This window comes from Lissotriton helveticus, chromosome 11 (assembly GCF_964261635.1).
Source record: "Lissotriton helveticus chromosome 11, aLisHel1.1, whole genome shotgun sequence".
NCBI classification, from domain to species: Eukaryota; Metazoa; Chordata; class Amphibia; order Caudata; family Salamandridae; genus Lissotriton; species Lissotriton helveticus.
This window is the reverse complement of record NC_136072.1, coordinates 197577512-197649600: the sequence shown is the minus strand read 5'-3', so window position 1 is coordinate 197649600 and position 72089 is coordinate 197577512. Positions and strand designations below refer to the sequence as shown.

The 72089-nt window shown below is 46.3% G+C and overlaps 1 protein-coding gene across 2 annotated transcripts; it reads right to left on the bottom strand.

The window, feature by feature from the left end:
- Positions 1-35655: 35655 nt before the first annotated feature.
- Positions 35656-53982, bottom strand: SHOX2 (SHOX homeobox 2). 2 transcript variants are annotated; one of them, XM_078665910.1, is made up of 5 exons: positions 53642-53982; positions 49333-49541; positions 43611-43668; positions 41870-41958; positions 35656-37958 (listed from the first exon to the last, which is right to left on the bottom strand). In XM_078665910.1, the coding sequence occupies exons 1-5, from the start codon at positions 53865-53867 to the stop codon at positions 37665-37667; spliced, it is 876 nt and encodes a 291-aa protein (XP_078522036.1). In that variant the 5' UTR covers positions 53868-53982; the 3' UTR covers positions 35656-37664. The 2 variants fall into 2 exon arrangements, with proteins under 2 accessions (XP_078522036.1, XP_078522037.1); XM_078665911.1 differs by having other exon boundaries at positions 35656-37922.
- Between the last annotated feature and the right edge of the window lie 18107 nt (positions 53983-72089).

Below are 72089 nucleotides of genomic sequence, written 5' to 3'. Positions count from 1 at the left end.
GGGTTTGATTATGTCTCTCTACAAGGCCTGCTGCTTCCGGGTGTCTGACACAATGGAACTTCCATGTGTAACCTAACAGAAGGGACACTTGTTTCATTAATTCAGAGGAGAATGGCTGGCCATTGTCTGAATAGATCACCCGAGGTAATCCATACCTGGGGAAATACTCGCGCACTAACTGTCTGGCTGTTGTTACAGCAGTATAATCTGGAACTGGATAAGCTTCTGTCCATCTAGATAGTGCACACACTACCACCAAGACGTACTTGTAACCTCTACATCTGTCCATTTGGATATAATCCATCTGGAGAACCTCAAAAGGGTGGTCAGGAGGATGAAATCCGCCTTGTTCCACCGGGATGCCTTTACCTGGATTGAACTGACAACAGATCATACATGTTCGTACTTTCTGCTTCGCTGCGTCACGCATGTGCTTGTTAAACCAGATGTTCTGTAAGCTGTCTAACATTGCTTTTTCTCCTAAGTGTGCTGGACTATGGGCTGTGTTAATGATTATTTGTACCATGGAATCTGGGAGAAACCATGTGCCTTTTCCCTTAGTCATCCAACCTTGGTCAGTCTGGATCCCTCCTTGTTCAGTCCATTTCTTTATCTCATCTGCAGTGGCATGTGTCTGTATGTCGAGTACGTCTTGAGTGGGATCCCTGACTGTCATACATGTTGTCAGTAATGGTACCTCTGTCCTTGTCGTGTCTGTTGGTGTCTGGGTTGTAAGTCTAGCTGTTCGATCTGCCAGGTCATTACCCTGGGAAATGGTGTCTGTAACTTTGGTGTGAGCTTTGCACTTCAGGATAGAAATGGCTGTAGGTAAATGTATGGCTTCTAACAGGACTTGAATAAGCTGGCCATGCTGAATCTTGGTCCCATGGGAGGTCAGGAAACCTCTCTCCCTCCATAGTACCCCGAAATCATGAACAACGCCAAAGGCATATTGCGAATCAGTATAAATGTTTACTTTCAAGTGCTTAGCTCTTATGCAGGCTTGTGTCAGAGCGATGAGCTCTGCTGCTTGTGCTGACAATGTGTCTATTTTCTGTGTCTCTATGACTTCTTTATCAGTGGTCACAGCATAGGCCGCTACTAACTCTCCTGCACTCGTTCTCATGCATGATCCATCTGCATAGAGGGTTAAGTCTGGGTCTGAAAGTGCAATATCTGTCAGGTCTTGTCTTGGTTTCGTCACTATATTCATTAGTTCCACACAGTCATGTGATGGTACATTTACTGTACTTGAGGGCAAAAGTGTTGCAGGATTCAGAATATTACAACGTCTGATCTCTATGTGTGGTTGAAATAATGTCAGTTCATATCCTGTCAGTCTTGCTACAGTCAAGTGTTGTGTTTGTGTTCTGTTTAAGAGTACCTCCACTGCATGTGGGACCTGTACTGTCAGAGGGTGACCCAGCACTATGGAGTCACTTTGTCTTATGGCTAGGGCTGTTGCTGCAACTGATTTCAGGCATGCAGGCAGAGCCTGGGCCACTGGGTCTAGTGTGCTAGAAAAATAAGCACAAGGCTTGTGTTTTCCTGCTTGATCTTGTGTGAGAACAGATAACGCTGTTCCTTCTCTTTCAGTTACAAAAAGCATGAAAGGTTTGCTGTAACATGGAGTCGCTAACACTGGCGCTTGACATAAAGCTCTTTTTAATTCCTCAAATGCCAAGGTGTGTTCTTGTGTCCAAGGGAGGACAGCCCCCCCTGCCTCCTGTGTAGTTAACTGTATGAGTGGTTTGGCTAGAAAGGCATACTGGGGAATCCATTGCCTACAGTATGAAGTGAGGCCAATAAAGGCACGTACTTCCTTTTGTGTCTTGGGCTGTGAAAGGTTAGCAATGAGCTGTATACGTGCTTGTGTTAGCTGTCTCCCCTCCTTGGAAAGCAAGTGTCCTAGGTACACTACTTGCTTTTCACAGAATTGCAACTTCGAAGGGGACACCTTGTGCCCCTTGTCAGCCAGAAAATGTAAGACTGTCAGTGATGCATTTTCACATTCTTTTTCTGAACGTGCCGTAATCAGGATATCGTCCACATACTGTAGTAACGCAGTGTTGGAAGGCATGTGAATGCTGTCTAGCTGTCTTTTTAGTGCCTGACTGTAAATACTAGGGATTCTGTAAAACCTTGAGGAGCTCGTGTAAAGACAAAGCTACGACCTCTTAATGAAAATCCAAACAGGTACTGGCTGTCTGGGTGAATGGGAACACTAAAGAAAGCGTTCTTCAAGTCGATAACAGTAAAGTAAGTAGCCTCTGAATCAATAGCAGTCAATAATGAAGAAATGTCTGGCACCACTGGATATTGTGGTACTACACATTTGTTCAATTCTCGCAGGTCAATAATCAATCGGTACACTGGCAATACACTAGGATCAGATCTTTTAAGGATAGGAATGACAGGCGAGTTATATACATTTGAGACTGTCTCTACCACTACCCCCCGTGCAATAAATTCGTCAACTATTTTCAGTAATGCTGTTTCGGCGTCAGGTGGTAACTTGTATTGTCTAATACGTGGAAGTACTACTCCTGCTTTGAGTGTGACATGGTGAGGCGTAATGTCCATGTAACCTACATCAGTCGGTCCTTGTGCCCACAGGATCTGTGGTACGTTCTTGAGTCTGTGGTCAAAATCAGTCAGTACATAATGTCCCTTAAAATCACGTAAGAACAGGCGTACTCCCTCTGGAGAACAGCAGATAACTGCTCCTAGATCTTTTAATGTCTTCATACCAAGTAAGTTTTCTGGACATGACTTAGTAAGTAGCAAGTCAGTGGTACGTGACAGTGGACCAACCCCTAGGGAGACTGGTTTTGATACTTCATTAACAATAGGCTTTCCTGAAAATCCCAGGGAAACATTCTGTGAGCCTGAGAGAGGTGCCCCTGGAACCTCGTCATGACTGATGGTAGTTCTGCTCGCCCCTGTGTCAATCAGAAACTTTCGATCCTGACCTAGAACACGACTATGTACATACGGACCCTCTTGATCTACAGGAACCTCAATAAGGGGCAAGCCTACTTCCCTCTCGAGGCTGTTTCATGAGAACTGTTGATATTCTGGATAGTCAGACTGTGTGTGCTGATACATTTGTGGTGTGGCATGAACAGGCGGTGGTGGAGGATAATTCGCTACTGTCTGTTGCGTGTTCTGTTGCGTGTTATTCTGTCTAGGAGTGTACTGTCGCTCTTTTGTCTTGCCTGTAGCAATGTTGTGTTTCAGAACAGTGCAGTCCTTTACAAAGTGACCTGGTTGTTTGCAATAATTACAGTTCTCTTTGACAGGTGTCGTGTTATGTTTGTTTGAAGTCGCCGGTACCGTCTGGGCAACCAGCACCTTCATTTTTGTCTCTTTCATGCGTCTCTTTTCATGATCCTGCTCTTCTCTAATCCTATTCTGATGATACTGTAGCATCTGTAACATTTGTGAAGGGCTGTTTGCTTGCCAAGTACTCTCAACCTTCAGTACTCTATTCTTGATCTGGGGTAAGGAATTCTCTACTAATTTGCTCACAAAAAGATGTGGAAATGACTCGCTACCTGGCTTAAGGCCACTATTAATAGTAAAACATTTCTCAAATCTAGAATAGAAATCACTAGTGTCCTCGTCTTGCTTTTGTTTACATGCTGAAATAGCATCCCAATCTTCCTTTTTAGTAATCAATAATCTTGGCAAAACTTGTATCAGAAATTCAGGTAGTTCTCTAGCTCTTTCTCCAAGACCAACTCCTGGGGCCCTGCCCTTCTCTTCTGTTTCCAACGCATCCCAACTTAACTTTTTCTCACCCACTTCCCAGTCTTTTTCCTTAAGTTTTTCATAAATCCCTGCAGGTAACAGTACTTTTAATAGCTTCAGAATGTCAGCGTATGTATAATCTCCTATGCGGAGGATGTCTTTTAATTCACGGTGAAATCCCCCTGGGTCTTTATCATGACAAGGCAACATCTTTTTCATTTCAAGAATCTCTAATTTCGTTAAGGGGGTGTAAACATACCCTCGTTGTAACTCATTGGCCGCATTCTTAACGGGATGAACCTCTCGTAGGGGGTTCTGTCTGTCTATGTGTACGTTATGTCTGTCATGGTGTAAGACTGGAGGCATGTATGTAGTCAGAGAATCTATGTACTTATGTCGTTGATCCAGGATTACATTAATTAATTCAGTACCTAAACCTGTCCATCTATCTAGTAAAATGTCGTCAAGTATTTTATGCAAGTGACCAGGATCAGAATGCTGACTTTTATACAACGTTATCAAGTGTTGAACCATGTAAATACCAGCCAAACGCTGTTCGTTCGGTGGAAGGCTTAAGAAAGTCTGAGCCACTATATCACTGCTATATATATTGGCATTGGACACCCACTGGGTGGCTGACCGGGCCAACTCTATTTCGTGTTGTGTGGGAGGTCTCTCATTCCCTATCCATTGTTTCAGTGCTTTCTCAGTAGCTTGGAATAGAGCTTCAAGGGAATACCTTTCTTTTATAGCTGGCCCTTGTTTACGGTAATCAAGGCACTTGGGTCTGTCAAACTGTCGCGCTTTTCCTACATAATTAATCTTGTCTTTTGGTTCATCTACTTCTTCTGTTGATAACTCACCATTCTCCTCAGACTCTTTTCTGTGCCTTTCTATTATTTCCTTTCGTATTTTCTTGTACATGGCATCTATCTGTCCCTGTTTCTCATGTCTACCGGCATCTATGTGATCACTCCATTCTATCAATCCTGCTTTTACATCTCCGTCCCCTTCGTCCTGTTCCCTGATCAGGCAGTTAATAATAAAACGTAAGACATGGTTCTTAACCCCTACTTTTCTCTGTGCCATGGCTTGTGCTATACTATCTGGTCCCTCCCCCGTTCTAATAAAACGATACATGCTATCTCGGTGATCTTTCATGTCTGGTAATGTCTCTAGATATGCAACAGCTTGTCTTAGTCTACGTGAAATCACGACCATTGAACCCTTTCCTGGTTCTGTATCATATACACAAAATGGAATGGCTGCATCTACAGTAGGCACCCCTCCCACTGCCCCTGGACCTACGTCATCTTTTGCTAGCTGCTGCTGAAGTTGCTGGAGCTGATCTGCTGCTGGGGGTGGAGGAAAACCTGCATTAACGTAGTCTGGAAGGGACTCGTCTAGATACGAGGAAATGAATGCTTCAGATGCTGTCGGCTTTATTCTATGTACTCTATATGGTACAGGTGGTGGCGTTCGAGACCTACTGGATCTTTCTGAGGTGGTCACTTTAGCTAGTTCTTCTGACAGAACGGGATAAATACCATTAACAACGGCGTTTCTTTCCCTATCAGTCTGTTCTGTTTTGACACGTTCCCCCTCCTCCCGCAGTTCCTTTTCTCTGGCTTTTTCCCCAGCTTGTCTAGTTCTATCTGCTTTATTCAATTCTTTCTCTGTTCTCCTATGTGACTCTTTGCGCCACAATTCGATGGCATCTTTCTGAGAGGGTCTTGACTTCTTTTTCCATAGTGCTTCCTCCACCCTCATAATACATTCAGGATCCCATGTACCCGAGATTGGCCATCTATACTTTTCCTCCAGGTCCTTGGTGTAGTCTACCCATAAATCTAAAAACAAAATGGCGTCTAGCCCATGCTTATTATACATATAATGACCAGGTGTGTCTCTAGGCGGGATGTTAACTGGTTCTTCTAGTATACCTTTTCTGGTCCCTATCTGACGTAACTTTGAAAACAGTGGCATGTTTGAAACCAATATTCACAAAAATAGACTGAAACAATCAACAATCATTCACACACAAACAAATATTAAACACTAAAACAGTTACAACCTAAACTGATACAGAGAGCTAAACATGTACTTGAAAAACTTTATGCACTGAAATACAGTACAACCATACCGGTCTCAAAAATGAGACACGTCTTGACCGCGCCCACGTTTACCATGGGCACGTCTTTACCGGTCTCACGTGAATGAGACACGTCTTTACCGCACCCACGTTTACCATGGGCACGTCTTTAATCTTGATGCATTCCCCATAGTGGTACTCACCGGGAAGCAGAATCTTGAAACTTGAAGGCCTCGGACTTCTACGCATGCGCCTTGGAACAGGTGGACCTCTGGAGACCTCGGACCTTGCTCTCTCATGGGCTGGGCTCTGGGTTGAGACGATCCGCTTTCCTCACCGCCTCACATGGATGCCTGGTCGCAGTCCGTCCTCCTCCTGGGCCTGAGGGAGTAGCGGGTAATCCCAATGGCGTGTACACTTTAAAGTCCGTCACGGCTGTGGAAGGGGGCAAAGACTAGACCTACAAACTCCGGCGAGTGGGGAAAGGGACATGTCCCTATTCGGGCGCCAATTAATGTGGTAAATAAAATATTACCCTGGCAGAATTTCTAGGCATTAACCAAATATCATGCATCAAATGAGAGACAGGATCCGTGGTGTCCAAGTTAAAATGGGCTTTATTACAATAACTCGAGTCAAAGGGAGAATATGTTCCATCACCACTGAGGTTCAGGAAGAGTAATCTAACATTTAATAACAATGAACAGCATATATACATTTTTACTCCTTGTACATAGGGAGGAGCGCTCCAGTCAGAGCAAGAAAGAAAGAGATAAGAGCATGTGGGCGTACACTTGATGAGTCATAGGTAGATGATAGGTAGATGTCATAGGTGGGTGGGTACTTAGGGGAGGAGTTTGCATGACCAGCTGGAACTCTGCCCTAATTGTGCAACTTTGAGCATGGCGTGCAACTGACGTGTAACTGGGAAGAGAGCTGACTTTCGGCCTAGCAGAGACATCTCTTGTGTCAGGGCGAAAAGCACATCTTGTACAATCTGATATGATAGGGGATGTATTGTCTGAAGCAAAAGGTTGTTCACCACTAAGAATCAGAAAAGCATATATTTCTCCGTTCATTGCATGGGGGCTGAGACAGAGAGCTAGGCCTTATCGGTCGCGAACGGGTTCTGTTTACATTTCCTCACCGGGCAGGGATGCCACTCTGTACAGCAAAACAGATAACTGTTATTCATAACACTGTCTTGGCAGAAGTTCAGAAAGTGGTTCAACCACAATAAAATAAAGGGCTCAGTACGATATTTATTTAAAATGCACAATGCAGAATGCAAAATACATGGGCCTTTATTTTAGCTTAACGTTTGGGAGACTTTGATGACTTGACTTGCAGGACATGTTTGCAGAGGCCTAGTGATTCAGGCCACTACGAGAAATATGCATGGGTGACATGCACATGAATGTAACATAGGGTGTATGTAGTGGACATTTTTTTTGGTCAGGCAAAATATCATTTTCCTCATCTTGACACATAGGGGTGGGCGGCCATCACCGGGGGAGTGGTGGACCTGCGGACAGCTGATGGAGATAGCAGGTCCCTGGCGGGGATTGAGAACAAGGGCAATTGTCGCTGGAGAGGTCCTGAGCGACCACCCGGTATCGGATCCGCACAGAGACTGCAGTAGCGATCCCTGGAGAGACATGACCCCGTAGTGAGGTTCCCTGTTTCATCCGACATGTATAACAAGGCCTCGGACAGGGGAACAACTAGCTCCTGGTGGATCACATGGATGGGCGAGGGACCTGGCTTAAAGTGTCACGAGGCCATGAAGCAATGTTAGAAAGCACCGGCGCACTGACACTTATAGGGAATCAGGCGAAGGAGTGGTGGACCTGCGGACAGCTGATGGAGATAGCAGGTCCCTGGCGGGGATTGAGAACAAGGGCAATTGTCGCTGGAGAGGTCCTGAGCGACCACCCGGTATCGGATCCGCACAGAGACTGCAGTAGCGATCCCTGGAGAGACATGACCCCGTAGTGAGGTTCCCTGTTTCATCCGACATGTGTAACAAGGCCTCATACAGGGGAACAACTAGCTCCTGGTGGATCACATGGATGGGCGAGGGACCTGGCTTAAAGTGTCACGAGGCCATGAAGCAATGTTAGAAAGCACCGGCGCACTGACACTTATAGGGAATCAGGCGAACCCCAGGCATTGAGGCAGACCATTAGTGGAAGTCACTCAAGTGGAAGCCCCGTTTATGCACAGGGCGTGCCTGGTAAGCAGCGAGGTGGACCTGCTACAAGGAAGCAGTAAACTGCAGGGGAAGAGTGTTGGCCTGTTGCATATATACGCAGAGAGGTAATCCACGGCGGTGGAATGGGCAGCTGAACACCGCAGAGGACGTACTCCCAGATCCCTGACAGACTGCCTGGGGGTGATCCTGATGCATGGTTCGGCACAGACTAACAGTTGAGCTGCAGAAGTACCCGGGCAGAGATAAGCCCCACGAGAGAAGCTGGTGAGGTTGTGACTGGTGGGGCCCAGACCGGGGATCACTCAGCACCAGGTTAGGCAGGGCAGCTAGTAGCCTTCATGGCGAAGAGGCTTTACAGGACCGGTGCGATGGGCAAAGAAAATCAGGATGACCAACAGGCGCCAACACAATTACACAGTACACCACCCCACGCCACCCACCGCAGTGTAACAAGACAAATAGATGGTGGAGAAGGGGGAGAAGACGATGAAAGAGATGAGCCCTCCCACGCAGAGCTACTGGCTACCATCCAGGGATACAGGTACAAAATCAAATTGAGGCAGTATCCATAGATGTGAACCTCCTGAGAGCATCTGTAAAATGTTGGGGTTAAGGTATCTGCGGCTGAGGCGGATATTGCAGACCTTCAGGGTGAGGTGGCGACGCTCAAGCAGTAGGTGGCCTAGATGAACACAGCAACAAAGGCCTTGGAGCGCCAGGCTGAGGATGCGGAAGGACGCACCTGGCGTAGTAAAATACCGTAGTAAAATACCAGTCCTGGGGTTCCCGAACCGCATAGAGGAGGGGCCGGCAGAGCAATTCTTGGGGAAATGGATATGCTCTCATTTGCGCCCATGAGGACTGTCTGAACTGTTTGTTGTGGAGAGGGTGCATAGGGCCCTGGTGCAGCCTTCCCGGGTGCACAGCTGCGGGCTATTATAGCTAAAGTGCTGAATTATCACAAAGGGACTGTATCCTGCGCACATCCAGGCAACTGCTAGACTTCAGCTACGAGAACAATAAAATAATCATATAACTGGACAACACCAAACAGGTGCAAGAACAACGGACGTCTTTCTTGGGGATTAAGAAAAACCTGCAAAACGTACAACTGCAATACATGCTTTTATGCCCAGCAAAACTGAAAGTTCTGGCACAAGGCAAGGCCCACTTCTTTTAGACCCCAGAGGAAGTTTGGGAATGGCTAGAGATTCAAGGAGACACACTCCCCCCTCATGCATAGCGCGGCTAAAGACGAATAAGGGGCACTCGCTCAAACAAAGTGATACAGGGAAAAGAATGTCCAATGGCGACACTGGGCATGGACCTGAGGGAGGAATGGAGGGTCACCGTGGATGGTGGACGTTGGGAGCCCGGGGTCGCCGGCTTCATCAATGATGCTGGACCTGGAAGAACTGCAGCAGATGTTGGGCCTGATTGCAGATGTTGTCCCAGAGAGTTTGATGGATGTGGCCCCAGTGGCGGATGGTGGCTGGGATGAGGAACTGCTGAAATAACTGAGCTTGAGGTCACTTTTCATACATTCCAAGGGGGATTGTGAAGGGCATGTGGGGTTGGCCTGAGAGGCATGAACGTAAAAAGGACTTTTGGCATGAATGTGAGTTGAGAGGATACAAAGAGGTTCAGGATGGAGAGGCTGGGGGGGGTGACTGCAGGGGACGACTGCGTTTGAGCTTAAGGCAATACTAGGTTACACTGCATTCAACTATTTGAAGGCAATTGTTGGATATGCTGTTGGGCTGGCCTGTTTGGGAGGCTTGTTGCACGGAGGAGCTCCTTAGCTCCTGTTGGGCACCTATGGAAGCTGTTCACGTCCTGGCACGAGCATGGGGTGGGCATCAACGACTGAGCAATTGCATGTTCAATGTCCGTGGGAGGGGGTTGAGGAGTGTTATTACAGAATCTTTGTGTTGTTGTTAGTCATAGAAGTGTGCAGTGGGCGGTGATGGCGAGCAGTGGACAGAGGTGTGAATGATGTTCAAATTCTATGTTATACTGGTATGTCAACAGACGTTCGGTTTATAAGTTGGAATTTCAGGGCATTGGGCACATGTACAAAATTCTAAAGGGTGCTTTCCTTTCTTAAACGGCATCATGTCTTCATAGGCTGTCTAGAGGAAACACACCTGGATGACATGGGGGCTGCCAAGGTGGAAAAGAAGTGGCGGGTCAGACATTTAATTTCTCCTATTCAACATACACCAGAGGTACGCTAGTTTGAGTGGCCCCTGGGACACCTTTTACCCTTACATATATGGAGGCAGATGTAAATGGCTGCTATTTGTTACTGTGAGGTACACTAGATGATCGTGATATCACTATACTATATATACATGCTCCAAACACAGACAAACCTAATAGATCCAGAACTTGATGCTCCACTACTGTGGATGGGTGTCTTCAACTGCATGCTAGACCTTGACAGTCACCCACCTAGACGTGGTACAAAACTACAGATGACAAGGAAGATCTGGAAGTGTTGAAGGAGCTGCGCCTACAGGATGCTTGGAGAGTAAGGAACCAGAACCAGAACCTTTTCACATGTTATTCACCCACGCATAATAAGCATAGCAGGCTGGACAGGGTGTTAGTAACAGGGTGCCTGCTTTCCTAGAGGCGGAGGGAACCCATTTGGCATGATTCCTGTCAGATCATGCCCCAGTGAGCTGTGTGGTACAATGGAACGCCCCCGTTCAGGGGCCTAGATGTGGAGAATGCCATCTGGCATACTAGAAAATCAAGTGGGGAGTGAAGGACGGGGCCCTCTAGGGCCCGCGGGTTATTTTCCAAAACCACCTGTTATGCCTTCCCAAATGAAGAGTCAGACAGTAGAGAATGCAAACTTACTTTATTGAATATATGCTCTGCAGAGGAGCCCCAAGTCAGGCCTTCACCTTAAAATGTTTGCCGAGTGGGACTAACCCCCCCCCCCCCCAAGGCGTGCTAATCCATGATAAACACTTCTGGGGACTTCAACCACGCATCTTGTGGAAAAGTACCAGCTTGAGCCAGGCATGAACAAAGGAGGTACAGAGAGATGAGCTAACACCTGCCAGATGGGTGTGTTAACAGTACTCCAAGGCCAATGTGCTGGCCCTCAACGCCTCCTATTGTGGGAGCAGAACTACACATACAGAAATGAATGTACGAAAAGACATCTATTCATTAGCAAATCAGACTTCAACCTTGAGAAAATAATAACAGTGTACAGTTTTACAGTTCTGCTGAAGCACGCAAAAAACAAAATGAGGCCTAGTGTGGATGCGGCCCAAACAGACATCATAAGCCGTAAATTACAAAATGGAGGGACACAAGCCAACAAAGCTTACATGCTGCATGGATAACTCAGTGGGTTGCATAATGTGCCGCTCGTAGTTGCGTGGAGGCTGAACTTTTCTTGGCGTTATCCCTCACCTGGAAACGGAGGCTGTGGGGTGCTGAAGGGCGGAGACACCATCATCACCGGACTGCGAGTCCCAGGATCCGAAGCGGCTGCTGACACGCCGCACCTGGTGACTCTTCCCGGCTGGCCACGCCCCCAGAGGACATTGGCTGTAAAAGTACGCCCTTGGACGCGCATCGCGGGACGCGCGCGGGCGGACGCCGGGCAAAGCCCGGGCAAAGGGTGGGCCGTTTGAGGCCGTTCGAGGACGGAAGAGACCGGACCGGGCCCCCCCTCTTTAAGCCCGTCCTCCTTGCTCACGTATAAGCTCCAGGACTGAGCCAAACCGCATAACCGCCGCTCTATAATGAGCAACATGGAGACCAGGAGCAAAACTACTCTGGCGGCGACAGGACCCGTCGCTGCTGGACCCGCCCAAGGTAAAATTGACAGCTATTTCGCCAAGGCAGGATCGCTCTTGATCGAAGATATCACTGTCCTAGAGAGACGTATCTCCCAGGAAATTGAGTGGGTTAGGAGATCATCCATGGGTATAATAGCGCTAGCTAAGACTCCTGAGGGAAGGTTGGATGCAAACGGATCACTGGCTGGGGCGTGTGGGGGTGATCAGTTACCTGCCAATCTGGACCTCTCAGAGGAAACCTTAAGTGACCTGGAAGATATGAGCCTACTGAACCTCCCATTGACCCAAACAGCACAACCCCCAAACTTACCTAGGGAGGAAGGCCCGCTGGTACCGCATACCCCTTACACAGTAGACTCATCAAGTAGAGCCTGGGGAGCAAGGGAAGGGGCTATACGAAAAAGGAAGATGGAGGGACCATGCAATAGAGAGAGGAAGCCCAAAACACCGAGACTAGGTACCACATAAGACAAGGGTAGCCCCGACAACACTAGAGTGGGGACCCCTGTACAAGATAGAACAGTGCCCGCCCTATCTGTTAATGTTCCCACTGAATCTCCACCCCACATAATGGATGACACCCTGGAGTCAGTTGGAGAGGATATCACACTCGCAGATATAGGCACACTGTTCAGGTCCCTCCTCAGCCCCATAGAAGCTTGCCTGATTAGGATAGAAGCAAGGCTGACCAACATTGAGAAATCCACTACTCAGTTTGTGGATAGTTGGAGAGCCGAGAAGAACGGTTCCATAGCAAGAGCGGATCCAAAGGCTAAAAAGGGGCCGGAGCCTCAGACCCTGATCAAGAAAAAGGGGATAGAAACCGTCAATCTCTTGAACCCCAATCCCAAGCAAAAACCTATTACCAAGCAGGCGGCTAGTGCAACAACAAGTAATCCCGCCTCATGCTCACAGTCACTAGCAATACCTACTGATGTAGTACATTCACAGCCAACAGCCACTCCACTTCCTAACCCCTTACAAATTGACTCCCAACACCCAAACACCACATTACAGAAACCACATAAAACTGTAACAGTCAATTTACCACCAGAGGCAGGTACATACACTGTAATTCTGGCCGGGGTACCGGAACTAAAACCAGCAGCCATCGAAACAGGGGCATCGTTAAAAAACAAGGTCATAAACTGGCTATCTACATACAGGCCGCTCCCTAGAGGCATGACTAGCGACATTCTTATGGCGAGAAGAGTCTCTTGGGTGGGGAAGAGGCCCAAAACAATTAGTGGCGACTGCATACTGGTCAGTTTCAAAGAACCAGGAACAGTTTCCTATATTTGTGGTTGGACTCCGGGTGATGAGGGGAATAACATCCAGCCGCTCCCTCTTTCATTTTTTTATTCACCAAACACGCGCATAGCCAATGACCAGAGATGGGGCCGTCCCCAGGAATCATTGGGGAATTGGGAGTATAATCAAGGAGGGAGGAGGGACCCATATCATCAGAGACGAATGGCACCGGGGCACGCTATGATACAGGGAGAGGCTGAGGGCTGGGAAACGGTCATTAGGAGGGGGGTGGGAAGGGGTGGACAAGAGCGAGAAGTACCCTGGCCCCCCAGATTTTACCAGCCCCCTTATTTCCCAACTTTCAATCGGTATGATTGTCTTGAAATGGTGGATTGACAGTTTGAGTCCAAAGGCAGGGCACATTCCCATGGGCAAGCTACTACAAATATTATAGAGGGCAGTGGGGACAAGTTGCCCGTTATATTATGTAACACTAACCAAGGGAAAGTGCATGTTGCCCGTACAAAGCTAGGAGATCCCCAACATAGAGTAGTAATGGTACCCGAATCACCTGATGACCACACGCGCCAAGGGCCCACACAGGGGGTATCCCCAAAACACCATAATAACTCACTGATAAATCCAGGTATACTCGAGAGCACCCAGCACGACATCCAACCAAGAGAGTATCATACTCTAAATTTGTTGTCATGGAATGTAGCCGGATTGGCTAACAAAATAGACTTCCAATCGTGGGCTGTCCTAACTGATTCTAAAAGTGTATGCCTGTTTCAAGAGACCTGGGCAAGGGAGGAGCACACCTTTCGGGGCTTTGAGGTATTTGTGATACCGGCAAAATGGGTAGGCAGGGGTCACCCATCGGGAGGACTCGCAATCTGGGTGGCATCCCACTTAGGTTGTATAGCCACACGCCAACCTGTGGACTCAGAAGACATACTGGCCGTCCTTTTGGAATGGCCCAGATCGCTTAAACTGCTTATAATAAATACCTATTCCAGACCAGTCCCCATATCTAGTGTTTCAAAGACCATAGAAGAACTGTCGTCTTTCCTGGATGCTGTTCCTGGGGGTACGCCCTATGTGGTGGGGGGGGACTTCAATTCGCACTTCGAGCCATTACCGGGCCTACTTGATGGACCCTCCCTAGAGGAGGATTCAGGTTGGCAGGTTCCTCCTTCAGAGGCCCCCCCGCCGAGAGCATGGACACCACTAGCTGTGCAGATAAATACACTTACCCTCACCCATGGCCTCAGGGCTTGCAATGGCCGTGTCAAATCTGACATCCCGAGCAAATGCACATATAATAAAACTGGGAGAGAATCAAGACCAGACTATCTCCTTGTGCAGCTATCTGCCTGGAAACGGGTTGTAGACTTCAGAGTGATAGACAGAGAAGACAGCGACCATAACGCCCTGGAACTGGAATATGTCATCCCACGCACCGAGGACAGGGTACAGGGCGATCAGAGGGTCATGCCAAGATATCTCCTAGAAAACAATAGAAGGAGAATAAGATGGGAGAAGCTGTCCGCCAGTGATGACAAGATAGCGATCCTTTATGCTAGGATTACACCAATTTTGGAAGAGGCATTCGCCTCGCGGGGGCCATTGAGTACCCCGGGAAACAGAGACCAGCTCTGGAGTATACACGAACACTTAATTAAAACTCTAGAGGCGGATCTGTTTAGTAGCGGACCTTCTAGGACCGGGGGAATACCCAAAGATAACTGGTTTAATACTACGTGCCGTAACTCCAAACGTGACCTTGTGCTTACAATTAGAGCCGGGGAATCTCGGGAGGAGATTCGTGCCAGGAGGCAGGCGTATAAGACACTCGTGGCAAATGCCAAGGTGGAATGGGATCTCCAATACTGGGAGAAGCTCTCTGAGTCATTAGCAACCAGGGATTCCCGCAAATTTTGGCGTGTGGTCAACCACGCTTCCGAAAACCTTCCGTCGGCAATTGACCAAATATCGCCCCGAGTTTTTGGCAAAACCACTATCAGTCCCTATACGCCCCGGAGGCTGAATCCTTGGAATTCACACTCCAAATCCCACAAAGCAACAAGGTTCTGGAGCCCTTCACTGAAAAAGAGGTAAGGGCGGCGATTGCAGGGTTATCTTCTGGTAAGGCCCCGGGGCTGGACGGGGTCCCAGGAGATTTATTTAAACAGGAACCAGGTATCTGGGCCCCCTACCTTCTGTTGATGTTCAATGCAGTCCTTGAGGGGATGGAATTATCTGATACTTGGCTGGGGGCGGAGGTGGTTCCGATATTTAAAAAGGGATCTCCTCTGCTTCCGGCCAACTATCGCCCAATAAGTCTCATAGATGTATCACAAAAGTTATTCGGTAGGTTAATACTCAATAGGCTACAGACCTGGTTGGATGAGACAGACACCCTGAGTCCACTCCAAGCAGGATTCAGAAGAGGAGTTTCCACAGTCGATCAACTGCTTCGTCTTAATGTCATCTATTGGAAGACAGCACTGATCGAGGGCGGCACTTTGTATGCGGTCTTTGTGGACCTACGTGCCGCCTTCGATCTGGTTCCGAGGGCAAAACTGTGGGAGGTAATGGCCGAGATGGGCGTCCCGGGAGACATTCTTGAAATCCTAACCAGACTCCATAAAGATAATTACGCACGAGTCAGGTGCGGGAAAGGTGGCAAGCTGACTGACAGGTTCCCCGTTCGCAGAGGGGTGAGGCAGGGTTGTGTGCTAGCCCCAACCCTGTTTTGCCTCTTCGTTAACGGGGTGATAGAACACCTGAGGAGGATTAGTAACATCGATGCACCAAAATTGAACGGCAGCAGGGTGCCCGCAATCATGTTTGCGGATGACACCCAGCTGCTGTCCAAATCACCAATGGGGCTGCAGCGAGTGCTGGATGGATTTCTAGGTTTTTGCACAGAAAGGGGGCTTGAAATCAATTCTGCAAAGACTAAATTCATGATTCTAAACCCAAAGCCCAGGAATTGCCAAAACCCCCGCCTGGGCTCAGCATGCTTGGAAAGGGTACATACAATAGAATACCTTGGGATAACTCTAAACCAAAATTTAACATGGTCGACCCACATAACAAAAGCTAGTATGAAACTATCGCAGAGGGCGGGAGGTATCACGAGAATTGCTAGTAAATCCCCACTCCGCCCGTTGGTACCTGCCATTCAGATTTATAAAGCCCAGGCTCGGGGGGGAATTACTTACGGAGCTGAGCTGTGGGGCCACGCTTCGACACACACCATTCAAAGCATAGAAAACAAATTCATTAGACAGTTGGTGGCTCTCCCCCCAAGTACTCCACTTCTCCCACTGAGATTAGACCTGGGTTTGAGACCTATTATGGAAGAACTGGGCCTCAAACCTCTGATCTACTGGCGCCGTCTCTGGAGCAGCCAGGATCTCATTACTTACAGATCGGAGCTGCAGGAATTTCTCAAGCTACCTAATGCCACCAAAATTCCTTGGCTTAAGTATATGAGGAGAATGTGTGAGACTCTTGGAGTGCCTGATCTATGGTCGGATCCCGAAAGCGCGTGCACGAGGATACCGAGAAAAGCACTGTCTAACTTGTTTTATAATTACATGCTTCAAAAAACACTGGATACCACTCGGGAGGGGTCCTTAACAGATCTCTTCATTAAAATCAAAGACTCGTATAGCCACGAATGTGTCTTGGATGGCATGACTCCGGTGCTCACAAGGAAGCTCTTATTGCAATCGAGGTATGAGTCTCTCCCTCTAAGGTCCTTCACAAAGGCCTGGGTAGGTGGATCGGCGACAGGGGCGTGTCCGGCATGTGCCTACAAATTGGAGAATGACTTACATGTGGTCCTGTTCTGTGCAGCCTATACTAGAATTAGGAGATACTGGTTGGTCCCTCATCTAAAAAACTTGGGCTTCAGAACATATGCTCCGGCTTATAGAGTATTAAAGTCGGATTTATCTCCGCCAACAGTGTTTGCTTTGGCAAAATTCTTGACTGCAATGTGGTTGGCACGCACTCGAATAATCAAGGGCACCACAACATTGTGATCACCTCTTCTTCCTCCCGTGCATTTGGGCTCACTTATTTTAGTCTTGTATTGTATTAGTACATTTACTTACTGTTCTTATTGGGTTTTTTATTGGCATTTTAATGATTATTGTATTATGTGTATATCTTTTATGATCTTTTACGATCGAAATAATTTTGAAATTGAATTGAATACAAATGGCATCTATTTAGCCACATAATGCTAACCTAACATAGCATGTATAAATGCACAGTACAAAATGAAATTTAAAACCTAACAGGAGGGAGACCCTGTCTCAGGCATTAACCGAGCATATGACTCTCAATTGGGAGGGGACATTCAGCAGAGTCATGGTGTGGGAAGCAAGGAAGACGGTTTTGTGAGCGGTAGGTGTGGGAATGACGTGTGGGGTCCGCCGTCAACTGCAACGGGAATTAGGGGAAGGGGAGGATGCCCTATCGGAGGCTGAGGCAAGGGATCGAACTCACCCGTCCGTTGGTGACTGTGAGCGGATGCTGCGCACGCGAATTAGTGACCTATGGGACAGGCTGGACAAATACACCCACTCTGATTTGATACCGCCAAACGCTCTATTTTGAGGGAGACAAATCTCGGCGCCTTCTGACCTGGATTTTAGGGAGGAAGCAGGCGTCACACCTGATGACCTGCTTGCAAAACTTGTTGGGGAACAGGGTACACACCAGGGTGGAAATTTTGGAACTGTTCAAGCAGCACGTACAGAAAGTATACATGGCGGACCCAGCTGTCCGGGCAGACCACTATATACCGATCTTATGGGGGTTGTCACTGACGTGCCTCCCGCAGTCAAGGTTGAAGGAGCTGGATGAACAGGTGACAGTAGAGGAGGTCTGAAAGGCATTGCTGGAGCTACCCGGGGCCAAGGCACTGGGGGAGATGGATTCCCATCTGAATTTTACCAGGAACGCCCTACAAAGCTGGCACAGCCCCTATTACAGGTGTACTAGGAGGCGTTTGAGTAGGGACTTTTGCCCCCAACTATGTGGGAGGGGGAGATATGTATGCTTTTAAAACTGGGAGGAGGCATGGACCCTGATCAACTCAGTGGTAAACATATTGTGCAAAGTGCTGGCCAAACGTTTGGCACCATACACGCCCCACTTGGTCCATGAGGACCAATGCAGGTTTATACCCAGTCGTAACACTGGTATGAATATAAGGCAGGTAACACATGTCATACAACAGGTAAAACACAGAGATGAGGTACTGGAACTGGTGTCCATAGACCTCAAGAAATCCTATGATACAGTTGATTGGGGATACCTGCAGGAAGTTCTGAGAACGACGAGATTTGGTCCACGGTTCTTCCATTGGGTCAAACTCCTATATACTGGGCCGTGCACTCGGCTCAATGTAGGCCATAATCATTTGAAGATGTGGTCGCTGGAGTGGGAGACGCGCCAGGGCTACCCGCTGTCGCCGCTGCTCTTTGCTCTAGCTATTGAGCCTATGGCAGTTTGGGTGCGGAGGGACCTTGAGCAGCAGGGCATCCGGATAGGGGAGGCACCACACGTGATATCATTGTATGCAGATGATGCCCTCTTCTATATTACCTCACCTCGAGAGGCGATACCTAAGCTGCTGCTGCTCCTAAAGGACTTTGGCAGCTATTTTGGATTGCGCCTCAACAGGCATAAATCCCTGCTCTTCCCACTAGCCTGCCTGGCCACCCTGCTCCTAGAGCAACTTCCCTTTTTTGGATTGCACTGGGAACCAGGGCACATTAAATACCTTGGTGTGCAGGTGGAACTTGAGTATTCTCAATTATTACACCTCAATGTGAACAGTGTGGCTGAAGCACAGAGGAGGGCGTAACCTTCTAGAACGCTCTGCCGCTCTCATTGACTGGCAGACTGGGAATTTCCAAGTTGGTGGTGCTGCCACGTTGCTTGTACATGCTTCAAAATTTGTTATGCCCTATCCCAGTGCAGGTATTTAAGAAGTTAAACTTGGTACTGGTGTCACTATATTGGGACAGTTGTCGCAGTAGAGGGGCTTAGGACACTCTAAACCGGCTGTTTGAGGGGAGGGGAATGGATGCTAGGTTGGATTTATACTACTATACAGCTCAATTACAGCATGCGACCCGATGGCTGGATGATGGGGACAACTGGGAGAAAAGACTGCTGAAGGGCGGGTCTAGTTTGACAGACTCCTGACCATGTTGATGGAGGGTTCCAGAGACCCTGATGACATGCCCTATGTAGTCAGACAAACTACTAGCATCTGGCAGTATTTTGTGGAACGAATCCTGAGGCGTGCACCATTCCATCTGGAACTTTATGTATGGATTCTTGTTCTGTTGCGGAAAATGATGGGTAACATGCCATTCCAGCCATGGAGGGAAGGGGGATGTAAAATATTAGCAGACTTATTCCCAGGCAAAACATTAATTTCCTATGAGCAGGCTTGTGAGGACTTTGGGCTGGGACAGGCCACTATCTACATTATGCTGGACTCTTGGATCTGGTAAAAGCGACATGGCCCACATATCTTGTCCCGCAGATGACACAAACGCTTGACATAATGCTCCCTTGTGGAGCAGGGCGCAGACCCATTTCTCTCCTATATAAAGTCATGAAGGTAGACTCAACGGGCCACCCACACAGGACAGGGGCGACATGGGATGCAGACAGGATGGAGCCCTTAGGTGAAAAGACATGGAAAGCAATAAGTGCACTCACACCTACAGTATCCTGTAATGCATGCTTCAAAGTGATACATTACAACTATCTACACCGCACATACATGACGCCAGTAAAGTTGCACCACATTGACCCGGGCCGCCCAGATGCCGGACCTCGGTGTGGTGAAGCTGGGTGTCCTAGGGTATATCAATTCTGTGCTCCGGTGGTGGAGTTAGTGCAGATGGGCACGGGCCTTCAGTGAAGATGTCACCACTGCACTCCTTACTGGAACACCTTAAGAAACTGAAAAAGCACGAGATAGCTTACAAACTCTTGCAACTACTTCTAGTGTTAGCAAGGCATAGGGTTGCGATAATCTAGATGGGGATGTGTTGGAAACGGTCCTTGTTGCAGGGTTATTCCTCCTATTTTTCGTCACCTGTTTTTGACCTGTAGTTGCTGCTTCTGCAAAGGAAGCAGAAAAAGACTGGAACTTTTGCTGTGAACCTGCTTGAAGAAGAATCTCCAAGGGCTTGTGTGTGCTGTCCTCCTGTTCTGAAGTCTCAGGGACAGAAAGACTTTACCACCAGCTCCCCTGAACTCCACTGCTGGGATTTCTGAGTTGCCAGGAAGTGCCTATTCCAGTTTTGGAACCCTGGAGGTTGTTCCTGCTGTTGAGCGCTGGAAGAAACTTAAAGGAAGCAAGAAAAACAGCTCTGAAGCTGTCAGCGTTGCCGCCAGTGATGCCGCGACCTGCACCAAGGACAGGGGGTGCGCGACGTACCACCCCGCTTGCACAGCAGCTCTTATGCCCTTCGATGCCGGCCGATGTATGCAGTTATCGACTTTCCCAACGCCAGCACCCGCACCAACGCCGCCAACGCCTGCCTCCTGTTATCGCAGAGCCGAAAGCAGATGAGGGTGACTTCGCAAACTCTTTACCTTTGCATCTCCTCCGCAGAACCAATGCCTCAACACCAACACAGCATAACTTCCCCTAACCTGGACTCAACACGTCTTCTCCTCACAGACACAAAGCCTTGCCTCCTCCATGGCAACCAGAGAGCCGACCTCGACCTCGGCACCGACCCCTCACCTCCATGACATTGTGCATCGTCCATAGACTTGGTTTCCAATGTACTGTTGTTTGGGGTCCTTGTGACTCTGTGCCCGAAGCCACGCATCTCGTGGTCGGCACCGTACTTTGGATTTACGCCTGTCATGACGTCGTAATAGCCCCAGGTGGAGCTATTTGTTTTCTAGAAGCTTTCTTTTGGGAATAACCATTTTTAAGTGCTATTTTGATACATGTATGATGGATTTTTCCCGTTTTGGTCTTGTTTGATTTAGATAAATGTACCTTATAATTCTAAACTGGTGTGGTGTCCATTTGTGCTGGTTTCACTGTCTTACTCTGTGTTTTGAGTACAAATACTTTACACATTGCCTTTGGGATAAGCGTGTCTGCTCGTGATAGGCTACCAAGGGAGTGACAAGGGATTATCTAAAGTGTGAATCCCCCTTACCATGACTAGAAGCAAAGGTCCCTACTTGAACAAAGGCACATACCTCGGCCAACTATAGACCCCCATTTCTAACAGGAAGCGCACCCCTGGAGTGAATGCGTGGATCAGGGATGCGCATGAGTGGACACTGGCATAAGCAGCCCATATGAAATCCAGGTAAAGGGATGAACAACTCGAAAAGGACCTCCGGTGCTGGAGGGAGCTATGTTGCGTGTTCTTGAACTCTGATTCAAATGCAAATGATCAGTATGAGCCAAATATGAGTACGACCTAGGGGAAGTCAGATTGATATACCTGACAATATAATATATATTTGATATATGATAACTTGTTATGCAATAAGTGGGAATATCCTGCTTGTATATTTGTGCTCTGCCGCAGATTCCACCTGGTTGCACTGGTCAAAAATGTACACCTGCTGTGACTATGCTAAAAAAAGAAAAATAAAGGTTATAAAAAAAACATGTAATTCAGTGTGCCTTGTTTTGACCATGAAAACTGGAGCACATGCTCTCCTTCGTCCAAACACCAGTCCCATGAGCTGCTACTCAGCAGTGGTCTTTCACAGGCTCACCTGCAGAATGTTTAGGACCTACAGCCATATTGGAACTGTGCACTAAATGTATCTTCTATATTTCAGGCACTATGGCTGCACCATTGGCTTCCAATAGCAAAGTGACTGAAGATCCACGCCTGGCCTTTAAATGGATTAACAGGCTTATGCAAGATCGTGCATTAATGCACTCCTGGTTGTTCTTTGTGATCAATCACCCATTGCCCTTAAGTTATTACATAGGTAAATTGGAACTGGAAAGCAGACAGTAGAATTCCTTTCTAGGCCCCAGAGTCAGAAATACTCCTTCATAGTATGTTAAATGTTAAATGTTAAATGTTGTATACTTGTAAAGCGCACAGCTGCCCCAGCAAAGGGGCGTCCCGGTGCTGTATACCGCTGGGGAACCCGTCCTGGCTTTCCCTGTGGGATGGTCCCTACTGGGAATCCCCAAGGTGGAGCCAGGCATCCCCGGCGTTGATGGGGCCGTTGTGGAGATTAGGCAAGCTAATGCCCAGAGTTGCCAAGTGGGACCCCAGGTTAGAGTAGGCACCGAGGCGAGAATTGTCGAGTCTGCTGACCCTGGTCCACGACCCTGCCGCGTCGGGAATTGAACCCTGGTCCCAGGCTGACTTCTGCTCCCGGGTCTGCCGCCTCTAACCAGTGAGCCACACCACTCCATCTGAGGCTTCTTCTGGATAAAGAGACTTTTAGAAACATTTTATGGACTTTCCTTTTCTAGCCTTTGAATACCTGTTTGCTCCCTAATATTATAAGCACTTGACTCTGCCTTATACATATTTATTTAGTAATGATTCCTTGGCTCGGGCGGCAAGCAAGCTTTGTTTGCAGTGCTAAGCTAGACTGATGATGATGATGATGATAATCATCATCATATATTCAGGAGCACAATGACTATGCTGTAAGAAAATGAGTATCTAATTACATGGCGGCTGCTACCTGAAAGCAGCAGTGGTATGGGGTGAGGGAAGGGGAGGGGTGAGTTAAAAAAAAAATAATCACTTATCTCCCGGCCCGTCAGCTGGCCGGCCGCCGCCTGGGTCCCCTTCCTGGCTTCTTGGGGGAAGCAGGAAGCACAGGGCTCCACACAGAAAATCACAACACTGCAATGCAGCATTGTGAATGGTAGGAGCGCCGTGACAAAGTACTCAGCCAGGGGCTGGAGGCGTGGGCATGTTCTCCACACAGGCTACAATGGAGAACATGCTATGTGCACATGACTGCAGCCAATCACTCATGCTCACATAGGGAGTGCAAACCACTCCACCCCGGGTCTGAGAGCTGCCCCGCCCCCACAAAGGTGCCGCAAAGGGAAAAAATAAAATGATAATAACCTTGAGGTCTTTTTTTTCTTCCTTTTTTTACACTGCATAAAGCTTATATTTGACTAATACGTGATGACAGTTTGGAGGTCGACTTTGCTAATTTTACAGCATTGATTCCTTGGTGGCAGAGAGTGCTTGCTTGCTTCTGTGGCCACTATTTCATGACTGGGGGTCAATTTTGTTACTGAGGGCCGGTAATATTGGCCACCTATAACAAAGTCGGTCAAAACCGGCCATAGCAAAAAGCCCGGCCGCACACCCCTTACCCCTAGGGGCGCCGGCCGAGCAGTTTGCAGAGCTGGTTTTGGTTCCCAGTCCGGCCCTGAGAGGAATTAAGGATGATTGTTGGCTAAAGCTGTTGAACAGCAGTCTGCTATTAAGCATTCCAGGCAGTGGTTAATTAGTAAAAAGTAGTAAGTGCCCAGGCTCTTTTCGGGAGGCAGCTTGCAACAGCCCATTTCTCCTGTTAGCGCCACCTTAAACAGAACCAACTACTAACCATGAAAGTTGGAAAAGAATGTGGCATACTGGCCAGAGGTGCCACCTTCTTTGCTGGGGAACCAGGTTTGAGTCTCCACGTCGGCTCAACATTCTGTGATTCTGGGTAAATTACATAATCCCCCATGTCTACTATCAATGTCCTTAGCTGGTGCTCATAAAAAGTCAAAGTGTTGATACTTAAGTGCTGGTACTGAGCACTGGACACCACCGGCTCAAGTCTGATACCCGGTAGTAATTTAAAACGGGTCTCTTTCGGGCCTTGTATTCATGGCTTTAATTTGTCATGCAAAAACATTATCGATCTCTGAACAATGTGCTTAAAAAATGTTAAGATAATCAATGTTGTTCCTGCTTATATTTCACATGCTCCACTTAATCTAGAAATTTCCTATGAATGTTTGCTATTTCCAGGATGCTGTGTTACAGGTTTTTCCAGGCAGCATATTACTTGTCTAATGCATGATTTAAATTGAGTCGCACAATGTCTTTATTACGGGGCATGATGAAGATGTGGCTGAAGGCAGTGCAAGTTTCTCTCAGTGTCTGTCAGTGTATACAGAATACGTGGTCATCCAATTCTTGGCCTCTCAGTAAAGCGCACATGGCTATGGTCTTGCATGCCAGTTTCAGTTGTGATTCTATGCAGATGTGTGGGTATGGTGGCACTCTATGGGAATTTTTGTGTATATGTTTAAGCCACACCATAAATGATATAGGGCCCACCCCTTTCAGAAGCCCCACCCAAAAAAACATTTGTCATTCTACTTAAAGGCCAGAAGCATTCAAAGCTGGCTCACTTTCTGCTGTCTGATACCCTACCCTAACAGGCACTGGCTGTGCTGAGTCTGTTGAATCACATGCCAGCCTCTCATGTACTGGTGGATCATTGTCAAGCCCTTGATTGACAGTCCTATCCTAGCACCCCTGTACTAATGGATGAGTGCCTGCTAACAACCCATCCTCACATGCTCTGGTAGATCGCTGCCTACAGCAACACAAAAAGATTTAAAAATAATGGAAGGAATGCTGAACATTGTCAAACATACACCAAAAGAGTAATGGATTCAACCCAGATCTCTTGACTGGGGGTGAATGTTTGAAACATTTCAGCACTGCGTCCATCATCCTGTTGTGTTTGCTAGATCACTGCCTTCTGCCTGACTAATCACCCTCACAGGTACTGGTGGCTCAGTGTATTCTGACCGACCACCCATTCTCATGTTCCCTGGTGGATCAGAGCCTGCTTTATGACTGCCCATCCTCACACGTACTGGGGGCTCAGTGTATTGTGACAGACAGCTCATCCTCACATGCACTTATGGCTCAGTATCTGTTGATTGAAAATTTTCACAAACGTTAGTGGATGAGGGCCAACTCCCAGCCCCATCTGCAAACCTGGATCTAGTTCTGCTTGCACACTCCTGCTCCCACTATTCTTATATATGTCTAAGGAGAGCCACTTTAGGAAATCCCTGAAGACATGGATTTTCTCCCTCACTGACGCTGCCTGTAGGGCACTAGTGTAAAGTGTGTAATGTGTTCTGAGTTGCCTCCAGTCCACCAACCTATTCCAGCTGGGTTGGTCTTGAGCGCCAAGATGCTCCATGGAGTGGTAGTAGCGCTATATAAATGTGACTTTACATTACATTACATTACATATATACAGGAGGATCTGTGTCTACAGCTTGATAACCCATTCTCAAATTCTGTAGTGAATAAATGTCTACTGACCGACCTCCCATCCTCACAAGAAGTAGTAAACTACTTTCTTCTGATAACTCCATCTCCACATACTCTGTTGAAATAAATGTACTGTCAACTCCATTCTAACGTTTACAGGCGGATCTCTGTCTGCTAAGAGCAGTACGTGATCTGCTGACTGCCCTTTCATGATATGTGATGCCGGATTATTGACTGCGGTAATTTCCATCCTCACATGCAGTGGGGGATCTGTGTCTACTCAGTGGCAACATATCCTCTCATGCAGTAGTGGATGAATATATGCTGTCCGATGCCCATCTTCACATACAACTGTGAATCAGTGCTAGATTCCTCAGAAGCCCATCCACATCTGCACTGATGAATCTCTGTGTTGCCTGACTGCTTACCTCACATGCATTTGTGGATCATTCTCTCCTGGCAACCCACCTCACATGGTCTGGTGAATTTGCATCAAAGCCCGGCCAGCCTTATCCTCACATGCACCGATGAATCGCTCTATGCTGCCTGTCAGGCTCATCCTCACATGCCCTGGTGAATCTATGTTTGCTGACAGCCCATCATCACATGAATTATTGGGTCCATCTCTCCCGACACCCACACTTACATGCACTGGTGGATCCATGCTTGTTTTATAACTGTACATCCGCACACGTGCTTGAGTTCAGTGTTAGCCCGTTATCAGACGAATATGTGAATCTATGTCTGTTGCCTGACAACCTCCTTTACACAAGTGGCTGAATATGTATTTCCTGACAGCCCATCATCACATGCACTTCTGGGTCCAGCTCTCCCGACACCCCACACTTAAATGCACTGGTGCATCCATACTTGCTTTACAACAGTACAGCCACACACGTGCTTGGATTCGGTGTTAGCCCGTTATCAGACGAACGTGTGAATCTATCTCTGTTGCCTGACAACCTCCCTTACACAAGTGGCAGAATATGTATTTCCTGACAGCCAACCCTCATATGCACTGGTGATCTTTGCCAGCCCATCTTCGAATTCACTGGTGGATGAGTGTACCCTCACTAGAACATGAGTCTACCAGTGAATCCCAGCCTGACATGCTCTGATGATCAGTATGTGCACTACTAACAGCCCAACCTCCATGCACTGGTGAAATGTTATTATCCGACAGCTCTTCCTCACATGAATGTCTAGATCTGTGTCTGTTGTCAGCCGATCTACACATGCTCTGGTGCATCTTTGCTCCTTGATAGCTCTTCCTTGCATGTATGTGTCACATGAAAGCCTGTCTTCACATACACTGACCTGTGCCTGCTGTCACCCCAGTATCACATACACTGGTTGTATCTGCTGTCAACGCCATCCTCCCATGCAAAGATGGAACTGTAGCCTAACAGCCCTTCTCAACATGAACAGGTGGTTATTAGTAGGCCTGGGTGAATTTTATATTACGCCAGAGTAATTGGAGTACTTTTGGTAATATTGCATTGCTCTTATGATGCAAAATGACCAATAATTAAGCAATTGCGCCCGTTCACATGATTATGAGTAATTTGGCACAAAAATCCTACTGCAGGAGCACAGGAACAATGAACTTTGCGAATGCGAGCGGCTGCTACTGTTTGTGTTCTGTGGCATTTTGCGCGAAGAAAATAGCACTAAATGCTGGGTTAAGCTCCTTGCGTAATTCCTCACAATCTTGTGTAATGTTGCTGTCATTTCGAATAATTACTCTACAGCAAATTACCTGAGTTACGCTCACTCCTAGTTATTAGGTCCAAGTAAAGTTTTTGTTAAAACAGCTTAATCTTGTGCAGTGTCTGGCAGTTTGGATCTGCTTGTTTCTTGGCACTTGTGTTCTCTCCCACCCCCCCTGCCCACCCCCAACCCGGGCATGCAGTCCGATGTCCATTGCAATAAAAAACTAAATGTCATATTTTCATTTATTGTAATTTAGAAGTATGTTTTCAAAATCCTGCAAAATTATGCAAAAAGGAAACTGCAAATGTTGCACTCCCCTAGTTATTGCCAAGTGCAACCATCATGGAGCGCGCACTTAGGACCTGGCCCCCCGGTCCCCGCCCCTACCTTGTTTAGGCTTTTAGGGGCCGGTCAGCCCCAATGGGCGACCGGCCACTTATTACTTCCGGGGCAAGAGGACGCACGTCCGGTGGGGCAGAGGGCGGAGTCTGGGGTCCTATTTAGGTTCCTGGGGCAGGGACCCCTGTCTCTCCTTCCTCTGCAGCACCGGACTGGTTTGCGGGCTCCTAGAAGCGTCCCCCTTTTACCTCCCCCTGTTTAGTTTTAACTAACTTATCCCTCAGTGGAGTTGGAGGTCAGCGGTCATTCGCCTTCGGGATCCAGCGCAGCCGAGTCCGGACCTCGTGGGAGTAGGCGACGTCGAGCGCGGCAAGACCACGCGTCGTCGGAGTGGGGAGGCGTCCATGTCGACAGGTGAGGTGGGGGGTGCGCTTGGGGGACCTGTGGGCAGCCGGAGATAGCGAAAGGAGGGGAATTGTTGGTAATAGCCTGTCCTGAGCTGGGGGTTTGCGGCTGCTGACAGGGCCTCTTGGGCATGCTGTTCACCTCCCTGTCGGCGTGGGCCGCGTACAGCTAGGGATCACCGCAGGGGATACAGGATAGGGGCATTATCCAGCTGAACTCCTGTTTGGCGCCGGCCCAGGGCCTCGCACAGTCTTCCGTTACTTCCGTAGGCTACCCTATAGTTGCAGAGTCTCTCACAAGTCAGATCCCGTCTAACATGCGAGTACCTCTTCCGGTTTATTGGCCATACAGAGGCAGTATAGCGGTGTCTTGTTTTCTGTGGTGGAGGTGAGAAGGATTATGGGGGCGGTCGGATGGCCCGGGCAACGGGATACGCTAGGAGAATAAATTCTCCCCGTGTTTTGCCGTGGGTGCTTGAAGTTCTTTTGATGGTGAGCTGCCCCGGGGTCTGCCAGTGAGCCCTGAAAACTAGGAAAGATGCCACAATCCCGGGGCGGCAGGGTCGCGCTGTACTTCTGAGATGCTGGGTGGAAGCCCCTCCTCTGGGGGGGGATATGTTGTTTAATGGCGGGAGGGCGCCATGCTATCTCTGGCTCCTAACAAGCATGGTGATAAAAGGCGCCAATGCGACAAACCGTCTATGCAACTCTTAAAGAAGGTTCCCAAACTTGTGCTTTTAAGTACTGCTTGCCTGTGGATTTAGATGTGTATTTGTTAGATTCCGGAAGTTTACGGAGTCAGGCGCTTCTCGGAGATAATCTGCAGATACCCCACTTCCTTTTTGAGCCTTTATGAGGCAGATGTATCTTTGTTTGTTCTATAAGGTGCAGTCTTACGGTCTGAGGGCGCACTACTGCGAGGGGGTGCTCATTGCACAGATTGACAACAGAGGGACCCGTAATGCTGGCTTACAAAGAGGGCGACCCTACTTACTGAAGTTCGCCGGTAATAACCTGGTCACGCTGACTAGCCGGGGACTTTGCCAGTTGATGACTCAATCACGTTAATCAGGCATGCTAGTGTACGTCCAGGTATCTTTGAATAAAGGCCGATGGGGATATCCTTGTAAACTGGCTCGCAGGTCTAGGGGGGCATGTCTGGTGGTATACATAGTCAAATCTCACCTTCCCGCCATGCCAGACATTCGAATACCGTTTTGCCCCGGGCAGGTGAACACGGGGTGTGGCTCATCCGGTTGCTTGAGAGATGGGTGGAGGAAAGCGGGAAAAAAGACTTCAGTGTTGGAAGCCATGAGCTTGTAGAGTCTGTCAACAAGATAGAATGGCGTTCCTGCTATAAGGATAGGCAAGTTATAGCTGCATCTTCCCAGGTCACGCAAATGTAAAACAATGTTTAATAGGCTGCCAGGTGCTGGGACAAGGTAGGTCACCTTCCCGCCATACCAGACATGCAAATACCGTTTTACCCCGGGCGGGTGAACACAGGAGGTGGACTCCTCCTTTGGCTTGAGAGATCGGGGGGGGGGAGATAGCATGTCTTTCATGCGACAAGGATATGCAAGAAGGCTGCATCCACTTGAGGGCTGCTCAAATGACACAGCTGGTCGTAGTGGATAGTGTGAGAAGGGCACCCAATTAAAATCAACATCTGGTGGAGAGAGGAATTCCTCAGATATCAGTCAAGTCAGAGTGGATGCCCCAGTGGGGGGATCTGAAACGTGTTAGTCTGATAAATTCAGATTCAGAAATTGTTGAGTAATATTACTTTTGATGATGTTCGGGACAACGTTTTAGATGTCAGGCAGGCAGAGTTTTAAGTAATACAGCCCTTGCCAATTCAGACGACAGTAATTAAAAGCTGCCCGACCTGGCCCTGTATTCGTATCCTTTACAAGAAATACACTTATTTGATTGCTCAACGAGTAAGCTACGCTATGTCCTAGATGCAGTACCTGATGCAAGTTACTTCAAATTGCTTTCCTTAAGAGTGTTTGCCTTTCCACATCTGTTCCTGTAGTTTTTCATGGAACATAGAACTCTTTGTCGTGTATATTTTGAACTGAGTTACCACTAGATGTTTGTGAGTTCGGGTTGTGGGTGAAGGTTCATGACGGTTCAGCTCTGGAGTTGAGGCTTAAGGTAGTGATTAAAGTTCCTGTCAGTGGGTAATACAGGCGCTCCGACTACGTTCATGCAATCATTGGCCTCTTTGCAGGGGGCACATAGCAAATGTCACTTGTTACGAAGGTAATTGCCATTTTATGTGAAAGTGTGGGAAGGAGATGTACACGACTGCAAAAACATAGAAGGGTAGTGATTAAAGTGCCTGTCAGTGGGGTAAACAGGCGCTCAGGCTACGTTCATGCAATCATTGGCTCGTTGCAGGGGGCACATAGCAAATGTCACTTGTGCCGAAGGTAATTGCCATTTTATGTGAAAGTGTGTGAAGGAGATGTACACGACTGCTAGAACATAGAAGGCACCAAAGGAAAAGAAAATGCTGTGTTTACTGATGAAGAAGTAAGGGGTGCAGGGTGACTTCCTCAGGTATGTTAGTAATTTTATGGCAGGCATACGAGCAGGATGGGTGCCATCGCTGCAAAGGTACCAGAGGGTGTGATTCACCTGTTAGAGGCTGGCCCATCCCGGAAGGGGGGGCCCACAGGATCGGGAGAACGTACTGGTGTTGGAAAGGAATCTAGGACCCTAGTGTAGTCTTCCCGATTCACCCCCTTATAGGGGCATCTTAACCTTATAGAGCCACAGAAAACATTACCTTACTTCCGCTAAGTTCTTAGAATCAATGACTGTTTCTTAGAGAAACCTGCGTTCAGCAACTCGGGACTTCCCCTTGCCTATATGCTAATTTTTCTAGGAATCAAGGTTTGGCTGGGAATTGAGTCCTCATACGACGTTAGTAAGGAGAATCACACGTCTAACTCGGCCCCTTCATAAGTTTAAATATGTTCAGATTTATCCTGACAAGCAGATCAACTTACTACTTGCAGACGCCTCGCAGTTGCAAGTGCCGAAGGAAGCTGACCCTCCAGCTGACGCACTGAGAGAGGCTGTTTTCTCTCCGGTAGAGACATCCAGCTCCAGGGTTTCCGGTCCCCCTTGCGGGTGACTGGGAAATCAAGTTCCATAGAAGAGATACGAGACATCTTTCATTCCAAAACCCAAAGGGACGGAGCTGATTCAACCCGTAGATAATTTTGGGATTGTGTCATGGCCGAGAATGACTCAAACTTGAGCTACTCCTCTCTTACTCATTCCCTCTTACTGTGCTTAGGTTAGGTAGTCCAGGGTAGGCATATGGTGGTAGCACTAGTTGGGTACTGGTCGCCATCCTTTAGCATGGTTTGTGTTTTATATGTTTTAGACAACTTATGGCATGGAAAACATATAATGCTTTTGCAGAACTACTTTATAGTACTGTTCGTATATACATTGCACTATATAACCAGTATTACGATTGTAGCAGTGCATTTCTTACGCTTGAGTTACGCAAGCTAGACCCGGCCGTCTGGGCGACCTGATTGCCCTATGGGTATAACTGCGGCAGGTGGTGCTCCATCGGTTGGAGCCAAAACATTTTGCACGAAGAAAAAGACGGCCTCAGTTGATTCTTGTAGATTGGGGTCGGCAGCCTTAGCAACGAGGGGCAGGTTCGTCATCTGACACAGCAGGGAAAAAGGGGATACTGGCGATCCACTGGTTTCATCTTCACATCAAGCCTGGGTGGCTGTTAAATGATGCTTGCAATTTGGTCATGACTGTGCCTGACTTTTCCATTTCTCTCCTGTGCATTAGGGTGCCCTGCCAAGGTGGTGGGGGTACTGGGGCATTCGTCCCCGACGGTCAAAGAGGCGCCGCTAACCGCGTTTGCGTGGCTGGGAAGTGTATTTCCCTGGATAGAAATTGCATGGTCAGGTATGATACCACGCAGGGCGGAGGCCCCGGAGCATCGGGTTGTGCTCAGCGAAGGGCCGCCCGCGCCGCATCCCACACCAAATGGTTTCCACAGAGGTGTTGTATCACAAGGATGGACCCAGAGCGCGACCAAGAGCGTCGAATATCACGGTGAGGCGGCTCATGGAGGAATGGACCGGGTTGTGCTCAGCGAAAGGCCGCTCGCGTCACGTTCCACACTGAATGGTTTCCGGTGAGGTGAGGTATCTCGAGGATTGGGTACAGTTATCAAACATTGGTACGGATACCATGAGTGTAGAATTGTGGTCGGTCTTTCAGAGCGCAGGTGGGGAAGGTGACGGACCTGTGGGCCCTGGTCACTTTTGTGGCGGTAGAAAGACCTTGGAACAGTAAAATTGACCGACGGAATGGACGGGAGTCCGCCTTGCGTACTCTCTACGCCAGCACTGAGGGGGGAGACGGTAAGCTCTCCGCTGTAAAATATGGCCCCGGCTGGGGAGGCTAGGGCAACAGGCTACGAGCCTCCTGGGTCCCTGGTCAGCCTGGTGGTCGGAGGGTGGGCCCCTGGAGAGGGCGGACAAGGATCAGAGGTTTGGGGCCCACTCCTCATGGGCGCAGGTGCATTGCACCTTGCGTGGATGCTCGGCATGGAAGATGTGAGCTGGAAGGCCCCTTAGTGCTGGAGGATTAGAATCTTAATCTTGCTGAAGAAGGTCAATAATAAAATTGTGTTGATAACTGTGAATAATGTATTTGAAATGCCTTGTCATGTTTATGAAATGTCAAAAAATATTAAACATGGCCGTTTTACACCCACCCAAATCTGTCGATGATTCCAATGTGGGTTCTCAGGTTATCAGGAGGGAGCGGGGAGCATGCTGGGGGATCCCGGTCCTATTTTCTTCTGACAGTACATCCTCAGGGAGACTGCTTGTGAGTGTTTCCTGCCTGACGGACGGACCAACATTATAATGCATACAACCCGTGATCAATACTAATTCCCACACACAGGAATGTGGAGTGTAGAGAGATCAAATAATACCAGGCAAAGACAAGTGGGGCAATTACACAGACCTTGCCTCTCTCTTGAAAAGTTAGGTTTTTGAGAAAAATCTGATATTTAGTTTGCTTTCCGTCACATAAGAATGTCTAGGCTGTGAAAGGCTGTACCCTGTGGTGTCAAAAAACAAGATCAGAATTCAAGCTTAATGCTGTGCTCTTTATAGGACATTACAAACTGTGGGGCATATTAACTACATTCTGCGATAAATATCGCAAAATGCGCTTAGCGCAATTTAAATTATCGCCGGCTATCGCAGGATTACATCACTGTGTCAGCGGCGTATTAACAATGCTTAGCTGGCAGGCGATGTGAAATCCTGCGATAGACTGCGATAATGAAATTAGCGTGTGAAATCCTGTGATGATTTCACAGCGCTAATGTCAAGCTTGGTAATAGGGGAGTGTGGACTCAGCCTTACAATCCACCTCCCATAGTCAATAATGACAAGTCAGGTTTTTTATGGCGTTAGGATCCGGCGATAATGGGGGCTTAGCACGCATTTTCTGTTCGCTTCGCTGTTTATGGGAAGCGTTGGTAATAGTGCGATGTTGGATTAGCGAGCATTACACATGTTGCCCTAGGAGGGAACGCCTACATTGCATCTCATTAGCGATGTATATCGCTAAGATGCTTGGCATTAGGAATTCGGCTGCTTACATGCACTAATGCATGTTAGCGCCGCCTTCCAAAAAGGGCGATAGGAATAGCGTTGCTTTAGCGGCAAAAAGTGCTGCTAAAGTGGCGGAACTGCCCTTGATAATATGTCCCTGTGTCTCTCTAAACTGCACAGCAGAAGCCATGGGTGACGGTGGAAGGGCTTGTGGTTGTCTGTTCTCCTATATAGCTCCCAACAAGTGGAATGACGCGCCACTACACATAAGAGCCACCTCCTTCTCACTTCTTGCATTCCGCATGAAGCCGAAGACCTGGTTTTTCAAGCAGTCTTGCTAGGCCCTAGGTTTGGCTAGACTCACACGTGCTCAAGGCCAGGATACCTTCCCGGGGGGCAGCACGCTCTACAACAGAACATAACTTAACGTACACACAGAAATGTACAGTATAGCTTGTTTCTGTCAAGAGTTTGGTAATCTTCATAGAATAGCCATACTAGAGACCATGGGGATAATTACTCCAATAATAATAATTTAGATTAGGTTTAAATTATGTGTGTCCCATATAAACAGGTGAGCCAAAGCAGGCGTGAGTCTGGCTCAAGTCAAAGGTCTGGCTTGAACACAGCTCTAGGCCTCAATTAAAGGAGATGCCGCAACCCAGCCAGATCACATCCCAGCCCCCGATTATGCACCTTTGTAACAGTAAAACAAACAAGCATCATGCTGCAAACTGAATGACAGCTGCTGCAGCACAGCGGGAGCATGAATACAACACAAAATGGGCATATTTCTCATCTCACTGAACTTGCAATGTTTTTTTTTTACTTGTCATCTTGTGTGTGGTTTACACTGTTGGTCTATCAGTGGCTTGGCTCTTCGTTTGTCTCTTAGGACCACGCCAGACACCTGTCTCTGCTCTCTGAAGTTGGTGGCGTGCCCACCTCTCCCAGATACACAAGAGAAAACAATCAGTGCGGAAGACAGATGTGAATATAGCTGCAAAAACTACAGACAAATACCAATTTATAGACAGAAATAATGAGTGTTTGGAGATATATGTGGACAGTAAACGAGCACGATCTAATGCCCACACACACCCAGACCCGCAAACTCCAAAGCATTTATAAAACACGACCCACAAACCGGTGCACGCTGCAACAAAAAAAAACGTTAAACAAAAGAAATCTCTATAGCACACAGTTATGGCTGCGTCATTTCCAATGTTTGTGTCCGTATGGAAAGTCGAATCCCCTAAATGTTCACCTTGCTGCTTCAGCTTCCCCCCCTCAATCTTCCCATTCAAGGCAAGAGGATGTGGTCTAACGGCCAGAGCTGCCGACGTTGGAGCTGGGGAACCGGGTTCCAGTGATTCTGGGCAAATCACTTCATCTCCCTGTGCCTACCAAAAATGAACGTGTCCTTGTGTAGCGTGACTGGTGCTCATGTAAAGGGCTGCAATACCTTCGGGTCGAGTTCCTGCTACATAAAACCGCAAAACAAAAAAGGCAAACTATATATCTAAGTGCCATGGAAATAGCTAAGCCATGCAGTTTCAATCCAGGTAACAGAATACTAGGCGCAAAGAGTTAGCGGGCTGCTGCGTTAATTCCACTTGTGAGCTATTAACCGTATTAAAACATAAAGCCCCAGACTGCACTGTGTAAAAGCTCGACACCAGGGATGAAAGAGATTTAATAACAGGACTTTGTAATGGCGGTGAATATTGATGGGGCCTGCCATGTTGCCAGGGAAGACACGCCATCATCCGAGAACAAAGCAGGAACCGCAGCCTATGTGTTTTTCATCAGAAGAAATGTTACTAGTGCACGAGCATAAGTGTCAAATTTACATAAATTCTGCATTTCAAATTGATCTTCTAAGCGGAGCCTTCGTCCGCGTCGTGTTCTTCTAAAATGCAGTGAAATTAAACAAGCGCTTAACTACAGCTAAATAGAAAAACATTGCTGACCCGACAGAATTCCTGTTATTTTTAAAGGAAAGTGAGCATAAACCAATAGTACCTAGAAAATGTAAAAACAAAAACATATATGCATAGTTGGCCTGTAGTGAACAGTATAGGCAGGTCACTAAATGTCAGCGTTTAATAAATGCGAATCAGTCCAGAGTGAACCAAAATATATTGTACGACAAATGCAATGCAACAACAGTATCGTTTGTGTTTTAAAATAACTTAAAATCGCAATAGAAAAAAAATGTACAGTAAATATAAATAATTTGTTTTCATGGAGAACAAATAGTTACACAGCCCGTCCACGCTTCATTCAGTGTAGAGCTTTTTGTATGCATTTTACATCAATAAGAAACAGGGATATATAAAATATTGACTTCAGGACCAATCCCCGACATTAAATATCTATATTATTTAAAATAAATCACAAAGCCGGTGGACAGGCCCCCTTTCTCAAATCAAACGCGAATGCTGACAATCAACAGGGCCATTAACAGTCTGCGATTTAGCCAAAATAAACTTTGTTCGGTGTATTCACATATTGTACATGTACAAAGTACCTATAGATGGGGCTGTGCCCTCGTTACTGGGGGGTGGGGGTGCACTCGGTGCGCTGAGAGGTAGGAGAGAGAGAAAGAGCACTAGTCTCGGCTGTGTCCCCTCCTGGGGTCTAAAAAATGGAAAGCAGCCGAGGTGCCCCTTCGCTGCCGGTCACAGATGCCACATCTCGTTCCTCCTCCAAACTAAACAGAAAACATTTGATCTGTGACATTTTTTCCAAAAACAGATGAGAACAGAGTGCAAGTGATTCAAGTGGCGTCACATGTGAAATGAAAGTACATGCGGACCCGAAGTCTGCCGTTCGGGGCATTATGTCTATTGTCATTTATAAATTCTCCCAGAAAATGTCTCTCTCTTCCAGGAGCGCTGGGGGAAACTCGATAATCTGAGTCAAGGAAAAGAGAGGGCCCGCCTCGCTTGTCAAGTTGTTCGTAGTAAAATGGACTTTGCAGAAAAGGGTGAGTTTCAAACCCGGTGAACTTCCCAGCTGCTTGTCTCTATTTACTTAATAATCATGTTATTGTGTTCCTCTTTACGCAAATCGCAGTTATTTTTGTAATATAAAAACTAACTCCCATTCATGTTTTCCAAAAGTTTTTGCTTGTTTTGCCAGAATGCACATCTTGTGTTTCTATCCAACTTCTCGCTGTTTTCTCGCCCGACATATTTTCGCCTGGATAGACCACTTTAGTCAAGTGTTGGTGGACACAGACACACGTGTTGTTATACTGCTGTCACACGCCAAGGGCTCCTGTGTGCTGCTCAGTATTTGGGTGACAGTAGGCCCAGAGTTTGCCAATGGCGTCATCCATGAATGAAGAACGTGTTCCCTGGATTACCAATGCCTGCTAATAGATGAACCCTGATGAATTGTTTCCCAGGGATTAACATTGTCCCACTGGTTGCTAGGGAAGTGCTTGTTGTTGGGTAAATATTGCTGCTTGTGTTGCTGCGTGTGCCCTTATAGTTAGGCGCGTTGGTCATGGTTATCACGGATGCCCTTGATGACATAAGCACCCCCCCCCCCCCCCAGGGGGTTATCATGCACGCGCTGGTTTACTGTACTGGACAAGGGCCCAAATCTACTTTTCATATAGGATGAACCTTGACACATATGATGTACTTGTAGGTAGTTTAGCAGATTGACCTGATGGCCGACGCTGTTTAATGGGCACTATGCAAAGGGGATGGTAGAGTGCTGCTGGGCAAATGATGTGACAGCTGAGCACAAATTCGCGTGATTCGATGCACATTTCTCCATAAAGTGCTTGGAGTTTGTCTGTTGTGGATAGGTGCCGAAAATGTCGATGACAGGGACTGTAGAAGGGTGGCCATTGGCACATGGAATGGGGCACAGGCCCTTGGAATCGATTTTCACATGTTCCGGGCAATGAATGCACATCTGCCCCTGGGTACCCTATAAGGTCCCTGTATGGAGAGGGTCTCCTCCTCTAGCAGTGCGTATGCCCTTCCCTTGGTCTCTCCAGGCCGACTCTGGCTTGCTCCCATCTCTCTGCGGGCAGCAGCCCAGCACCGGCTGCTTATAGATATGGGTACCGGAAGTACGTTGCAACGGCGCGGGGCCCTTCCGGTGCTAGTCACAGTCCCAGTGCGGCCGCGTGCTTCTTGGCCTTGAGCCTCAGGTCTGCGATGCTCGAGTTCTTGCTCGTGGTCTTGGCCGCCGCGGCCGCCGCCACCACCGACGCCGCTGACGCAGTCTCCGCCGCCAGCGTAGCCAATGGGAGGCCGAAGGGAGGTCCGGGGAACATCATGTAGGGCGCGTGAGCCGCCAGGTGCGGGTGGAGGTGGTGGTGCGCATGCGCCACTGCGCTGTCCAACTGTAGCTGTGCCTGGACCTGAAAGGAGAAGGGCGGCACGTTGCAATGACTATCCTAAAGGTATACCACGAGGAGACAAGACAAAAAAGGAGAAAAGCATTAACACCGGGGGATGCCAGGAGAAGGGAGCGAGAAAGGACACAACGAAGCAGGTGCATGCAGGAGCGGAAGCGGAAGTGACGTGCAGGATAGGTATGAGGAAAAGGGGGTAGTCTGAGGGTAACTGCGTATTTGTCGGACTGGAGTGGGAACGTGCGTTAAGAATAAAGAGCCTGCCAGTGCAGAAAATTGCCATTGGGCCCTAATACAAACAAGAAAAATTGGCCTACATCCCCTGCTTTGGTAATAAACATAGCTGCCAAGTTTCGCAGGTAGGTCCATGCACCAGTTATATATTTTTTATGCACCAGTTACATTTTTTTAACCAAAATGCAAGTCCCAGAATTCAAAGAAAAAAAACTGGATTGGAGCATCAGGTGACGCAAGGAGCTGGGAAACTTGGCAGGGCTGAGTAAAACAACAGCTGTAAAGGGGTGCAGTGGGGCCCCGCACCCATGGGTGCTAATGCCCCTGTGTCACTCTACCTAAGACACCCTTGATAGCCACTCCCTGGAGCCTACATTGGACTAGTCAGCCTGTGCTCGTTGGCAGAAGAGTGACTGTCCAAACACCCTAACGTCTGCACTTTTGTGCAATTATCTTCACGCCTTCATTCACGATACCTGCACTCTCTTCTGGTCCTGTGCAGACCCTGGTTGCGCGGCTCCCCGCCTTCTCAGTGAATTTGTAGTAATAAGGAGTGATGTACTAGAGTGCTATGAAAGGTACATCATGGGGAGTAAATTAGGTAATCAGTGTTTACGCTTTAGAAAGTTTAAGGTGGATTAGTACTCAAAGCTTTCAAAGATAGGGTCGACTAAGGAAGGGAACATTTTAGAAATTAATTTTAGGAATATGAAATGTGGAAAGGATCTGAATATAAAATACAAAGGGGCAGATGTATAAGCCCCATGCGTCATTTTTGCACCGCCGTTGTGTCAATTTTTGTGATGCAGCGACGGTGTAAAAATGCGGCCCATTTACAACATGACACATCTAGGGAGATGCATCACATTATTCCTTTGTTAGGTATAATGTATGCAGTGTGGGCGTTCCCACTTAAAAAAGCCTTGTGGAAGTGAAGCAGTGAAATCTACAAGATTTTGCAGTGAAATCTGCAAGATTTAACTGCGCCACTTCTAGGATGCCACTGCAACAAAACCGTACGCCTGCTTCAAGCAGGCGTAAGGAGTGATGCAGTGTAGTGAGAATAGGCCTCCCCATGCATTGCTGGAGTTGCATTCTGCTTGCGATCCAACTCCAGCAGTGCGTGACTTTTGGGTTAACAGATGCATCAATTTCTAAAGCATTTGTCAATCCTTGCGCCATGGTGTGCCATATGGAGCATTCCACGGTAGCGCAAGAGTTTCTCAGGGTGGCGCAGGGAAAGTGGTGCATCTCTACAGATGCGTCACTTCCTTGTAATCTGCCCCAAAATGAGCAGATCTGACACTTCATAAAAAAGCACAAGTGACAGCGTGAAAGAGGGCAGTTGCCTCAAGACAAGACATATGATGACAGTATAGTGCGGGGGCGGGGTGCTCATGAGATGGAGCTGGGGTGCGAGTTAAGCCTTGCATGGGGTGTTTGAGTCGAGGAGGGGCCGTGCCTAAGGACTACTGTGCTCATGACCGTGTGTGAGGCAAGGTCAGATTGACCTACAGGGTAACCTGGCAGTGTCAGGTGGGCCGGTCTGACAGGTCAGTGTGTGGGCTGGTTTTCAGTCTGTTCGTGGGCCTATTTTGTGGTCTACTGGGCCGGTTTTTACTGTCGGTTTGTCTGATATGACCGCATTCATGGCCTGTAGCAAGGACAAGTGCTTGCAGTCTCCCATACCTTAACCAGCTTATCTCAACCAGGTCAGAACTGTCCCGATGTGCAGATAGGGACCACCTTCTTAGCTATCTGATTCGCTAATGCGGGTGGCCTTTGTTGTCGTCTGCAGGCCTGTGTTCTGTCCCACTCGAACCCTGACACAAGAGACTGCAGGAGGCTTGATAAGTATAAGTCGGTGTGTGGCGTGTATTTGGATGGAGTAAGTGTGTGTGAAATGTGCATGAGAGTCGGTGTGTATGGTATGAGGGTGGCATCTTTAAATTGGAATGTGTGCTGGTGACCAGTGGATTAAAAGAGACAGCCGTGTGTACACTGTCAATGCCCATATGATTGGGTGAGCGTGCAGGGAGTGTATACCAGGAGAATGTGTGTTCCAGGGAAAGAGTGACAGCATGGGTGAGTGTTTGAGCAAAGATATGTATACAGAGAAGGAAAGAGTGTGTGTGGGGTGGTGGGGGGCGTGTGGTGGCGCCCCATGTTGTGTGAGGGGAACAATCGAATGTATGGGCGTGTGAAGCGGAAGTTGTGTAAGGGCCTGGATTGGCTGGGATCAGGAGTGTTGGTCGCAGTTTGAGAGATGAATATGATGCGTGTGTAAGTGTGTTCCTAGGCGCAGTGTGTGCAAGGCTTGACTAAACAGGACAGGCCATATTCTGAAGGGTTCTATTGAGAATCCTCTGATCCGTACAATAGTCAGGAGAGCACAATAGCCCGGCTTTCCCTTCAGATGTCGGAAACCAGAGTCGGCTCTCTGTGGTCCCCTGTGCACTACTGACCTGCACTTAAGCACTACTGACCTGCGCTCAAGCCCTACTGACCTACGCTCAAGCCCGGACACCTAAGAGTTTCTGAAATCTAATAGTCCACGTGTTCTAGAACGTGAAGTCGCACGTCTTCCTCGGGAACTACCTACAATCATGTGTCTTTGCTTCCTGGTCGTACGTGAAATTATGTTTAGCTTGAAAGGGCCACCTTTCCACAAAAAATGAATGAATGTTCCCTTCTTCACTCTACACTTTCTTTGCTCTCATAGTTTCAACATCCACGGGAAATCAAACGTCACCGTTGTACCCATTCTTGTTAGCTAAATGTACGAGTTGAAATTAACTATAAGTCGAAAATGCAAGTGGATGGCATTGTAATGCAAAATCAGGGGAGTTCTCTCTCCCCCCCCTCCCCCCCCCCCCTTGTAGCCGAAGTTCACAAATTCAATTGTCAATCGTGTTATGAAAACACTGTGCTCTAGGGTTTGTTATTCAATGCGGCTATGGAAGGACATTGAGGTTGTTTAAATGCCTGTTGCAAGTTCACTCCCAAAAATATTGCACTTTGGAGGACTTTGGTCTTCCGGTGATATTTTACACGTTAATTCTATGTCCTAATTAGTTTATTTGAAAGGAACGTGATTAATATTTGTTATATAATCAGATACACTAGATGCAATGTTAAATGTATCAGTCTTCGTCTAATATGCATGTTTATCATTTTCCAACATGCAGCTAAGAATTTGTAAATGATTTCGAGTGGAACCAGTTGCAGCATAAGGGCCCTGGACATTGTGTTACAGGGTAGCAAACGGTGGCACATTGAGTAATTGAATTTAAAAGTATTAAACAAACAGATAGACGCCAAAGGATACTCTGTTGATGTTGAGAATTGGTTCTATATGAAAGGATTCATCTGCTGTTTTCCTCAGGGAATGAGAGACTGTACGTCCTCCCACACGCCGGGTATATGCGGGGAGGGCGCGTGCAGATCACAGGCGAGCGCCACGTGTGCCCGCCTGACGCCAGGCGACGCTCTCCTGTAATTGCTCGCCTCGTGTCGCTAATGGGAAGGGTCCACGGACCAGCGCGTGATCTGACTGCGGCCCCAGCGGGTCCGCGGGGTGGGTTATTGTCAGCAGGCCTTGCATCTGCAGAGGAGGTCGGGAGGTTAAGAGGGAGGGGGCGCATGCAAGCCAGGCCGGGGCCCGCCCCCAAGCGCGAGCCGGCGACACCTGCTCGCTTAAAGGAAGGTTTGTCACTTGCCTGCTGGAACGGCATCCGCAGAGCGCCCACGTTGACATACGGCGCTACCCGGCAAGCTTCGAACTGGCTGGCGGCTCCTATGAGGACCCCTGCAAGAAGCAGACACACGGATCAGATCTGCTGTCGAGCAGAAACATAGCGCTTTAAAGAAAAGTCTATTAAATTCAGCGTTTTATGAAAAATGCAAACAATATACGATTTTTTGGGGGAGTGTTTCAAATATATCGCTTTGATGTACATTGGGCACAACATAGTGCTTAAAAGCAAATAACCTGCAATATAGCGCCTTCTAACAAAGAGTACACAATTTAGATTTATTTAGGCAGAACAAATTGTACACGATATACTGGTCTATGCAAAGTATTTGTAACATAGCGATTTATGCAAAGTGTACACGATTAATTGCTTTTAAGCAAAATACATGACACAATACTCTTTCCAAATTGTTAAGACTATCGTGCGTTATGCAAAGTATATAAAATAGTCATTAGATTTTCATATAAGACTGCTTTTGAAAAGTACTTTCAAATGTATTTATGGTATGCGAAGTACATGGAAAAAATAGATTTTAAGCATAGCGTTCAATTTAGTCCTATTTGAAAATCAAATGTCTTATTGCTTTTAAATAAACGTATATGCAATATAATGCATTATTCAAAGTATTCAACCCAGTGGTCTGTGCAAAATATGTTAAGCAAGTATGCATGGTATGTAAGAAAGTGCTTTCTTTCAACGTATATGATCACCGTGTTTTATACAAAGTTTGTCAATTTTAGGTAATATAAATTATATAAAATACAGCGCTTAATGTAAGAAATGTACAAATGTAGTGCTTTTATGCACACCGTGTGAAATGTACTACTTTAAATCCAGGTATATAAAAACAGTGCAGTTATGCAAGGTATATAAAATATAGAAGAAAATTTATTGAACATATATAGAAATAGCTCATATATATTACGGATGTAGAAATTAGTGCTTTATCTAAAGTATTTAAATAGCGATTAAAGCACTCCTTGTACACTATAGTGCTGTAGTAAAAACATAAGTGTAGTGCAATTATGAAAATTAGATATACTTTAAAATGTATATAACATTGGTGCTTTTATTAAATCTAAAGAAATAGTGTGTCGTAGCTCGTATATTAAACCATGTTATCATCCAACGCATAGTGTATAGCTTTATGTATAGCTTTAAAACACGTACTTTTATAATAAACAAGAACATGGAATAAGCACTTTTATGAACCCATTATTTTCAAAAGTATATAAAAATAAAGTGCGTTATGGTAAATATTGAAGGAAGTTTAGATAAACAATATAGTGTTTTTATGCACCTTGTTGTGTGTGTGTGTATATATATATATATATATATATATATATATATACACACACACACACACACAAGTTGCATATATATGTATATATATTCGGGCATTGTTGATAGTATATAGCATGTCAATCTTTAATGCAAAGCGCAAAGACATATTGCTTTAATGAAAAGAAGGTAAACAGTTGCATGAGAAATACGCATTTATTGAGCACTTCTGCAAAGACTATAAGACACCAAAGAATATTCTTATCGGAAGTCATGGGCTAAAATAAGAATGCTAAAATCATCAGCTCTTTTCCTAACACATTGCGTCATTTCCGCTCCCTTTTTTTATTCGGAAAGGTGACTCTGGTCTGTAAGTTTCTTAGAAAGTGCCACAACAAAAATGCGCCCCCCAACTTGTACGTACCCTTATGTAGCTGGTTTTCCTGCTTTCTGCATTTAGCTCTTCTGTTCTGAAACCAAACCTGCAGCAGGAGGAGGAAACAAACAGTGTTTATGAAAGCGTGCACGCAGAGGGATAGCTCCGCGAATCTAGAGTCTGGGCGCAGGTTCCTGCAGACCGGATGTGCAGACGGATGCTGATACCACACTGTGCCGCCTGCCCCGGTTCTGGATAAATGGCCTCGCCAGACCCTCGTCTCCTCTTTCCGCATTACCGGCTCCCCGGGGGCCCCCTCCACTCTCTGACATCCAATACTGCCTTGTGATAATGGCTTCAGAGGCTCGCGCCACGGGGCCTTGGCCCCGCGTGCTCATTAATAGCCTATAATATTAATTAGCTTCATATCCACCGACAACAAGAGCAGGACACACCGGAGCGTCCTCGACGCGGTGTTTGGCGGCAAAGGCTGCCAGAAAGAGGCGCCGCCACCGGGGCGTGCGGCCTCCCTGGGCCCCCCTGGGCGACTGACAGCGAAATAATTGTGTCATTAGTATGTTAATCTCGCTGAGCCACTCAAAACACGGCCTGGTGGGCTGGGAGAAGACGGAAGAGGAGCACTGCTTGAGTTTTAAGGAAAACTATACAAGCCATTCTTAGTTTTTTTACCCATGTTGTGATGCATTTACATTCTGTTTTATTTACAGGGGTTTTTATTCCATTTTGTTTTTTGAAATGTGCATTTTTAAATCAATACAACAGGAATTAACAAAAGCATCGGTTATTTGCAGCGCGCAGAAACGGCACACCTGAGGCATTAGGCGCTATGTGTGCCCAGATTATGATTGGAACTAAAGTGGCTGGTTGTTCACATATCAATAGTTTGATGTGTATGAATTATCTATTTGACATTATTGCACCGACTGCAAAGTGCAGGGTTAGCCTGCACTGCTAGTACTGGTAGAATTGAATGTGGGGGCGGGAAAGTGCAGAGTGCAGAAAAAGGGACATGGTGGTGTTGATAAACCTGCACAGGATAACACGATTACTGTAATGCAAGTACATGTATATAGCGCTTGCGGCCCTTGACGAGGCGTTTAAGCGCCACGTAGGATTGCACCGTACTCCCGATCAAGGTTAGTGTTTTTCCAGTGGAGAGTTCTGTCCAAAACCTTTCAGCACTGGTGGCGGAGACAAAGTTTTAACCAATCAACCTACGGTGGTTATGTATATAGATTACAGGTCGCCTTTGTAATACCACTGCCAGGCTAGCGCTTAGAAGGAGAAGCTATTAGCGCGTCTCCGGAGAGCGCTATCGCGTCACGAACGATAAAACCCCCTTTGGGCTCTGCTTCTCGGCTCAGGCAGGACTCGTGTGAGCCCCGTCTCCCGTGCTCCGCTCGGGTTACCAGGCTGGGGGTCCCCCCTGGGAACCGAGGCCCGCTTGGTGCAGATGGCATCTATTCAGGCGCTGAAAGTGTATCTCTCCGGGGCAGCTGCAGATGTGCGGGGCCCGCAGCGTCTTCCGCGAGGTCACCGGCAGCTGGAGGCCCCGGGAGTATAGCGCTTGTAAAACACGCGCTTTCATAAATAAATCAGGCGCTACACTGGGGGATTCGGCCTGATTCCACACACGCTGGCCTGGAGCTAACCCTGCAGAACACTGCACACTTCAGACCATGCATGCAGGCTGGGCGATCATTTAATTGTTGAGCATTTCTTACACACTTATACATTTATTTAAAGGTACAGCCTATTGATATACACCAAAATGCGTATAGCATTTCAATTATTAAAGATATGGTCCGTATACACAGGAGAAGTTAATTAAAAGATATTCTGTTTATGCACATAAATATAAGTACTTTGAATTATGGAAGTTAACGTATATACTAATAGCAATATTTAAAAATACAATCGATCTACCCATTTCTAGTGGCAGAGGTATTTAAAAGTATTGTCGACATTTACACTGCAATGCGTCTATTATTGTAGGATATTTATTTAATAACTTAGCTGGTAACAAAATAGTCTGTCTGCACAACCTAAAAGTTTTTATATTTCTCTATGCATATTAAGAAAGTAATTTAAACGTAGATTATATTTACACCCAATAGAAGTATTGTTTAAAAGTATGATTTCTCTCTATATACAGTGATAGGGTCTTTAAAAACAACAGCTTACTATACTCAGTAACAGGGATCTTTAAAAGTAATGCCTGTTTAAACACATTAATAGAGTTATTCAAATTAAACTGTCTACGCACACTAATACAGCTTTTTTATGCAATATGCACGCTAATGTTTATTAATATGATTGTTTATCGCTGCACACGGATGATGAATTAAAAGTACAGTCGTATGCACCCACAGTAACTGCGCTACATCAAAAAATACTTGTCAGGTGGTCATTTAAAATAACAATTACTCTATGCATTATAACAACCTGATTTGAAAGCATACGCTGCCGATGATCAGTAATCAGTCTATAAATGTTAATAGAATTATTTAACAAAATACATTTTGCACACATATACTAATGCAGATATTTTAAACTTTCGGTCTGTTTATGGCTGCTAAAAATTTGAAAAAATAAGAATTACAAAATATAGTGTTTAAACTTTGGTAAAATTGCAATATTACTGTACACATCAGTAGAGTGATACAAAGTATTGTCTAGTCATACACAATGAGATTTTTTTTAAATAGTCTGCCCACTGACACAAGCCGTCACGTCACTTTTAAAGCTAACTAGAATTTAAAAGTGTGCGTAGACTAACCTTTAAACAGAATAAGCAAGCTTTGATTCATTCCGAGTTATAGTTACTGCATTTGTAAAGTTAACATATTCAAATAACCAGGTTCCGTAACTATAATATTAAAATATTATATATTAAGTTCTCCCGGGATGGTATGATAATTCTACATTTCAAACTGAGAACCAAAGCAGAGGTAGCTGGAAACTTTTCAGAAGTAAGGCGAACAGTGGGCAACGTGCGTTCTTCGTGTAGACCCGCGCACTACTCACAATATGACTAGTTTACGAAGTGTGCATTTGTTTGACTAAATTAACCTAAACCGATGTCCTCGAAATAGACACAGATAAGAAGGGAGGCAGTGTTGCAGTTTAAAAATACAGAGTTTTTTACTTCAATTCAATCACAGAAAACATAATTAACTCGCGGTCAGGGGTGATCCCTGAGGGTTTTGGGAAGTCTGCACCCTGGTCGGCTAATGCATGATGGGAAACGGTGGGTGGGCCTTTGGGGGGAGCTGGGACAGACAGTTGTAAAAAGATCCGCCCTCGGAGGTCGTGACATTAACTGCAGGCGTTAGATAACTGGACATATTGCACGATACAGCACATGACTGTGACTGACGCGTGAGGAGAATTGGCGGGAAAAACTTGGGCGATAGGGCTTTGAATGACGTTCTAACAAGGTGTGATGGTATGGACGTGTGAGGCAGGGAGATGATTGTGATCGTGAGGCAGAGTGTTAAAGGGTTGGTTAGATGTGTTTATTTGTGATTACAAGATGCCTTGTTTTTTGGTGTGATGAGGCGGACTGGTGTTTTTAAAACCAAATGTGGGACACAGTGTGATTTTGTCTCATTGCTTGTTTGTATTACATTGTGAGGCTGGTTGTCGGTTTGTGTTGGTGATGTGCATTGGTACTATGTGATTCTGGGATGGGTGTTTGTGTGTGATTGCTATTAGATGTTTGTAAAAAATTAAAATCAGAAATAGCTGTGGGTAGCGAAGTTTGAGATGGAGTGGTGGTATGTTCTTGTTATGTTTGTGGGGTGGATTGTTAGCATGAGATTGATGCCAGATGAATTATTTGTGTGAGCTGAGTTGTCAGTCTGTGTAGTGAGTTAAATTGTTGTGTCCTATTGTATAGGCTGCTGATATGGGTTCATGGGATGGCTTGCTAACATACCCATTTTGTGACTGTAAATGTGATTGATGGAAAATGTTTGCCGGGTGGAGTTAGTGTGAGAATTTGAGATGGGACGTTGCATTGTGACTGTTGCTATGTGTTTGTGGGATACCGTATTCGCATGTGAGACAGTAATGCTTAATATGTGTTTTTTTTTTACATGTTTATGGAGTGAGGTGTTAGTATGAGTTTGAACGTTGGTATGTGATTGTAAGACTGAATGTTGGTAGGTGATTGTGAGTTGGAATGTTGGCAGGTGATTGTGAGTTGGGATGTTGGCAGGTGATTGTGAGTTGGGATGTTGGCAGGTGATTGTGAGTTGGGATGTTGGCAGGTGATTGTGAGTTGGGATGTTGGCAGGTAATTGTGGGTATGGAATGTAATAGGTGATTGTGGGTTGGGATGTTGGCAAGTGATTGTGACTTGGGATATTGCTGGTGATTGTGAGATGGAGTATTTGTAGCTGATTGAGATTGAGAGTGGAATGTTGGTAGCTGATTGTGACATAGGATGTTGGGAGGTGAGATGGGATGTTGATTGGTGTTTTTGAGATTGAATGTCGGTAGGTGATTGTGGGTATGGGATGTTGATAAGTGATTGTGAGATGGGATATTGCTGGTGATTGTGAGAAGGAGTGTTGGTAGGTGATTGTCACATGGGATTTTGGTAGGTGAGATGGGATGTTGATTGGTGTTTGTGAGATTGAATGTCGATAAGAGATTGTGAGGTGGGATGTCTGTAGGTGATTGTCACACTGATGGTGATTGAGAGACTGAATGTTGGTAGGGGATTAAGAGATCAGGTTTTGGGGGAGTGATTGTGAGATGGGATGTTGGTAGGTGTTTGTGAGATTGAATGTTGATAGGTGATTGTGCTACTGAATGTTGGTTTGGGATTATGAGATTACATGTTGGTAAGTGACTGAGAGATAGGACTTGTAAATTGATTGTGAAACGGTACGTTGGTAGATGATTGTGAGATGGGATTTGGTAGGTGCTTGTGAGATTGAATATTGATAAGTGATTGTGAGATGGGATGTTGGTAGGTGATTGTAAGATGGGATGTTGCTTGTGAGTTGAGGTGTTGGTAGGTGATTGTGAGATTGAATATAGATAAGTGATTGTGTGATGGGTTTTTGATGGTGATTGTGAGATGAAGTGTTGGTAGGTGATTGTGAGATCGGATGTTGGTAGTTTTCGTGAGATTGAATGTCAGTAGGTGATTGGGAGATGGGATATTGGTTGGTGATTGGATGATGGGATGTTGCTTGGTGATTGTGAGATGAGTTGGTGGTGATTGTGAGATGATGTGTTGGTAGGTGATAGTGAGATGAGATGAGATGTTAGTAGGAGATTGTCAGATGAAGTGTTGGTAGGTGATTGTCAGATGAAGTGTTGGTCGGTGATAGTGAGATGAGGTGTTGGTAGTTTTTGTGAGAATGAATGAGGGTAGGTGATTGGGAGTTGGGATGTTTGTTGGTGATTGGGACTGGGAGATGGGGTGTTGGTTGGTGATCCAGTGAGTAGGCCTCTGCAGTTAGGAGGGCGGCTGTGAGTTTAGATGGAGTTATTCATTTGTCGGGTGGTGTTGGGGTGAGGCTATGACATGGGTTGGTAGCAGAAGGTCTCAGTGAGAGAATGGACTGGAGGTAGTAGACACAGGGTACTGGTCAGAGCTGAGGTGAGGTGCCGCAGTGCAAGGCCAGAGAAGGGCTGGGTGATATTGGGTGAGATTGGCACTTAGGGTGTGAGCTAGAGTCAGATGGAGAGTGTACGGCCGACCCCCCTCGCCTCTCCCCGCGGTCAGTACCTGAACCCGGGCCTCGGACAGCCCCAGCCGCTGGCTCAGCTCCTCCCGCATGAAGGCGTCCGGGTAGTGCGTCTCGTCGAACAGCCGCTCCAGCTCGTTCAGCTGCTCCAGGGTGAAGTTGGTGCGGCTCCTCCGCTGCTTGATCTTCGTCTGCCCCTCGTCCTCCAGCGCCTTGAGGTCATCCTTGCGCTCCTTGAGGTCTGGAGAGACTGCAAGGATCACACAGTGAGACGTGCTGCCAGGCAGAGTACACAGCACCGCGCAGCAGAATGCATCACCCCGAGGGGGCCTGGACTGGACCACAGCCCCTCCCCTCCCCCACACGACCTCGGCCCACTCCCATGTTGTGTAAACAAGCAACAATATGTTATTTACATAGCGCTTTCACCCAACGCCCTTCACGTGGAAGATTTTAGATACAACAATATAATTTTGTGGAAAACTGGATACACGTTGTATCACCATGAAAGGAGAAAGGATTTAGCCAATCTCGCAGTAATTCGAATTTACAGCTCCAGCAGCGCGCACTCAACCCGCTAAGCTTCCTACAGGCGCTAAAGAGGAGTCTAGTTAAGATGTCAAAGTTACACCCTGGAACAAGTGCCTGTTCTGGGTCTGGTCAGAGCACGGAAAGTATAATCAGAGTACAGGGCTTCCCATATGTGTCTATTTATAGTTCTTTATGACGTGCATACATACATTCGGTCTCCGAACATCACAGATCATATGCGAGGGAATAATACACAAATAAGCGCTTCTTTCTGATTCTGGCGTGCGGATCAGGCCCCAGTCAGTGCTTCCAGCCCTCCACCATTTACTAAATATTTAATATCTACAAAACACATGGAGAGCTTCGGCTGAAACGTGACGCGAGGCAGGCAGCTCCGTTTCACAGCCCCCTCGGCACTGTCCCGGGCTAATGATGCCCGCTGGGAGGGGGCTCATGTGCGCCTCGCATCTCAGCCGGGTCCCGGGGCCTCCCCGGCTGCTGCAGCCTCGGTGGCCAGAGGAGAGGCAGCAAAGACATCCTTATCTCCCGGCCAGAGTACGCCTAGGAACCACCAACCACCCGCGGTTGCCCTCGAGAGTCGCCGATGCACCAGGCTCAGGTCACTCAAACCACCCCACCTCTCACCTTCATTCAAACCCGTTCCGCTTAGTTTCACTTTCACTGCGTGCAGCGCGTGCCGCTCGCAAGGAAGGCACCGGTTGAACATATTAATAGGGTAAGCCATCGCTTTTGTGATGGCGCGCTGACCTTCCGGCCACTTGATGAAATGAGGCCTGGCGGCTCTACATTTCATCATTCCCATGACGATAACATTAGCGCAACTCAGTTTGATCACAGTAAACACCCGTTAATTGCAATTATACGAATTGTAAATATAGTGTTAATAATCTCTTTCTGAATAATAGCCAGTTTATTCAACTATTTTAAAATTACGTTTTCCCTGTTGAAGATTTAACGTTTTTAAATGTCACCCATGTCAGCAACTGGCACTTGTAGGTTTTGTTGTTGCAGTTGAGATTCGCGGTTTAAACCCGCTGTGACCTCCCCCGCCCCCGATTTGCTTATGAAACAATTTCTGTTTCACTCTTGCAAATGAGATTCGACCGGAGAGATATTGTTTGAACTCCGACCTAAAATAAACAGGCTGCGAGAGAGCTGACATCCGCGCAGCACACGGGAGCCGCGGACATTCAAATGTCAGCCCGGGCCCTGTTTGAAGAGGCAAACGATTCGCGGTCTGTTGTGTCAGGTAGCGCCACAACAGGCCGGAGGGCACCAGAGCGCTGCAAACACAACCTTAAAGTTGTAAATTGAGCAATTAAGTGTAACTTGCGGTGCAACTGTCTGCCAGGTCACAGGTACTAACTAGTGCCACAGATCCGAGGTTGAACCTCCTGGTGACAAATTGTAAATGTTTTCTGCTGAATTAAGTTTGCTAACTTTCGGGTTTTCGATAAAAAAATAATTCTAGGGCGGATAGAATCAAACTGACTCCACCTACACATAGGAACATTGTTATTGATGTTGCATTGTGGTTACTGACTCGATTTGTACTTCTGGGAATTCCTGCATTGGGCAGGTTCAATTCAATATACTACAACAGAAAAACCCCTAGAAGGTCCTGCAGAAACCATTTGTAACGGGTCGAGTGGCATTTCCCCCAGGGCTGTCAATAGCTCTGGCCACGTGTCAGTCCGTTCGGGGGTATTTAGGAAAGAAAATGAAACCGACTTTAAAATGGAATCGCGCGCTTCACTTGACACCACCCCACGTGTGCCCCAAGGCTCGTCCAGCTCAGGCGGGTAGGGGCCGGGCACTGCGTTTTAGTCACGAGTTCACTGTTTTCGTAAAAATTCAGAATACAATTCTGTTTTTAGTGGAGAATTGTGGAGCCTGTCACCGTCCCCACGTGAACCGAAAGGAGTCTAGAACTCACAACCATCTGAAGGTATGAATTAAACTTCAGGTTCTGCGGGGAGCCTTAGAAACATTGAGAGGGCAGAGTTCACGTCTTATGGGTGTGCCTCGACAGCCGGCATCGGACACTGGAGGCCCAAGTGTGGTGGAACGGGCCGCCCGGCCCAGAGATGTCTGCACAGCATCTTGCTTCTGTTAAATGGTATCACGTCATGTCGCGACCCCTTGGAAACACTAGCCTGTCATAAGGGTGGCAGGCAGGACCCCCACAGCAGCACGGGACACTGCAGGGCCGGAGTGTGGCGTAAGTCTGCTGCAGCGGCCCAGACTTCACATCACTACAAATTCAGTTATATTGTATGAATGTTATCATTTATGTGGGGACCCCGTGGAAACATTAGGCTGACATAAAGTGACAGGCAGGACCCCCACAGCAGCACGGGACACTGCTGGGCCGGGGTGTGGTGTGAGTGGGCTGCGGCGGGCCAGACTACACAGCACTACACATACAGTTCTGTTGCATGCATGTTATCACTGTTGTGGGGACCCCACGGACACATTAGGCTGACACACGAGTGGCAGGCAGGGCTCCCGTCCCACGCATGTACGCCGTACACTGTAGGGCCAAAACGTGACGTGAGCCGGACACACCACGCAGTTACTAGATGCGCCTCCTGCAGGCTGGTGTAACTCTGTGACAAGGGGCACTACATGTGCACCAGGCCACGCGCGCCTGCTGTACAGTGCCAGAGGACGTCATTAAAACAAACCCCCAAAAACAAAATAATGGGCGGCGAAACACAAAATACACCGAGCAAAGTATCAGCGCTGGAAGCGCCCGTGGGCGCGCCACATCGATTATTAAAAGGTCTCAACCACAATTAATTGAGAAAACTTTGGGAAAGCGGCTTGAAAGCTGCAGTTTACAAAGAAGCGTGGGGCGGGCCCAAAGTTCAATATTTTCCGCTCTAATGGCAATAACCATTACATTGGGCAATACTAACACGTGCTATTTAGCAGTGCTTCGAAACTATACGTGTATGATATTAAGCGCTATATTAAACCCATTCTTATTACATTTATTATTATGTTTAAAGCTCTAATATGGTGTCTATTGCTATTATTATAATGTATAAGACACGTATTTATCAGTCGTATTACTGTGATTATTGATATGGTTATAATAGTGTGTTTACTGAATGAAGTTAGCACTGACAGCAATCCTAACATGAGGAGATGTACAGACAATGTTTTACCAGAATTAATATGTAAAATACAGACACATTGCTATAATAAAAAAGGCTATTACAGAAATAGATCAAGGAATATTAGAAATATATTAATATCAATAAAACACATACCATCCCATACATACAATAAATACCTTAATCTAATTCGAGATAAAAGAGATGATATACTACTAAGAAGTCACAAAAGTTGTATGAAGCATTTGAGGATGCAAAACGTTTCACAAAGTCACAGTTGTGTCTACTCGCAGAGGGTAATGGCATATTGACATATATATCTGTTAATGTCCTCTGAAGAGCGGCGCGTGCAGCTGCCCTTCAGAGGGGTCAGGCCCGCTCTCTCACCAGCCCAGTCATCGGCAGACATCACTGCTACTTATCTAGACTTGTGAGGGCTACAGGGCTGTCTGTGGGGTGATGGCCGTAGAGCTGCAGTGCCCGGGGGCATTTAGGGGTCTGCGTGCTTGGTCGGAAGGTGCAGTCTACCAGGCAGAGGTACACGTGGGGCGGTGTTGCCCCCGGAGCACCCGCTGGGCCAAGGGTGACTGTTGTGGTACCCGCGGTGGTACCCACCCGCGTGGGTCGGTCCGAGGCTGGATGAGGATGCGCTATAAAGTGATGGGCCGGTAGTTACCGTCGCTGAGTTTCGGGGAGTCCCGGCTCCTCTCGATGGTGAGGTCGAGTTCCAGCGAAGGGGAGCGGGTCCCACCTCCTCCCATTCCGCCGGCTCCAGGCCCCCGGGCCCCGTCCTCCCCCCGGGCCGGGCCACTCTCCAGCACTTCCCGGTACGTGATCGCCTCCTTCTTCTCCTTCACCTTCTGGTCGAAAGACTTGGACACAAAGGCGGTCAGCTCCTCCATAGTCCGGGCCGCGGGGGATGCTGAGGGGGTTACGGCTGCTGCTGCGCCCGCCTCCCTCCCTCCAGGAAGCACACCCACGGGGCGAGGCTCGGGGCTCCCAGGCGCGGTCCTGCGATCAGGCGTCAGCTCTGGACACTCATCCCAGCGTGGAGGCGCGCTCTGCCAGGGCTGCGCCGCTCCGCCGCCACTATTTATACTTTGCAGAGCCGGCCCCTTGCTCCCAGCGCATTGCCTCCCCTTGGAAGTGTGGCGAAGCCCCTCTCCCGCGGAGCATCCCCGCGCCGCCGGCACACCCTCCCTCGCCCCGCAGCCTCCCTGCCCGCCCGGGTCACGCTGCCATTGGCCGCTCTCGCGAGTGACAGGGCGCACGGATTCATCTAATTAGGGGTGGGTGTGCGTCCTGCTCGGGATGGAGGTGCGCCAGTGAGCGGGGCTGGGTCTGCAGGGGGAGGGACCAGTGCGAGCTGACGAGGGAAGAGACCTCACCTCCACCTCTGTCACAGCAGTGTCCGGAGCGGGCGAGGAGAGCAGCAAAGAGGCTCCGACCCCCGCAACAACTTCCAGATTGCAGGGAACTGCAGAATCAGCTCACCTCCGACCTCTGGCATCAGTGCACAGGAGGGGCAGCAGCCTCCTCACACGTGGCTCTAACAGAGAGGAGAGGGAAAGCACAGGCAGCCTTACCTCACTGCTAACCATAATACCCACCGAGGAAAGGGCATTCAGAGATCTCCTCAACTCACTGCTAACCATAATATCCAGATAGGACAGCGAGATGTAGTGACCTCCTCACTCTACTATTACCAATAACGCCCACTGAGGAATGGTAACGCAGAGACCGCTCCACTTCACTATTAACCATAATAACTCGAGAGGGAAAGGAAAGGCAGATACCTCCTCACCTAACTACTAACCATAATACCCACCGAGGAAAGGGCATTCAGAGGTCTCCTCAACTCACTGCTAACCATAATATCCAGATAGGACAGCGAGATGTAGTGACCTCCTCACTCTACTATTACCAAGAATGCCCACTGAGGAATAGAAACGCAGAGACCTCTAGACTTCTATATTAACCATAATAACTAGAGAGGGAAAGGAAAGTCAGAGACCTCCTCACCTAACTATTAACCATAATACCCACCGAGGAAAGGGCATTCAGAGGTCTCCTCAACTCACTGCTAACCATAATATCCAGATAGGACAGCGAGATGTAGTGATCTCCTCACTCTACTATTACCAAGAATGCCCACTGAGGAATAGAATCGCAGAGACCTCTCCACTTCACTATTAACCATAATAACTAGAGAGGGAAAGGAAAGGCAGAGACCTCCTCACCTAACTACTAACCATAATACCCACAGAGGAAAGGGCATTCAGAGGTCTCCTCAACTCACTGCTAACCATAATATCCAGATAGGACAGCGACATGTAGTGACCTCCTCACTCTATAATTACCAATACCGCCCACTGAGGAATGGTAACGCAGAGACCTCTCCACTTCACTATTAACCATAATAACTAGAGAGGAAAAGGAAAGGCAAAGACCTCCTCACCTAACTACTAACCATAATACCCATCGAGGAAAGGGCATTCAGGGGTCTCCTCAATTCACTGCTAACCATAATATCCAGATAGGACAGCGAGATGTAGTGACCTCCTCACTCTACTATTACCAATAACGCCCAGTGAGGAATGGTAACGCAGAGACCTCTCCACTTCACTATTAACCATAATAACTAGAGAGGGAAAGGAAAGGCAGAGACCTCCTCACCTAACTACTAACCATAATACCCACCGAGGAAAGGGCATTCAGAGGTCTCCTCAACTCACTGCTAACCATAATATCCAGATAGGACAGCGACATGTAGTGACCTCCTCACTCTATAATTACCAATACCGCCCACTGAGGAATGGTAACGCAGAGACCTCTCCACTTCACTATTAACCATAATAACTAGAGAGGGAAAGGAAAGGCAAAGACCTCCTCACCTAACTACTAACCATAATACCCATCGAGGAAAGGGCATTCAGGGGTCTCCTCAATTCACTGCTAACCATAATATCCAGATAGGACAGCGAGATGTAGTGACCTCCTCACTCTACTATTACCAATAACGCCCAGTGAGGAATGGTAACGCAGAGACCTCTCCACTTCACTATTAACCATAATAACTAGAGAGGGAAAGGAAAGGCAGAGACCTCCTCACCTAACTACTAACCATAATACCCACCGAGGAAAGGGCATTCAGAGGTCTCCTCAACTCACTGCTAACCATAATATCCAGATAGGACAGCGAGATGTAGTGACCTCCTCACTCTACTATTACCAATAACGCCCACTGAGGAATGGTAACGCAGTGACCTCCCAAGTCCCCACTTCACTATTAATCATTACAACCAAAGAAGGAAAGAAAAGGCAGAGACATCCTCACCTAACTACTGACCATTATAACCAATGAGGAAAGGAAATGCCGAGACCTCCCAAGTCTCCACTTCACTATTAACCATAATAACCAGGGAGGGAAAAGAAAGGTAGAGACCGCCTCACCTAACTACTAACTGCAATAACCACTGAGAAAAGGGAATGCAGAGATTTCCTCAGCTGAATACTAACCATAATATTAATCAAGAGTGGACCGCGCGATGTAGAGACCTCCTTGCTCCACTGTTACCAATAACATACACTGAGGAATGGAAACGCAGATACCTCCCAAGTCCCCACTTCACTATTAACCATAATAACCAGAGAATGAAAGAAACGGCAGAGACCTCCTCACCTAACTACTAACCATAATAACCAATGAGGAATGGAAATGCAGAGACCTCTGAAGTCCCCACTTCACTATTAACCATAATAATCAGGGAGGGAAAAGAAAGGTAGGGACTGCCTCACCTAACTACTAACTGTAATAACCACTGAGAAAAGGGAATGCAGAGAGATGAAGAGACCTCCTCACTCCACTGTTACCAATAATACCCACTTAGGAATGGAAATGCAGAGACCTCCCAACTTCACTATTAACTGTAATAACCACAGAGGAAAGGAATGCAGAGACCTATCCACTTCACTATTAACCATAACAATTAGAGATGGAAAGAAAGGCAGATACCTCCTCACCTAACTACTAACCATAATAACCACTGAGGAAAAGAAATGCACAGATCTCCTCAACTCAAACTAACCATAATACTTACTTACTTAATCTTTATTTCGATCACAAGATCATAAAAGATGTACATTCAATTCTATACAAAATTTAAAAGCGTATTAAACAACTAACCATAATATCCAGAGAGGGCAGCAAGATGTAGAGATCGCCTTCCTCCGCTGTTAATAATAACATGCACTGATGAATGGAAATGCAGAGACCTCCCAAGTCCCCACTTCACTATTAACCATAATAACCAGACAGGGAAAGGACAGGCAGAAACCTCCTTACCTAACTACTACATGTAATAACCACAGAAGAAAGGGAATGCAGAGACCTCCTCACCCCCCTACAAAACCTAATACCACTGAGGAAAGAAGATGTAGACCACCACCTCATACAATTCTCAACCTAACATTCACTGAGAAAAAGCAACCTCCTCACTAATTATAATATCCACTGAAGAAAGGGTGTGCAGAGACCTCCTCACTTCACTACTGCCCATAATATAAAGAGAGAGAAGGGGTGTTCAGAGTCCACCTCACCTCACCACTAACCATAACATACACAGAGGGAAGGGAGATGCAGAGAACTCCTCAACTCACTACTAACCATAATATCCAGAGAGGCAAGTGAGATGCAGAGACCTTCTCACTTCACTACTTACAAAAATGCCCACTGAAGAGAGAGAATCCAGAGATCCCATTACTTCACTACTAACCGTAATATCAAGAGAGGGAAGGTAGATGCAGAGACCTCCTAGCCTCACCGCTAACCATAATATCTAGAGACAGAAGTACGATGAAGAGGCCTCCTCCCCTCATGATTAACTTTGCAGAAATCTCCTCACCCCACTACTAATCATAATATCCATAGAGAGAAGGGAAAAGCAGAGATCTCCTTACATTTCTACTAAACATAATATCCACTGATGAAAGGCAAGGCAGAGGTCTCCTCACCTCACTACTAATGGCAATATTGATTTAGGAAAAGGTGTTCTGAGACCACCTCACTTCGCTGCTAACCATAACATCCATAGAAGGAACGACGATGCAGAGACCTCTTCACCTTACTACTAACCGTAATGTCCACTGAGGAAAAGGAAAGCAGAGACCTCCTCACCTCACTACTACCCATAATATCCTGAGAGAGAAAGGAGATATATCAACCAACCCTCCTCACCGCTAATTATATTATCCACTGAGGAAAGGGAGTGCAGAGACACCCCTCACCTCCTACTAACCCCAATATACATTGAGGAAAGGTAATGCAGATACCTCCACACCTAACTACTAACAATAATATCCAGAAAGGGATGTGAAATGCAGAGCACTCCTCAATTCACCATTAACCATAATATCCATTGAGGAAACAGAGCGAAGAGATCCCAGCACTTCACTGCTAACCATAATATCCAGAGAGGTAAGTGAGATGCAGAGACCTCCTCATTTCACTACTAACCACAATGTCAACTCACAAAAGGGAATACAGAAATCTCCACACTCCACTACTAACCATAATACACAAAAAGGGAAGGGAGATGCAGAAATCTCCCTACCTTGCTGGATCGGAGATGCAAAGATGTTCTTACCTCTTTACTAACTGTAATATCCACAGAAGAAAGGGAATGCAGATAACTCCTCACCCCACTACTAAACATAATATCCGGAAATGGAATGGACTTTCAGAAACCTCCTCACCTCACTACTAATTGTAATATTTATTTAGGAAAAGGGGAGCAAAGACCTCCTCACTACTAACCATAATATAAATAGAGGAAAATGGGATGCAGAGCCCATCTCACCTCCTTTCTAACCATTATTTTCAGAGAGGAAAGGGAGATTCAGAGACCTCCTCACCTCAGTACTAATGTAATATCCATTGAGGAAAGGGCGTACAGATAGCTCTGAACCTCACTACTAACCATAATGTCTAGAGAGGGAAGTAATTTGCAAAGACCTCCTCAACTCACTAATATTCACAATGTCCACAGAGGAAAGGGGATGCGGAACCCTCCTCACCCCACTACAAACCATAATGTCCAAAGAGGAAAAGAAGATGCAGAGATCTTCTTACCTCAAATGAAGGGAGATGCAGCGATCTCCTTACCTCTCAACTAACCCGAATATCCACTGAGGCCTTCTCACCCCACTACTAAACGTAACATATAAAGAGGGAAGGGACATTCATAGACCTCCTCACCTCACTACCAATAGTAATATCTACTTAGGAAAAGGAGTGCAGCAACCTCCTCACCTCACTACTAACCATAATATTCACAGAGGAGAGGGAATGCAGAGACCTCCTCACATCACCACTAACCATAATATCCAGAAAGGGGAGGGAATGCAGAGACCTTCTTACTCCACTACTACTTATAATTTCCTGAGAGGGAAGGGAGATGCACATAGCAACCTGCCCAACTACTAACCATAACATCCACCGATGAAAGGAATTGTAGAGACCATGTCACCTCCCTACTAACAATTACAGAGTAAAGGGGGTGCAGAGACCTCCTTACTTTACTACTAACCATAATATCCAGAGAGGGAACTGGGATGCATAGAGCTCCTCACCCTGCTATTACCCATAATACCCACGCAGGATAGGGAATGAAGAGACCTCTTCACCTCACTACTAAGGTAATATCTCATGAGAAAAGAGAATACAGAGACCTCATTACTATTTATAATATTAAAAGGGGAGACAGATGCAGAGACCTCTTCACCACACTGCTAACCATAATATCCAGAGAGGGAAGGAAGAGGCAGATACCTCCTCGCTTCATTACTAATCATATTGTTGCTCAGACTGGAGTGGAAATAGTAAATCTAACTCCTTCAAAGTCCATCACTTTGTCTACAATTGCTCAAATTATAATGGGAATAGAAAATGTGACCCCTCCAAAGTTAATTGTTAATTGTTATTTGTAAAGCGCTAAATCAGCGTCGGGTCTCTTAGCGCTAAGGAGGGAGTAGGATGGGCTGCAAGACGACACAGGGGTCGGGTGTGAGGCAAAGCTGTGTTTAGTGCTTCCCTGAACAGGATAGTTTTGAGCTGTTTCCTGAACTGAAGCAGGGAGGGTTCCTTACGGAGAGGCTCGGGTAGCTGGTTCCAGAGCTGGGGAACTAAGATGGAGAAGGCTCTACCTCCTTTGGAAGCAATCTTATACCGAGGGCAGGATAGTAGACAGGCCTTGGATCACTGTAATCCAAGTCCAACACTGCCCTGGTTTTGTTTACATTGAAGTAAGAATAGTAAATTTTACTTTTCCAAAGTCTAAAGCTTTCTCCGCTGTCGTAATTCTCACCCCTCCAAAGTGTAACACTTTCCCTATTTTTCCTTACGTTGGAGCGGCACTAGTAAATTTGACTGCTACAAAGTCCAACACTTTCCATACTGTTGTTTGGATTTGAGTAGGAATAGAAAATGTGACCTCTGCAAAGTTGATCACTTTCCCTACTATTGCCTATTTTTCAGTATATTTGTTCTATTCTTTTTAAATATAAAATTTACATTTTTTTAATGAAATGAAACAATGTGTAATATTTTTATTTATTGTTTTAATTGTTTGGTATTCTTTTTCATTACATTTTTATACAATTTGCTCTCTATATTTTTTTAATGCACGTTTATTTGTTTTATATGTTATTATTAACCATTTTATTCTAATTTATTTATGTTCATTGTTATTTTTTATTTTTTCAAAGTATATATAAATATATCTTGAATTAATTGTAATAGTACATTAAAACCTTTTTTAAATTAATTTTAATTGTATTTAAGTTATTATTTTACATTTTAATATATACATTAAATTAATTATAGTGATATGTATAGTAAAATCAGCATACTTACCGAATTTGTTTTCTCAATATTTTTGTTCCCAATACTGTTTTTCTACATTTTTTGTAGTGCAATATTTTGTTCTAATAATATTATGTCAAACAACATCCAGAGTACATTCCAAATGTGAGAAATGTAATTAAAAAGAAGACAGTTGGGAAAAAACGAACAGAGTAGGAAGAAAAAGGGAGAAAGAAATCAAGAAAAAAGAGAAATAGAGAAAAAAAAATAAGAAATGAATACAGAGTGTGAAAAGGCACTAGGGATGCCACACCCCCCAAAGATAGAGATTCCTCTTGTTTATTTCTAGGGTTGGGAGAATATTATGCCATGTTTGTACAAGGATATGCACAAATTGTGGAACCCTTACGGGCTCTTTTAAGAAAGGGTACAAAATTTACTTGGTCAGATAATCTTCAGTCAATTTTTGAACAAGTCAAAAAACGAATTGAAAACTCACCTGCATTACACTCATACATGATGGTTTCAAGTGCTTCATTAGTGTTGACGCCAGTCTTTCTAGCTTAGGTGCCGTTTTGAGTCAATGTGTAGCAGTGTTGGACCCGGCCTCGTGGCGTGGTCCGCCCCTGTTCCCCCGCGCCCTGTGAGCGCACCTTGCACCCTGAGTTCCCTGCGCAGCACCCCGTTAGAGTAGCAGCCCCCGAGTTTCCTGGTCGTCCTGCTCCCCGAACGCCCAGAACCCGTACCCGGCGACCAGGCCTGCATGCCCCCCGCCGAAACCTTGCATGCCCCACAAGGCCCGGCAGCCATTTTCCCTTCCCGAGATCCCTGATTCCAGTTTCATCCAGCCAGTTTCGATCGCACCTCTGGCCTCCCCGAGTGCTGGCTCCAGACCTGCTGGGCGTCTGGGAATTCCCGGACGCATCTTCCAAAGAGATCAAAGAGCCAACCGCCGGACCTCGCCAATGACCAGCCCCCAAGGCATGAGACCTCCGCCTGCGAGAGTCCGGACATCAAAGGGCTCCTGGACTATATCAGGGCCCGCACCACAACTAGCGGGAAGTTGTATCTTGGACCTGAAGCCTGCTGATCTGATCGCGGCTGACCCTAAGAAGAACTCATCTTGAATCGCTGAGCCCTGCTGACGCTGTCGCGGCTCCTTCTTCACAACACGGAACTGAACCACCTGAGCCCTGCTGACGCTGTCGCGGCTCGTTCTCAAAGACCATCGGAGCCCTGCTGAAGCTGTCGCGGCTCGTCCTCTAGAAGACCACCGGAGCCCTGCTGACGCTGTCGCGGCTCGAGCCTGAACTTGCAACCCTCGGAGCCCTGCTGACGCTGTCGTGGCTCGTCCTCTCTAAGACCTCGGAGCCCTGCTGACGCTGTCGCGGCTCGAGCTTGAACTCGTACCATCTGAGCCCTGCTGACGCTGTCGCGGCTCCTCAAGAACTTCTCCGGATCGAGCCCTGCTGACCTCGTCGCGGCCCGAGGAGTACTCTGGTCCGGCTGGACCATCGAGACCACCATCACAACCGAACCGACTCGACGTGAGTGAAGCAGCCAGTACGCCCATCATCGTCCGTATCCCCCAGCTCGAGGATTGAGTGCTGTGCGCCGGGTACGTCTCGTACTGGCCCAAAGGCTAAAGACTGTCCCGCTTCCCTCTTCCCGAATCCTCAAAGACTTTGTGATCCCTCAATCATTTGTACCTAAGAGTGCTACTTTCTTCTTACTGCATATAAAGAACTTGTCATTAGAATCCAACGGTGTGGTGTCTGTTCGTAAGTGTGGTGTGAGCTCAGTACGTACGATCCTAGACCCGAAGTCCTCCCCGGTGGGGACCTCACGATAAGACTCGGCAAGATCTGTGGGAGAGGTGGGTCCTGGGGTGGTTGGGTGAGCAATACCTGGCCCTCTGAGATCGCCCCTTCTAACAAGCAGGTAAAGAACACACAGTTGCTTTTGCATCAAGAGCACTTCAGCCTGCTGAGACTAAATACAGTACTATTGAATGTGAAGCCTTAGCTAATTTACAGATGACACCAGCAACAGTCAATTATTAATTCAATATGCATTAAAAATGACTATTACCTGCCACCAAAGCCATTCTTATAGCTTTGGGGGTCAGAAAGAGTTCAAACTGTCATACTGGACACTGTTCATTACGCAATGACCATCCAACTCCAGTGTCTCCAAGCCTCCTTAGTCACCTTCCTCCCCACTCCTCTGGCCATCTTGCTTAGCCAGTGACTAGACCTCTGACATTACAGTTTAATTGGTGGTGTAAGTGCAATGTATCCTGCTTGCGTATGGTTTCCAGTAATCACGAGTCGCGTGTCACCATGAGACTCGTGAAGGCTATGTTTTCCCTTGTTTGTTCTCCACATTCTCGATCGCGGCTGCTCCGTTGCAGAGAATCCTAGCAACGCCACAGTTGGTGTTGCATCCTTTGCAGCTGGACAGCTCTGGTCGTGGGCTTACAAATCTCCTTGAATAAATCTTGGAAATCACATCAAGCTTCCTGATTCTCATTACATAACAAATTGGCGACGAGTGGGAACCTTCTCCACACCCACCGCCAACATCCAGCCTCCGGCTTCTACATTCCTGGACCTCAAGTGTTGGATTCCTAAGCCTTCACTTCGTTTCAACAGGAGCAGCTTGCAGCTGATCAGATACTAAATCTGCGCCAGTTTCCGGCGACTTTCTACTCCTTGGAATTACGGCTGTACGAATTTTATTACTTTTGGGCTTACCTTGTTTCTGCGCAACAGTTGATCATCTTCGAATGCTTGCTCCCCACTGCGCGTCTCTTGAATTTTCACACATGCGCCTTCTGATTAGAATGTGCTGATGATTCAAGTATCCAGCGAAAGAAGCTCACCGCCCACAGAAAATTACGCACAACCATCTCCATGGCAACAGCGTCATGCTGCAATCTTGAAAATTCACGAAATTCAAGTATTTTACTCGTCTATTGCTTTCACAACAGCGATAGATACGCTTTCTAAAAAAAAAGAATACTTATTTTTACAGCGATAGGCACGCTTTGCCTGTCATTGATCCTTTGATTGTTTATTTTCGCAGCAATAGGCACGCTTTGCCTGTCATCTACACATTGATTGCTTATTTTCACAGCAATAGGCACGCTTTACTGTTTCTTTTCACAGCGACAGGCACGCTTTACTGTTTCTTTTCACAGCGACTGGCACACTTTACTTGTCATTGATCTATTGTTGTCTATCAGAAATTATAAGCATTAATTGTTACTCATCTCAGTGGTTGACTGTCATCCTATTTCTGCATATTTTATAATTAATATATAGTTTCTACAATCTTACAAAATATTATTGTTAAGTGCCATAACTTGTTTTAGTAATCAAGCTCAGGCAACATAACAACTTTCCATGGCATCAGCTCAACAATTCCAGACACCATCTCCTTTTCTACAAACTCCAGGTAAATCTGTACTTACATGGCGACACTGGTTGAAAGGATTTGAGAACTATCTTGTAGAGATTGACGCTGTGCAATATTCACCACCTTGCAAAGTTGCTATTGTATATGGTTGTCTTGGTATTGCAGCTCAACAAGTTTTTGAAAACCTTCCTATATTCCCTGCACCCACTGGTAATTTGGTGAAAATAGGGACACATATCAGGAGGCTCTTGCACACCTTAATAAACAATATTCTGATCAACCCAGCATTGTATTAGAACACCATAACTTCTTCAAAAGAAAACAGAATGTAGAAGAGAGTGTAGAAGATTATATCGCACAACTTAGAATTTTGGCATCTATATGCGTATATGACTCAAGCACAGATGCTTGCATTAGAGATCAATTCATTTTTTCATGCTCTTCAAAAAAAAATTCAAGAACAACTATTAAGTTGTAAAACCGCATCCCTAGTAGAAACTATAGATATTGCCACTGGCACCGAAAGAGCAACTATTTCTTCGAAAATTTTATAAGAAAGCTCCTCACAATTAAATGTTCATTCAGTGGATGAACCTTCTAGGTCCTGTTCTGTTCATTTCATCAACAAATCTACTAGACAAACTTTCAAAAAACCCACTATTTGTTGTAGAGGTGGGTCAAAGGATCATATTGGCAATTCTCCTAACTGTCCCACTTCTGGCAAAAGATGCTCTTCTTGCAAAAAGTTAGGACATTTTCAAGCTGCATTCAGAAATGGCAGAAAATTCACTAGAGTAAACAACATCAAATTCAAGGAAAATATTGAATCCTTCTCTAATCGTCTTAATTATGTCTTATTATCTATTGAATGTGATTCAATTGATGTTTCTAAAGTTAAGGGACCGTGATGTGAATTACTAGTTGGCACAGTTCCTCTTAAAGTTAAAGCTGGTTCAGGTTCCCCAATCACCATTCTGTCAGATACGGAGTTTCACACACACTGGCATGGACAAGTTTCCCTTATCAAAGCAGACATCCCAAGACGTATGGAGAAAAAGATATTGAGATGTTAGGTTACTTTCATCCCAGATTTGAATGTTTAACTAGATGCACTTACACAAAAGTTTCCATGGCTATCAAGGGGAGAAATATTGTGGGTTGGTTATATTTAGCCAAAATGGGCTTCTCAAACTAGGTCTGATCAACCAGTCCCTTTAGGAGACATTCCTCGTGATTATTACAGCTACCAGGAACACAAGCAGATTGATTTTGACCATCTTTCTGTCTCTAATTATAATATTGACAACTTACTCACTCAGTTTCACAGTGTTTTCAGAACAAGGTTGGCAACGTTTTAGGTTTTAAACATGAAATACGTCTCAAAGCAAATGCCCAATCCATTGTTCACAAGGTACGATCTTTACCCTTGAGTGAAAGAGATGAGTTAAAGAAGGTTTTTAAAAACCTAAGTGATGAGGGAATTATTACACCTTGCAACTCCTCTGAATGGTTTTCTCCCCTAGTTTTGGTACGCAAAAAACGTGGTGAGGTTAGGATATGTGCAGACTTGCGCTTCCTTAAGAACAACATCATCGTAGATTGTCATCCCTTACCTAAAATTCATGATCTCTTAGCCAACATAGGTGGAGCAAAGTATTTCTCCTTGTTAGACCTTAAATCTGTTTATCACCAGATTCCCCTCTCTCTCAAATCCCAAGAGTTGGCCACTTTCGTAACACCGTTTGGTGCTTACAAATATTTGAGACTGCCATTTGGACTAGCCTCTGCGGCTAGCCTTTTTCAGAAACTCATGAATACCCTGCTCAAAGATATTCCTGGAGTACAAGCGTACCAGGACAACATCCTAGTGTTTGCAAGCAATGTTACAGAACATGATGAAGTTCTTTTCAAAGTGTTAGGAGTACTAGAAAAGGCTGGCATGACCTCAGACACGATAAGTGTAAATTTGCAGTACAAGAATTAGATTACTTAGGGAATACATTATCACTTGATGGCATAAAACCAACATTTTCCCTCATTAAAGGCACTAGGGATGCCACACCCCCCAAAGACAGATATTCCGCAGACTAGAAAGACAGAAATGGTTGACATTGGAACAACACGCCCATGGATCCTGAAAACCCACACCAACTGTAACTCGGACAGGGTGATCTATATGATTACGTGCCCATGTTCATTGAGATACATCGGATACACCACTCGCAAAATCAAACTAAGGATTAGCGAACATAAAAGCACTATCCGATGCAATAAGCAGTCAACAGGTCTCACCAACCATTTCCTCAATTTGAAACATAAAGCGGAGGAGATGCAGTGGCTAATCCTTGAACGCCCCTTTATACCCTCACATATCACCGATGTGGCCAGATTCCTTTTTATTAAGGAACAAAAATGGATCTTTCGGCTTAAAACCGATGCCGCTGGTCTCAATGACGAGATCCCTTGGGTTTATCTATTGTCTGGATCATCTTATATTCTGACCTTCAACTACAATGGGAGCCTTTACTGTGGCATAAAGATCTACTCTTGTATATTCTGATAATGCAGTAGTCTTCGGCTTTGTTAAATGACCAGTATTGGATGCAGTACCTGACATTTAGTGGTTGATAAAACCATTATGATGAAATTCTAATGCTGAATATTGGGCTATTTTCATCTAGTATTTATACGATCCATTGAATATCGCATTACAATAGGTATATGCCCGAACTGGTTATTTGGTTTCAACTATTGTGTTGGGTGTTAGGTAGCTTGTTTAAACCATTAACTTACATCTTGAGGAGTTATGTACTGACTATGTTCAATAGGGCATTGAACACACTATTTATCCCCTCCCTATCCTTTCACTATCATCATCATCCTTTCCTGGAGGGCCTTACAGATAGAGGGGGGCATGACACTTTGACACTTTCACGTTTATACGGCAGGGCTTGGTAATAGTTGTGAGAATAAAGGAGTTTTGTTTTCTCATACATTACTGATAGGATATTCACTGCATCCAATGGGTGGGTTACCATGATCTTCGGATTTTTTAGAGATCACACAAAGACTCCAACACTGGTACTGGTAATAACATAAAACATGAGGACTAATAAGTTTTTAAAAATATGTTTTTCGCAAATAAAGACTGGTTTTTAATCCATCTTTTTTAGTATTCGTTACTTTCAGATAAGTTGCAGCAGCCTTAATCTAGCAGCGCAGTTCCGCACATGCCCAGGAGAGATATCACTTTGTCAGGGCAGCGCGCATGCGCGGATATAATAAATAGTGTTGTCTCGTAACATTCTGGTGAGACAATATCGAGCGCATATAAACTTTCCTTTGCTCTGGGCGAGATAATATTAATAACGATCTACCCTCGCAAGAAATATTTACTGCTTAACAAGAAATTTTTGGGACACTCGATCCTTCCTTTAAGTATTCGTGGGACAAAAAGTAGCGACTTAGTCATGGCTTTGCGCAGTCCATCGTTAATGTTGGTAGGATGTTGAGACAACGGCGTGCAGGTTGTCAAAACTAGAACACTGTTTTTTTAATTGATACCACTGACTACAAATCTCTTCGGCCACACAGGAAGAACTACTCCTTTGAACTGAGCATGCGCTTTGGTAGACTGGGCGGACATCAATCTGTTGCATATGCCCATTAGGTTCTCTCCTGTTTATTCAGGTGGTGGCTATTATCCAATCATGGGCACTATAAAAGACACTGCCCTACTTACATTTTTAGCTTCCCTTCGGCTTGGTCAAAGATAGAGGTACAGACGGACAGGTGAGCCTTCTACATTTAGGCACAGTGATTATACCCTCCTTTTTTCACTGTTTTACTACAACAATTTGGTTTCTGTTGACCTGGTATTTGGTACTTTCTTGAAATAGAATCTTTATTGAATGTGTTCCTCACTGGATCGTTTCTTATGACATTTAATAGTTCATATCAATGACTGTATCTAAATAATGGCTAGATCCTGATCCAGGGGGTCACCTATTAGATTTCTCTATATAACTTTTGGTTTATCAGTCTATCATTGATACTGGACCCTGTGGTAGAGGTCTGTGGTCTGCATTTTTATGTCAACAATAAGGTTTTTTTAGGTAAAGAGAACACACATAGAACTGATGAGGGTGTGTTCCTTCTACCCCATATAGAGCGGGGCCTCCACTATCGAGCAGTTGCCGGGTGAGGTGAGGTCTACTCCCAAAAAAAGCTGGGTGAGTACATCTATAGTGTTAGTAGAACGCTTGCTCAGCATACTATATATATCCACCTTAGGGGGTATTTTGCTTTTGTAATTTTTCTACAGTAGAGATATACATGGAGACTATCACATATAATTTTTATTATTATCATTCTTGTTGCAGGAATGGATGGGCAACCTACATCTACTGGATACGAAGACAGAGCATTGTCCATCAGGTTTTGGTTGCGTGTATCGTAACAATGATTTATAATTTTCATATTTTGTTTTGCACATTTCTTTAATATTATTGCAGTAGCGTTTTTCATACTAGGTCCTGAGGAAAGCCAGGGTAGAAATACCTATTTGGCTGAAAAATGTCGACCCTGATCCTATTGCTATGAGATAGTTATTTTTTCGAACTATCAGTCTTTCACCTTTTTAGTCTTGGCACCTGGTTAACACTTAATAAAATATGGTTGTGTTCACCGGTAGTCATTTTTAAATTTCACTTAGTTCTGCACTGCAAAAAACTTTTTTCAGCACCACTTTTTTGAGATCATACTTGGGCGGATCAGTCGTCTCTTGAATACAGTGAGAGCAGGTTCCCCCGAATCTGAGGTGTGCTGCACTGGATTCGTTTATCTTATTCCCAGATGACGATGCTCCGCCAGTGTGGTGGGCGGATGGAATTCATCTCAGCATGGTGCAGCTGAATTCACATTGTTTTACACTTAATTCATTGTTTTTCTAGACTCTTAGTCCCGTTATAGTTTGACCAGTTCTCTCCCCTTTTTGTTGTATGCTTAGTTCATGGGGGTTTGGAGACTATCTGGTCATTAAAAATAATCCCCCTGGACCCTCCGTTGTATTGGTGTTTATTAGAGATTCCTTACATTCATTTCTAGGGTTGGGAGAATATTATGCCAGGTTTGTACAAGGATATGCACACATTTTGGAACCCTTAGGGGCTCTTTTAAGAAAGGGTACAAAATGTACTTGGTCAGATAATCTTCAGTCAATTTTTGAACAAGTCAAAAAACTAATTGAAAACGCACCTGCTTCACACCCATACTTGATGGTTTCAAGTGCTTCATTAGTGTTGACAGTAATAACAAATTGAGAGAGAGGGAAAAGGACACTCTTGGTCCCCCTGTTAAATCTTGTAAAACAACAAAAGAGTGTCGTGAGAGAAGTGTGTAAGCACTAGACACAGAGAAGAAATCTCCCTGAAGAAGTCACAGTGGAAATCAGCGTGTTTTTTTTTAGGAAGCCCTCACTCACCACCCTGAGTGGTGACATGCTTCATCATCGGGCCCACCAGGAGAAGCCGAATGCCTCCCTGGTGTGCTACAATGCCAGATTACTGCGGAGCAAGTTCTTTGTGGCAAAAGTGTCAAAAAGAAATGTGAATAAAAAATGTCAGAAACTGTACGATACGGAAAAAATGTTATTCAATGGTCAGTTTGACATAAGTAAAATATGTGTGGGAAACTTACCAGTTAATGACTCGGTTGTTTCCACTTAAAGTGGGGTCAACATGTTTCTGCCCGTCTATGTGTCATTTACTGGGCTTTCATCAGGACCGTCAGGTGGTGTACCTCGGCGGTATGGGCGCGCTAAGGCCCACCCTTACCAGAGGACGTGAAAGTTAAAAACAAGTGTGTAAAATAAAGTGCAAAAATCCAAACAAAAGTGGTCCACCGGGTCCGGTAGCAGGAGACACTAGGTGCAAAACGGGTGGCAGGCGTTGCGGGCGGTGTGCCATTGTCGCTCCCACCCCCTCCCAAGACCCATGGGGTGTGGATCTTGTGCATTACAAACAGTACAGGGACCTCAAATTGATGGGTTCCCATCACTTTTGTTTGGTTTTTGCACTTTATTTTACACACTTGTTTTTAACTTTCACGTCCTCTGGTAAGGGTGGGCCTTAGCGCGCCCATACCGCAGAGGTACACCATCTGACGGTCCTGATGAAAGCCCAGTAAATGACACATAGACGGGCAGAAACATGTTGACCCCACTTTAAGTGGAAACAGCCGAGTCATTAACTGGTAAGTTTCCCACACATATTTTACTTATGTCAAACTGACCATTGAATAAATAAAATTCCGTATGGTACAGTTTCTGACATTTTTAATTCACATTTCTTTTTGACACTTTTGCCACAAAGAACATGCTCTGCAGTAATCTGGCGTTGTATCACACCAGGGAGGCATCCGGCTTCTCCTGGTGGGCCCGATGATGAAGCATGTCACCACCCAGGGTGGTGAGTGAGGGCTTCCTAAAAAAAACCCGCTGATTTCCACTGTGACTTCTTCAGGGAGATTTCTTCTCTGTGTCTAATCATTAGTGTTGACGCCAGTCTTTCTAGCTTAGGTGCCATTTTGAGTCAATGGGTAGCAGGTAAAGAACACACCGTTGCTTTTGCATCAAGAGCACTTCAGCCTGCAGAGACTAAATACAATACCATTGAACGCGAAGCCTTAGCTTGCGTCAGGGCCATTCACATGTTCAAAACCTACATTTGTGGTCGAGAATTTGAGATATATACAGATCACAAGCCACTTGTGCACATGCTTTCTAAAAGCACTTCAAATGAAGCATCCGCCAGATTAGCCCGTTTATTGTCAAAACTTAATGAGTTTCATTTTGTTATAAAGCACATTCCCGGTGGTAAAAACTTCAGGGCGGACTGTTTAAACACCGGAAATGGATGATGATGTTGAGTGTGTTGTTGCTGTTGTTGATGCCAATGCTCAATCAATCAATCAATCACAGCATTTATATAGCGCACTACTCACCCGGAGGGTCTCAAGGCGCTGGGGGAGGGGGGTCTGCTACTGCTCGAACAGCCAGGTCTTGAGCTGCTTCCTGAAGGCGAGGTGGTCCTGGGTCAGGCGGAGGTGGGTCGGGAGGGAGTTCCACGTCTTGGCGGCCAGGTAGGAGAAGGACCTTCCTCCTGTGGTGGCTCTTCGGATCCGGGGGACGGCGGCGAGGGCGTGGTCGGTCGATCGAAGTTGGCGTGTGGGGGCGTAGAAGTTGAGGCGGCTGTTGAGGTATCCTGGGCCTTGGTTGTGTAGGGCCTTGTGTGCGTGGGTGAGGAGACGGAAGGGGATTCTCTTGTTGACCGGGAGCCAGTGCAGGTCTCTCAGGTGTCCGGAGATGTGGCTGCGACGGGGGATGTCCAGGATGAGTCGTGCTGAGGCGTTCTGGATCCGCTGGAGTCTCTTCTGGAGTTTGGCGGTGGTTCCGGCGTAGAGAGAGTTGCCGTAGTCCAGACGGCTGGTGACGAGGGCCTGGGTGACCGTCTTCCTAGTCTCGGTGGGGATCCACCGGAAGATCTTGCGTAGCATGCACAGGATGTTGAAGCATGACGAGGAGACGGCGTTGACTTGTTTGGTCATGGAGAGGGAGGAGTCCAGGATGCTGAATGTTCTCCCATTTCTGAACATGAATGGAGTACAGCTTATCTTAATAATGCAACTCTTTAAAAGGTTAAGAATTTTATTGTAAACAAATGGCCAGAACGTAGAGTTTTATCTCAAGATTTAGGAGCTTTTGCCAATGTCTCTGCTGAACTTTCCTTAGTCAATGACATGATTTACGAAATCATTTGTTTGTTCCACCTGAGTCTTTACGCAA

Bases quoted from the DNA above. Each gene is read 5' to 3' on its own strand.
- SHOX2 (XM_078665910.1), bottom strand. From the start codon at position 53,867: ATGGAGGAGCTGACCGCCTTTGTGTCCAAGTCTTTCGACCAGAAGGTG. The intron at 43,669-49,332 runs GTACTGACCGCG...CTCCTGCTGCAG, and splicing joins TGTCCGAGGCCCGGGTTCAG to GTTTGGTTTCAGAACAGAAG. The intron at 37,959-41,869 runs GCAAGTGACAAA...GTATACCTTTAG, and splicing joins TGCGGATGCCGTTCCAGCAG to GATAGTCATTGCAACGTGCC.